The following is a 56,397-nucleotide window of genomic DNA, read 5'->3' as shown; positions in this document are numbered from 1 at the left end:
TTTAGACAAAGCTACTCAACAAGAGAGCTTCTCATTGAGAGAGCCCATTAATGGCTCATATTCTTAATTGAGATCTCATCTTAGTCTATCTTGAAATTTATGAATTTTGTTTAGTTTGTAGAAGCTTTATTTAAATTTGGTTTCTATTAGCATACTAACATTGCTCATATACATTTTGGCACGCTCGGTGGGACCCCGCATGGGTCATCTTCATTAGCTTTTTTAGTCATATTTTGTATGTCATTTGCTAATTTTGGCTAATTTTGTTTGTTTTTGTGATTGGTAGGATTGTATAAATTGGTTTTGTAGGTCCACATGAGCATGAAAAAGACAAAGGAACTCATAATCTATCTCATAGTGTTTGCAGATTTTTCAAGCTTATAGGTGGACAAAGCACTTGGAATTCTTCTTCCTCTTCTTGTCTATATTCTTCTTATTCCATCTACTTCTTCTTCTTCTTCTTGTGGGAGATCTTGGCCATTTTTTTTAAGAAAGAAAAATCATACACACTTCTTTTTAGTGCTTAAAATGAACCCCCAAATCATACTTAAATCCATTAAAAAATTAAAAATTTGCAAAAAAGAAAAAATCTTTTAACAAGTGAAACTAAACCAATCCAATCATTTGCATCCTTGCAACATCAAGGTTTTAGATGCATTCATGCAAAGTTAGGAACACTTCATTTTTGGGAATTTAAAAAGAACTTCAAGTTTCCATTTCAAAAGGTTCAAAATCAACACTAAGTGCACACTAAAATCTAAATCAAACTCAAAGCATCAATCAAGGATAAAATGAACCTCATTTGCAAATATTTTAAAGTTCTTTTAAAAATCTCATGAAAACTAAGAGTCCTAAATGGTTGCCAAAAATTGTCCTAAAATCTTTGTTATTTGTTCCAAACAAATGTCTTGTTGCAAAATCTTGAATGTTTCTTAGGTTTTTCATGCATCAAAACAATCTAGGAATATCATTTTTGGGCTTAAAATATGAAAACTAGAACACAAAATCTTGAATGAAAACCAAAGTCCAAAGAGTCATTTTCACTTTTGAGTCCAAAACAATCTTGAATGATCTAAGATTAAAACAAAGCACTTCAAAGTTCTTAAAACAACACACAAAATCTCAATCTTGACCTTCAAAGGAAAAAACTTGAATGTTTAATCACTTGTCTTTGAATGCATGTTGCTAAACACACTCTTGAATGCCATGGATTAAAATCAAATTTTCCTTGAATGCATGATTAAAATAACAAATCCAATCTTGAATGCCAAGGATCAATTAACCATTGCAATTTGGAGCTTTTAAAATTGAACAAAACAAATCTCTTTTCCACTTGCAATTTAGGCAAAGTTTGATTTTTGGACATTTAAGAAACTTCGTTAAGTTAAATACAAATTTGCAAAAATCAATTTGAGTAGTTCCTTGGACTCACCTGTTTTCTAATCACCCATCAATTCAACCATTGGTTGCAATCTCAACGCCATCTATGGGGATGGGTCTACTTGAAAAAGGTGTTAAATGTTCCACAATCTAACTCACTCACTTGGTCTTTGAATGTTTGCTTTAACTTTATCAAAATTCTTAAATGACTAGAACTCTAGACTAAATCGATCACACTTCAAGTTTGGGCACTAAAATTGAACAACTATTGACGTGGAGGGCCTCCGGGCGCACCCTTGAAATCAAATCTCACACATCTTTGTTTTGGGCTTAAAAATAAAATCACACCAACTCTTGAATGTCTTAATGAAAATTAATCGATACTTGACGTGGAGGGCCTCCAGGCGTGCAGGTTTACTTTTTTGTTGATCCTAACTCTTCTTCTTGTATTCATTCTTCACTCAATTTTTCTTTGTTGGCACATTTCAAAGTTGGAATTAAACATTGTCTCCTAAACATGAGTGCTTGCAAAGTCTAGATCAGCACACATAAGAGTTAGTTGGTAAAAAGAACAAGCGTGTTTTTTAGCCCAAGGTCATCTAAGTCTTCTCTCCCCTTGTTGTCTTTCGAGGCCATCTTGGGTGCATAAGATTAGGATCCAAAACCTTGTTTCTTTTTAGGAGGCCTGCTTGGGGATTTCATCACCCCTTGGACGACCTCAACTCCAGCATTCCGACGGAGTATAAGAACCAGGAGGTTAATTGAAAGACACCTCTCTTGGGATCAAGATTTTGTCACTCAGGCTAAGCCTCAAGGAACTTTATACCCTTGAGAAGTGAAAAAAGAGAAGTGGGTTACCGCTCCTCTCGGTTGTGTGACATCTTTTTGGTTTCATCTACGGATTTGGGCCTCACGTACCTTGCATATATCGAGGACTCCCTAGCTAAGCCAACTGTCAGCCTTGTAGACAACCATCTAAGATGTTAATGTGTTTGAAGTGACTGATCGAAACATTTGTAAAACATACACACTCCTTGGCACAAGTATCACATTCTGGGAATCAAAACTTCTATCTGGTTGTTTCTATCTATTGCTTGGTCTTTTACTTATTGAATGCATGTTTGCCAAACTTGGTCAATCCTAGCTTAGGGCACACTTAGCGTGGTCACTGCCTATTCCAGAAGTTGAACAAGTTGAAGAAAAACAACCAAGATCTCTCAAAGCTAAGCAGATTCAGGAATTGATGTCAAAGCAACCCAAACCCAAACAGAAGTTTCACAAAGTCAAACTCAAGCTATCTCAGGCATACCAAGAACTTTCAGCCAAGAGAAAGGAACTAACACCAAGCCCTCGAATTGCCAAACTCCACAAAGCAGAGGAAAAAGCTGCTGACAAAGCCCTTCAAAACACCTGGTTAGATCACATCATCCAATTTAACCAACATTCAGGAGTTAACAATGCTTATGCCTTACCAACTAGGCATGATTTCTATGATTAGACCCCCTTGTTTCTCCACATCTTCTTGCATAAGCTTCACTTTTGCATTAGAGTCATCTTTGTAGGTAAGCTAGCCATCATTAGTCATCCCCTTAAAGCATTTTAGCTCATCCATCTCATTTAGAACCAAACCATTTAGCCAGCAATCCAAAAACTTCACATCCAAGCCTTCAAAATTGTTGTCACCTTGCCAAAAGTTTACCATTCCTAAAACCTTTCAAAACCACCAATCTCACCAAGGTTATCACTTTGACAAAGCTTTGTCTAGGGTAATCTAGCTTTGCCACTTGTTATCCCTCATCACCTTGAGCTAAAGGTTGGGATCCACAAGTGGTCAATCTCATGTTCTTCCTAAAGGATCATCAATCTATCCTTAAGTTGACACAATCACCACCAAGCTTGCACATAGGAAAGCAGACCTTTTGTGCTTTGGCAACATATCTTTGAAGTTAGAATCCCCAACCCAATCCTCCTTAGGTTTTGTCATATAGCTTTGCCTCAACCTAGGAAATCATTTGCATAGAAAATCTTTCCTCCCTTTTGCATCCACCAACATTTGTTGCATCTCATCCCTAGGAGCATTTTTCATTCCACCCGTCACTCGCTTAGCCAAGAAGAAAGAAACAATGAAGCCCTATCATTTGGATCGAATAGCCTCACCCCCCTTGAGCACTCAGCCATCCTTCAGCCCACAGAAAGCTATGCCATCATCTACTGACATTGAAGCTTTCATGAACCAACCAGGAAATGCAGTATTGGTAAATGCCATTATAGACAAGAACAAAGAGACAATCATGGGTAATTTTCGAAGGGACAATGTAGGAACCTTTGACTTTGGAAGACCCCTTCCATTATTAGATCCATCTCACCCATTGTTTGGGTAGCTACCACCACCCATAGGCTCTTATGATCCAAATTATCCTCAATATATGCCAAAAGAAGAGCCTCCAGCCAATCCATATGATCCAACAGACCCAAAAATACCTTCATCCACCCAAGTTGAAATCTCCATGCCGCAAGCCAACCCAGCCACCACCACTCCATCCTTGGTTCATACGTCTCCGCTCCAAACCCCCTTTATCCAAAACACCTCACCGTTCACGCCCTTCACTATTGTTGCTGCTACTCCCCAACCCAGCCTTCCAAATCCACCCATCTCCCAAATCAGTGCTAGCATCTTTGGCCAACCTCAGCAATATACAACAGGGATGTCGCCCATGGGGCCAACTAATCAACCTTTCATCACCCCCAGCTTGTTCACCACAGCCCAAAGCATAATCCCATCATTTCCATTAGGTCTTGGGAGCTCAGTGCCATCAACCACAAATCCACAAGCTACTACCCTCACTCCACAAAGCTATCAAACCCCACAAGCTACTACCAATGTCTTGCCCAGCTCTCAAGTGACCCAAGCTCCCGCCACCACTCTACCAAGCTTCCAAATCTAGCCACCAAGCTATCAAACCCCATCAATTCCATTTCCTAGCTTTCAATTCCCACCACCTCCACCACCAACTAATCCATTACCTCCTATTACCAACTACTTTTCAATGCCACTTCTAGGAGGTAACCCACCAATTCAGCCAACAACCAATTATTTGCAGGTACCATCCCAAATGGGGGCGCAACCCACATACTTGGGTCAAACTCCACAAGCCCCCCGATCCTTTCCCCAAGCTTCACAACCATCTTATACCTTACCTCCACAAAGCAATTCATTTATCCCATAGCCAGCTTATGTTCCTCAATCCCAACCTCAAATCCCATATCAATAGCAAGCCTCGCAGCACATGCAGCACTATGCACCACCTCCCCCTCAGCAAACCATCATCCACCATGCAGTTGCCCAAACAATGTACAATCCCTATCAGCAAATCCCTCACATCCATCCATATTCAGTGGCCCCATCTAGTGCATACCTACCTCAAGGCACTCCTACATTGGGGGCACCCCAACCATCACCCATTAATTCAGAATGGAAAGCCATGAAAACAACTTTGAAGAACATCCAAGAGGGAAATGATCCAAAAACTTTCAAGTTTGAGAATGTGTACCCTTACCCATTTGACAGAGCCATTACCATGACACCATTCCCCAAGCATTTTGAGATACCCAAATTTGACAAATTTAGAGGAAAAGGAGACCCTGTCACACATATCAAAGAATTTTACATGCACTGCCAAGAAGGGCATACGATGACGTCTTCCTCTTGCATCTCTTTCCCAAAAGCTTGGCTGGACCAGCTCTTGAATGGTTTTGTAGAATCCCCTATGGCACAATTAAAAATTTTGCTAAATTATTTGAAGCATTTGTAGCCCAATATGCCCATCTTGTTGAAACAGAGCTATCAGTAGTTGATCTTGTCCACACCAAGAAAAAAGGTGGAGAAAGCCTTCTCGAATATCTGCAAAGATGGTAAACCCTTACCACCCGCATATCTTGCACCTTACCAGAGCGCCATTTGGTGAAAATGTTTATTGATAATGCCCATCCTAGCTTGGCTCACCACATGACCATGAACTGTTTGCAAACCTACAAAGATATCAAAGAGAAAGGAATGATCCTTGAGCAAGGACTCATTAAAGATGGTGTGGTCAAGATTTACAAGGAAGCCAACCAAAATCAATCACATCCCAATGACAAGTCTAGGTATTGGAACAAAAACAAGCATGTTGCAACAGATGGTGTCACTGACACCATACATGTGAATATTGTTGGTCCTTCTCACAACCAATCCAACCCACCCTATCAACCAAACAATCAGCAAGCTATCAACTACCAATAGAAGAATAACCACAACTATCAAAACCACAATCCAAGACCAAACTTTTAAGGGTCTAGCAATCAAGCTAATGTCATCAATGTAGTTGCAGGACAAAAGCCCAGATTCCAACCTACAGCTAGAAACTATACACCCCTTGGTGAGCCATTGGATGTCATTTTTGAGAAATTAGTCAAGGAAAACCTCATCAAATTTCCTCCTACCCAGCAAATTGACTCAAGCCAATCCAAAGCTGCATGGTACAAAGACAATGAGTACTGTAAATTTCATAGGGTAAAAGGTGACACTACCCTTAGATGCATGAAACTAAAAGACTATGTGCAGGACCTCATTGATCGGAAGGAAATCACTATTGGTGCCCAAACCTCTCCCAATGTAGGCTTACAGATCTATCAAAATACTTTTCCTCCTCACAACAATCAAAATTCTGGAAAAGCACCTATCCAAACCAACAACAACAACACCAACAACCGTCAGCCAAACCAACAGCATGGGAAGAACAATGACCACACTTCATCCTATATAGACTATGGTATCCTTATAGGTTGTATATCCGAGAAAGAGCCTTCTGTCAATGTTATCAATATCCAAGGACCAAACAATGAGTGTGCAGTCACCACTCGAAGAGCCCGATTTAACATCGCAGGCCCACCCGTTTCACCAGCACCATCAGCTCCATCAAAAAGCCAGTACAATATCTTGGAACACCTTGGGAACATGCAAACATAAATCTCCATTTTAGACCTTCTTCGCACTAGTCTTGTGTACAAGAACGTCCTTGACATTGCTCTCATAGAATCCCATGTCCCTTCTGATATCAATGCTACTAATTTTCGTAATCTTGTTGGACACCTTTCATCCTCATGTGCCCTATCGTTCAAACCTACCGACATACCCATGGTCGAGCCAGATCACACCCTTCCACTTCACATAGCCATCATGGTATCCAATTTTGTCGTGAAAAGAGTAATGATAGATAATGGATCAGCATTGAATATTTGCACCCTAAAATTCATAAAACAAGCTGGGTATACTGAGGCAGATATCATCAGTGAGGTTATCACCATCAAAGCTTATGACAACTTGGAAAGAACCACAGAAGGAACTATTTTGCTGCCAATCAAGGTTGGGCCAGTCATCCAAGAAACACTCTGCCATGTTATTGATCTAAACCTACCATTCAACATCCTCTTCAGTCACCCATGGGTTCATGCCATGAAAGCTGTTCCATCCACTTACCATCAGTGCGTCAAATTTCTGCATCAAGGCACTGAGGTAACCATCCATGCCGATCCAGAACCCTTTTCTTACTGCAATGTGGTTGAAGCTTCATATACAAACCATTGCCCTAGAATTGATATTGACACATCCATCGCCAGCTCATCCCACACTTGTAATGACCCAAAAACCATCCTCGCCTCTACCCTGTCTACCGTGAAGATCAATAACAAGGGCTATGGAGAGTATAGTCTGTCAGATGCATTTGCTGTCGGGGCACTCCCACTTGATCCACATTCCCATGGACAACTGACATATCACAAAGCTAAGGAGATTCCACCTCCTCGATACAAATAGTTTGGTCCAACAACCTTTGTATCCTTGAAAATCCCTCTTCATGAGGAGCTCACTCCAGATGTCAACAATTGGTTACATAAGGATGCACCTCAAAGGAATCAGGCACACCTTGATCATTTTAGCCAGAAGTATCCCCAGGAACATAAGATCATCACTGAAAAATGGAACTATCAAGGTGGTGGTCTAGGACTAGAAGAAAGAGGCATGCAGTGCCCCATCAATGCACACAAGTGGGAATCAAAGTCAGGTCTTGGATTTGGCATACCCACAACTGAGGGCACCAATACGGATGGTCACACTTTTTTGAACATTCATCGTGACCTTGTCGAAATTGAAGACATTCCTGAGGAAGTTGAAAAGAGAGCCTACAATGATATCCTAGACCAAATCTCCCTCGGAGACTCTGTTCTCCAAGAACTATCCATCCACCTCATTGACCTACCACTTGCCCATCCACAACTCATAGATTGGGACCAATCAAGCGTCATACACATTGATGAGTTCACATCAGAGGAAGCACTTTTGAGATTCATGGGAGCTGAAACACCTCACAAGAAAACAAAGCTAGATTCTGCCTATATCTACAAGCTAGATCCCAAGGGGTATTTTGGAGAAAATCCCCAACCTAGTTCCGATACACCCAAAATTGGAACTAAGGTGAATCTGAGACTAGCTACGGTAGCGAAGAGAACCCCTCAACAAGAAAATCCAGAGCCACAAGCAGAACATGAAGATTTAGCATTGCCTCCTCAAGATAATCGACCAGAGGTGCCTTCTATTCTAATTGAGGATACTCGAGAAGTCAACATTGGTTCTTCAGAGATCCCTAGACTTGTTCACATTGTTGCATCCCTATCACAAGACCAAGATGATCTTCTCTTTGAGGTCTTAAGAGAGAACATTGGCAGATTTGCATGGTCATATCAGGACATGCTAGGACTTGATCCAAAGCTTGTAGTTCATCATCTTGCAGTCGATCCAAAGATCAAGCCTGTCAGACAAAAGCTTAGAAAAATGCACCCCAAGGTGGCATTACTAGTCAAAGCCGAATTAGAAAGAATGTTAGCTACTAAGGTTATTCGACCTATCGACTACTCAGAGTGGATCTCCAAGATGGTCCCTGTCACTAAACCTTCCGGTGACATCAGAATCTGCACTGATTTTAGAGATCTTAACAAAGCTTGTCCAAAAGATGATTTTCCCTTGCCCAACATAGATATGATTGTAGATCTTATAGTTGGACATGAAATTTTGTCCCTCATGGATGGATTTTCTGGGTATAATCAAATCAAGATTGCAGAAGAGGATCAGTATAAGACAACATTCACTACCCCTTGGGGAACCTATTTCTGCAACATGATGCCTTTTGGGCTAAAGAATGTTGGGGCTACCTATCAAAGAGCTATGACAGCCATTTTTCATGATCTCATCCATAGCATTTTGGAGGATTATGTGGATGATATCTTGGTCAAGTCTCATACCTTCATGGATCATCTTGCTAACCTGGAGAAATTCTTTGATAGGTTAGCCAAATATCATCTCATGTTGAATCCCAAGAAATGTGTCTTTGGGGTCACATCTGGCAAGCTTCTAGGCTTTATAGTTTCTAAACGAGGTATAGAGATCGACCCCAAGAAGGTCAAGGCTATCTTAGACATGCCTCCTCCCTAGACACTGTGACAGCTTCATTCTCTTAAGGGAAAGCTTCAATCTATTCGGAGCTTCATCTCCTAGCTTGCAGATAAGTGTACACCATTTTCACATTTATTCAAGAAGGATGAGAACTTCAAGTGGGATCCTTTTATGTCAGCGCAGCTTCGACCATCTCAAGTAGTATCTCATCAATCCCCCTATCTTGGTTCCACCAGTTCCTGGTCATCCCCTAATTTTGTACATGTCAACAATACCTACTGCTCTAGGGGCACTTCTAGCACAGCTCGATGACTACAGCAGAGAAAGAGCCATCTACTACATCAGTAGAACACTAGTTGGTTATGAACTCAATTACACTCCTATGGAAAAAGCTTGTTTGGCAGTTGTTTTCTCAACTCAAAAGCTTCGCCATTACATGCTAAGTCATACCATCCAACTAGTCTCCAAGATTGACCCTCTCAAGTATATGCTCTCCAGAACAACACTTACAGGCCGTTTGGCCAAATGGGTTATGCTCCTTAGCGAATTTGACATCCAGTATGTGGACAGAAAGGCAATTAAAGGGCAAGCTATAGCAGATCACCTAGCTAATGCACCACTAATAGATGCTTATCCGTTGATCACATAATTTCCAGATGAGCATATCTGTCTAATTGAAGAACAACCCCCATGGAAACTTTATTTTGGTGGCTCATACATATCTCATGGATCAGGGGCAGGAATATTGTTGGTCACACCTCAAGGAGATTACATTCCAAAAGCCTTCAAGCTACAATTCCCTAACACCAACAATATAGCTAAATATGAGGCCCTCATAGCAGGATTAAAGATAGTTGCAGAATGGAACATTGCTGAGCTACAAATCTTTGGTGATTCTCAACTCATCATCAAGCAAGCTCTAAATGAATATCAAACCAAAGATGAAAAGCTATTACCCTACAAAGAGCTAGTTGATCAGCTAACCCAACATTTTACAAGGCTTTAGTTTACACAAGTGCCTCGAATACAGAACAAAGTAGCAGATGCTATGGCTACTATAGGCTTGCTCTTGGAAATTCCCCAAGCAACTACATAGTATGAGTTTTTAGTGGAGCAACTCCTCACACCCACCTATGCGAATGAGGATTCAAACCATGTTTGTATCTTGGTTGGTCCCCAATCCCCTTGGTACCATGAGATTCATGCTTACCTTAACGATGGTATCATATCCCCTCACCTCACACGTACCCAATGCCAGAACCTCATTTGAAAATCATCCCGCTATGTTATCATAGCCAATACCCTATATTGTCGGGGTTATCACGATACTCTCTCTTGATGTTTAGACCAAAACAAGGCCGTGATGGTGTTAAAGGAAGTACACTCTGGACTTTGCAGTGCCCACACGAGTGGTATTGTCCTAGCGTGAAAAATCCTTAGAGCAGGCTACTATTGGCCTACCATTGAAATAGACTCCTGTGACTTTGTCAGAAAGTGTCTCCCATGTCAGCAGCATACAAATCTTGTGCACGCTCCAACAAGGATCTACAGCCTATTGCACCACCTTGGCCTTTCGCTTGTTGGGGCCTTGATCTAGTTGGAATTATCACACCCCTCTCATCTGATGGACATAAATGGATAATAAAAACTACAAACTATTTCACTAAATGGGTGGAAGTAGTCCCCCTAGTCTCAGCTATAGGAGTTCAGGTCTTCAAGTTCATCTTGTACCACATTGTTTGCCGCTTCGGCATCCCATCCACCATCTTCACCGACCACAGAGGTAACTTTGAAAATCTCAACATGGAAGAATTATGCACTTCCCTCCACATCCATCACTGCTTTTCTAGCCCATATTTCCCACAAGGTAACGGCCAGGCAAAGGCAACTAACAAAACCCTCCTCAAAATCCTAAAGAAAGTTGTCAATGATTTCAGCCATGATTGGCACCTACAAATAAATCTAGCCCTATGGGCCTATCAAACTTCCTTTCATACATCCACAGGCACAACTCCATACTCCCTAGTCTATGGTGTCAAAGTGGTACTACCTATAGAGGTTGAACTTCCCTCCTTGTGCATATCTTTGCAAGGGCAAATAACAGATGAAGAATACAGAGTAGCTCGGCTCACCTAGCTAGATCTCACAGTCTATCAAACTTGTCTCAAAAGGAATTTCAACAAGAAGGTGCTTCCATGACACTTTCAGCGAAGTGACATGGTCCTCAAAGAAAACATGAAAGTCTAAGCAGATCGAGAAAAGAAAGGCAAGTTTGAACCTACATGGCTTGGTCCTTATGTTGTCATTGCTTCCTTTGGCTCTGGAGCCTATCAGCTATCTACACCAGAAGGAGAACTCTTGAATGATCCTACTAACATCATTCATCTCAAGAAGTTCTATGCTTGAAGATCCTTGGTATACCCAGCTTTTGAAAAATACCAAAAAAAAAATAGTAAAGAGAAATAAGAGTCCAATGGCGAAAACTTGGCAATTCAAGCGCCTTGGATAGGTACCTTGGTGAAAACTTGGTAATTCAGGGGCCTTGTGTACTAAGACTAATCCATTATCTATCACTATTCTATCCCTCATCCATTCACCCACCATCCCATAAAACACTTGCTTGTTCCCTTGGTGTTCCAACCAAATATCCAAAATCTAATGGAGCTTGTAAATACCTCCTGTACAGCTTGTAAAATCTTGTACCAAAGCTTGTATTATACCTTGTAAATCTTGTACCATACCTTGTATGTCTGAATCTTGTCCAAAGTTTGTACCATATTTCAGCCTGTAAATAATCTTGTATCCTAGCTTGTATACTATCACGTGCACACACAAAACCCCATTTTCACTTAAGCTTTTCGCAAACCATCTACCTATCCACCTATCACCTATTATAGACATCCCATCCTTCACAAACATTTCCATCTCACAAAAACCAAAACATGAACAAACTTGTATATTTGTAACATATCTTGGTCCATCAGCTTGTACATCCTCTTTAGCTTAGTACCATTGTATCTATCCAGCGTTCGTGTTAGTTCATCCTTGATCAACATCTTGCACCCATCGCACATCTTGGTTAGCTATTCCAATGCATCCTTTAGCTAGATTTCCTGTCACCAAAGTGTTATCTTTCTTAGTTCAGCTTGCCAGACGCATCCTTCATCCAAATCCACCAGCTTAGGTGCTCTCTGATAGGTCCTTGTAGGATATAGCTTTCCTCATGTCTGATCTTGGTCCGTTAGTACCTCATCCTGCCCATCTTGTTGGCAAACGGTTCTCTTTTGGATTTTTGCTTTCTTTTGATTTGGACTCTTCCCTGTTGGGTCTTGAAATATCTTTTCCAAGAAATCTCCTTTTTCCCTCCTCAAGGTTACCATGATCTTCTATATCATGGTATACTACGAATGGGGCAATCGGAGCGTAAGGTCTTGATCATGTCTTTTTCTTGTTTTCTTTTCTGCTTGTGGGTTACCCAATGTCGTTTCCACACTGCTTCCTCTGGGATTCATGCGTGATACTAGGGCAATCCTTTCATGTTTGTTTTGAGTCAGTTCGTCAGTCCTCTGGATAGTTGGTGAAAAGGCCTTGATGTTCTTGGTAACCTTGGCAATTAACCAACAGTCCTATAGCAAATCTAGTGCTCAACTACATGGTGGTACCTCTCTTTGAATTATCCCCCCACTCAAAAAGCTTCAATGGTTTTCCTTCATCTCCATTATCCCCCATCCATATCCAACATCCATCTCTCCTACCCCAGCTTATGCATCAGTATCTCTTTGAATCACTCCTCACCTTTAGCTTTAGGGATCCACAATCCTAGTCTTAGGGATCCACCAATCCAAATCAATCCACCAAGCCTCATCTTTCGAGATCCACAATCCTAGTCCTAGGGATCTTCGAGATCCATCTTTCGCCAATTTGACTCTTTGAAATCCTATTACATCAGCTTTATAATCCCCTCATCCATCTCCCTATCCTGGATTCCTTTTTATAGCGCTCCACTCCTTCATCCTCCACCTTCCCTAAAGTCTTAAGCTTGCTTCCTCTTGTGCATCTGATTCTCCTTTATCATTCTCCCATAGTGAGAGTTTGAGCTAATTCAGCCCCTTCTCTTTGCCAATCTAAGTCTTCTTTCTCATCTTGGATTCTTGTACTTTTCAAGAAGTCATCGAGCCTCGCTTTCTCTCCCCACCACCTTCTTGAGGGGGCATCTTGCAGTCCATTCTCTCCTCTTCTGCTCTAGCCTTGGGCATCTTATTTTCTTATCTTTGATGCCATGCCACTTGCGGCATCACATCAAAGAGGGGCAACATGTAGACACCTAAAAACCTTTAGAAAATAAAGTATTTTTATTTTCTGAAAAATTTCTGATGACATCATCATTTATTAATTAATTAATTATTTAATTAATTAATTTATTCTTGATGCCATTAAATCCATTTATCTTAATTAAAAATATTTAATTAAGGAATGCCTCCCAAAAATGTTTAAATCTATTTAAACATTATTTCCTTATTTAATTAATAAATTGACCAAAAAGCCCAAAATAAATAAAAAATTTATTTTTTGCCCAAAACTTGGCCAATTTCCTTAAAACCACTAACCTCTTCCAAAATCTTCTAATCCTTCTTTAATTTTGATTAAAGGCTAATCCCATCATTTCCTACCCCTAATCCCAACTCAAAATATTTAATTAAGATTAAATATTAATCCTCATGTTTATTAAAAAAGTTTTAATAAATATCTCCTCAACCCAAACCCTTGAAATAAATAAAACTTTATTTATTTCCTAAAAATCTAATTTATCCTCATCCTAAGAAGTTCTAGACTCTTCTAGAAAGTCTTCATCCTCATCCTAGGAAGTTCTAGACTATTCTAGAAAGTCTTTATCCTCATCCAAAGTCTAGACTCTTCTAGAAGATGTCTTTAAACCTAATCCTAATCCCCTCCTAACCTTGTCACATTCTCTAAACATGGGTTAAGACTTACTAACCCAAGCCAAAGTTAACAAATATCTCCTCCTTCACCAACCCTCATTAAATGCCATCCACTTGCCTATCCCTAAGCTAATCCTAAACCATCCTAATCCATCCTCTAATCATTTGCACAATCCTAAGCAAGCTTAAAACCTTCCTAATCAAGCCCAAGTCAAAATTCCTCTCATCTCCTTCAAAATATCCCAACCATACAACTTTCTGAAGCCCACTAGTCCATAAATGACTCTTCCAAGCCCTTTTATTGCTCTTACAAGCCATTATGAGGGTCTTTATGAAGATTTTATCCCTTGAGCCTCCTTTGTTGACTCATCCTTCCCCTTTCCTCCATCCTCTCATGCTGTGACATGTGTCACTCCCTGATTGTCTGTAAGGAAGCACAATCCATGTGCTCTCCTCTCATGCAATCTGAGCCCTCCATGAGCTTTTCCCCATCCTTGCATCTTAGCCCTCAAACCCTCAAGCCTCTTGCCTATAAATTGGATCCTTCCCCTTTGCAAAGCAACACAATCCATGAAGTAAAGTCATAATGCCATTTTAAGAAGCCATTTTACATCAAAACCATACACTCACACCCAAATTCCAACTCCATTTGAAGCCCTTTTTGAAGCATAAGCTTGAGCATACATCCTATCTATTTAGACAAAGCTACTCAACAAGAGAGCTTCTCATTGAGAGAGCCCATTAATGGCTCATATTCTCAATTGAGAGCTTATCTTAGTCTATCTTGAAGTTTATGAATTTTGTTTAGTTTGTAGAAGCTTTATTTAAATTTGGTTTCTATTAGCATACTAACATTGCTCATATACACTATTGGCTCCTAATTTAATAGTTTTGAAAATGACCAATAAACTAGACAAATCCATCTAAGGCTAAGAACTTCCTATGACAGATACATTTGATTGCAGTCTTGGGCCAACTATAAGGCATAACTCCTTCTTCACTTTAGGCTCTACAAGACCTAGGCAGGTTAACCTTGAGGTTCTGAGATATGGTACTAGTGCATTTAAAACATAAATCTAAACCTAATTACGCAGATAAAACCCTTATTTCTCCTAATAACCTATGCAATAACAAAGAAATACAATAGCAAATTACAACGCTATGGAATGCACAAGCTGAGTGAGGGAATCACATTTTAGTTCTTCAACATAAAAGGGAAAGAATGTTTGATTAATAATGTTGAATTCAACAAACCCTCAGATATGCAGCAGTAAGACTTTAATGATCTTGTAGCTGACTAGTGTCTAATCCATTGGGCAAATCCATGAATCAAATGCATACATATGGATATCTAATACTTATGTATATTCAGATATACGATCTATCTATTTACCTTGTAAATAAACATTTGTGCTCAATCCAAACCTCATTCTTACATGATATCCTTCTCAATAAACCTACAACCCTGTTGATTCACTGAATCATTTACATAACCCCTTGAGTTACAAGCAACAATAAGATAACATAGAGCCTTAAGAGACTACAACTACGATCTAGGCTCTTTGTTCAAAGATCATAAAACATTGAAGCTCATTGAGATAGGAGACAAGATTCAAGATGAAACTCAACCTATTGTTCTTTGTATTCATTTCTTTGAAACAATACAACCATATGCATGAAATTAATTCGTAAAGAACCTAATAGATCTGAACTATCTATATTTATCTTTCTACTATTATTCATACAAGAAGAATTATGCTGAAAGAATGGTGTCATAGTCTAGGAAACATGTCAAAAACTAGAACCAATGGTCTCACAGTGAAAAATTGGAACCCTTAATGGTATCACAACAATGAACTTTTTCTTCCCAGAAAATTGGAACCTGTACAATGAGAAAGAAAGGGAATGATATAGGGAGAAGTGAATTTACTTTTCAATTGATTTGTTATTTTTACCTTGGGTTCATTTTAACATCAAAAATCAGTTGCATCCTTTCATCATTTAGATTTCTGAGATATTTGATGCCTTTGAGAGGTAAAATGATGGGATTTGATTTGTAGTTAAAGAGAGAGCGTAGAAAGACGTTTTTTCATCCTTCTTTGAACTCATGCCATGTGGCACCTTGTGATTGGTTCAAAGCTCCACATCATTTCTTAGTCACATTGTACACCCCTGCTGATCACCACTTGTCACTACCTAATTTGCTGACTACCTTGAAAGTGGGACCCACGTGCTCACCAAACTTTCGTCAGAGTTTTGAGTTTTTTCGGCTACTCACTATGTCGCTAGCCAAAATCTTGGGATTTTTTGGCTACCAACATAGTGACTAGCCAAATTTTTTGACTTTTTTGGTGGCTTTGACGGGTTTGATTTGCATGTATAGTCGTTCAAAATTAATGCTTTATTCTATTCGACTGGGACCCTCTAGTGTGCAGCTTTACCTTTTAAAACGTATAACTCTTTAAGACACTTGCTTTGTGTGTCCAATACTATTTGAACATTAAAAACCCACTCCATACAACCAATGCGGGATTATGAATTAGGGCTTTGGCTTCATATTTATGTAATGACTACCATACTCTTTAGCTGCGTGAGTTGTCTTCGATAGTGGCTTGTTGCTTCTCAATGTGTCGTTCTTCTCTAACATGCTGTCTAATGTGGATTTTCTCTTTCCTTGCCTAGAAGATTATTTCAAACTTGACTCTTCAAATCAACGAATCCTGAACCACATATTGTAGATTGTTTAGAATTTTTTTGTTCTTTGTTAGTGTCACAAATTTTAGATCCATTATTTAGCAAAGTCTCCTTTCTCTTTGCTTCCTTTATCTATTCGAGAGTTTTTGGCCTGGCAAAATCTATATCATTCTTTCCTAGATCAATTTTACTTGCATGTTTTTTGAAGCCACGTGATTCTTGGGAACTAGCACCCACATGAATCCTACTTCTATCCTTTTCCTTATGTCCACCCCTAAAGTGCTCAATTGAACCTTGCTTAGCTACTGAGCTTCTTAATGGAAAATTTTTAGAACTTTGTTTAAAGTTAGGTTCTATGTTATTGAATGACTCTCTAGGAAAGCTGTCAATAGTTGACAAAGTCTTGAAGTGTGTTCGCACATTTTTACTTCTTGAACCTTGACGATGCACATCAAAACATGTTTGGTCAGTGCCTTGTTGCCTACACCCATGATGAAAATCTGCAACCCTGCTACCTGAATGTGATCTCCTTGGGAACTTGCCACCTATTTGTGTTCTATCAGCCCTCCTGCGCTTACTAAGATGGTGACAAAGATTTTCTTTTTCAGTCCTACGAGGATATTTTTCTATTGGTAAACCTCTCCTTTTAGATAAAACTGTCACATACATATCTTGTTCTTCAAAACACTTTTGCTTATGCTAGTTAACATGGCCATAGAAACATTCATGAGGCAATTCTTCACATTGACCATATGCCATGTGATCAAACTAGCTTCAACCTTCAAAATAACTTAGATCTTCATGCATGCCTTCATAATCAAATTGTGCCAAATCATCTATTGTTGGTATTAGTCTATCTCTACCAACAAAAGGTTCTATTCCTAGCTTCATGTCAAAGTTTGAGAGATAATCACCATCATCCTAGTAACCAAGTTTCTTAGGTCCATCATCTACCAATACATCAAATCCAGGTGATGAATCCTCCAACCACTCATCATTTTCCATATCATTTTCCAGCCAATCAATTGTAGGCTGGTCTTGTTCAACCTCAGACCTTGTTCCAAAATCAATGTCATTAACTGGAGGATCTGGTAAACTTTCAAGAGGATATTGAAGGTTGAGTAAAGAAAGTTCTAGGGTGTGTCGATCTGTATTTTCATTATAAAGTGGAGGTCCAACCTTTGAAATAGATTTGCACTCAACTAGAAACTATCCTTCTATAGTTGTGCTTCTTACAGATGCAAATTTGGTAGTGGTAGTATCAGATCCATTGGCATCTTTCTTTTCCACTGACTGAGGTTATGTGCCTGTACCATTCACCTTTGTGGTCTTTTGTGAAGTTGAAGCACCTAAATTGCCTCCAAAAGATGTGCCATGCATAAAGGTACATTTATCACCCTTCACATAATATCCTTGGAAAAAAAAATAGCAAGGAACTCTAGTCTTTCTTGTGTTCCTAGATGCTATTGATGACTCATTCATTGATCCTGGTGAATGTACTTCAAGTGGCTCTTTCTGCAACTGTGAACTTTGTGCTAGGAGGTCCGTTGAATAGCCTTAAAAACTGATCAAAACCTCTGATTGGGCTCTAAAAACTGGCACACTAGATCTTTGTTTCGCACTCTTGGACCATGTCAAATCTCATCTTATGAAAAATTTAGGGTCAAAAGATATTCTCTATCAAAGTTGACCTCGTAGAATTACCTGCATAAAAACATGTCAGAAAATAATAAACTGGGTTCAGAATCAGCTTTGAAAATTGGGCAAACTGACATTTGGGGAGACAAAAATTGGGGCATTAGTTTTTTGTCATGAGCACATTATGGATCTAGGATTTGGGCTCATGATGAATAACAGGGTGCAAATGGTTAGCGGTCAAAGTGAGCTACTCAAAATTGCAGACTGGAGACTACTAGAAAAGTGATTTTTGCAAATGGAATTGACCTGGAAAAGTGCGCATATGGATTCGTCAAGACTTGAAACTTGGCATACTTGAAGTATTTTTAGAGGAAAACATAGTGGTACAATCCATTTGAATTGAACTACCATAGATCAGGAGATATAACATCCCAAATAGGGGTACCAAACAATCTGCAAATACTGACACTAGTAAAAAAATAGAAATTCTATTTGGAATCATGTTTGAAAACCAATCAAATGGATTCGTCATAAGGTGAAACTTGAAACATAACAAGTCTCTGATATATAAAATGCAACGCAAAAGGAAATTATAGCATGCCAAACAGGGTTTCCTATAATTTTGGACAAATTGTATCAACATGAAAATAGTAAACTGTCAACTTTGAGGGATTATAAACCTAGTCAAATGGACTCAAAATGACTCAAAATCTAAAACATAGGCTCTCAGGTATGAACACTAGACACTCCCAAAGTGGAAATTCATGAAACATTTTTGGGCATAATATATTCAATGACAAACATAGCTTCCAGTCGCTATTTGACACTTAGGGTAAAATGTAGATTTGACAAATGCTTAAAACGAGACCTCACGAAATGGCTCAGAATCTCAATTTAACTTCATGGAATGAGTGGATGCACTAAAGGAAGGTGTTAGAAACATTAAACACCTCTTGGGGCTCAAAGGTACAACTAGGTACATAGGCATTTAAAAGCATTTATAGGGCTCAATTTTCTCAACAGTGCTCAAAATTGGGGCTACAATTTTGAGCGCCAACAAGTTCTTAGCAAAAGAAAAGGTAAACATGTGAAAAGTGATAATAATAGTTCTGATGATGAGATTGATGAACTTGAAGCCCTTATTGCAAAAATATTTGGAAGAGGAAAAGGTAAATTACCTATTATTTATTTTTCATGCAACAAAGTTGGTCATATTACTGCTAGATGTCATGACAAAGAGGATAAGGATGAAAGGAAGGAAATCAAGTAAAAAGGAAGAAGAGATGACAAAGACTACAAGAGAAGCAAGGATGAAAAACGTAAGAAATCATGTTATATTTCTAAAGAAGAATCTGACAATGAATTTGAGAGTAATGATGATGAAGTTGTCTATGTTGCTATGAAAGAAGGTTCCGATGAAGATGAGAAAACTGCACTAATCTCACACATAAGTTTACAAGAGTGACATATGGATAATTGATAGTGGATATTTCAATTATATGACTGGTGATAAAGATAGATTTCAAGATATTGGTCCATATAATGGTGGATGTGTTAAATTTGCTAATGATATCCCATGTTTTGTAAAAGGTAAAGGAACTATTCAATTCACTCATAAGATAACATGTGGCAATGTTTACTAAGTTGAAGGACTTAACTATAATATATTGAGTGTTTCACAGCTAAACAAATCTAGTTACAGAGTTGAATTTCACAATAGGAAGGCCAAGATACATGATGTTGAAGGTAAGATTATTGAAATTGGTGAGTAGATAAGAGGTAACTTATTCTATCTAGTTTTATCGAATAAGACATGTTTTCTTGCACAACAACAAGATGTTTGGTTATGGCACAACATATTATGTCATGTGAACTTTGACAATTTGGTGAATATCAGTAAGATGAAGAAAGTAAGAGGGTTGCCTAAAAAGAAGAAGCTTGACAATGCTATGTGTAGACAATGTCAATTGGGAAAAATGACCCAGTTTTAAGAGAAAAGCCTACACTGCTAGTGATATTTTGGAATTGGTTCATATTGACCTATGTGGACCCAATGATGTTCAAAGTTATTATCGAGATAAGTATTTCATAAAATTGTTGATGACTACTCTAGAATGATGACTGTGATGTTTCTTAAAGTTAAATCTAATGCTTTTTAGCCATTTATGTGGTATTAGTCAGAGTTGAAAAAGAAATAGGGAAGAGTCTTAAGTGCTTGAGATTTGACATAGGTGGTGAATTCATTTCAAATGAGTTCAATAAATTTTTCAATGATAGAGGAACTAAAAGAGAGATGTTAGCACCAAGGACCCCCCTCTTAGTTATTCTAAACATTTCTAAGTGTAGTATCTCAATATTAAAGAGGGGAGATAGCTGTCCAGTCCAAATCCTAACATTGATCCAATTGTCCTAGAATATAGGACAAGTATCCAAGTTATGTACCTTTCCAAATTCATCAAGTGATATGAATTAAAGATTTTGACCCTTGAGTTTGAATTTCTACTTGGTCTTTTAGATGGGTTTTCTTTTTAAAGTTTGTGGTTATGTTGTGATATTCAATCATAATTAAATCAAATAAATATATTATTAAATGATTTAATTAAAAAAAATTAAAGAAAAATCAATTTTTAATTATATTTAATTAATTGAGAAATTAATTAAATAGAGGAAATAAATTTAAATATTTAATTAAAAGTCCAAATTTAGCATAATTATATTTATTTAATTTAATAATAACTAATTTAGAAGTTTCATTTTTAAAATGTACTCTAAATATTATTATTAATTATAATATACTTTCTAAAAATGTCTTATTACTTAATAAAAGTAGGTGAGAATAATTTAAATAAAATTTATTATAATTAAAATGTAAAAAGTATGCAAAAAGATTAAATTAATTAAAATATTAAAAAGAAAGGCTTTTGCATGTTCGTAAAATAGAAAACCCTAAGAGGAGAAAATCATTTATTATTAGATTGGAGCTCATTTCTCCATAGACAAGTTTGGAGGAGCAATTTTTGGAAAGGGTTTCGGGAGATGGGAATTTTGTATTCTTTGAGTGTTTGTCAGATTTAGCATTAGATTGAGGTAGGAATTCTATCAAGTTTCTTACTATAAATCTCATATTGTTTCTCCATCTTCTTCGTGCTTGTATACGGATTTTGTTATGGAAATTGTAATTTTAGAATTGAAAATCTTGTTGGATTTTGATTGCTCTTCAATGGTGAACCTTCTATGAAAACAAATTGAAAACATTTATCAAAAGCTTGTAAATTTAGAAAATACTTCATGGGTAGGGTTTGGAGATTGAGAAAAATATTATGATTCTATATTTGGCTGATTGCAAATGTCTTCACTATAAGATTTAAAAAAAGAAAAAAAAAAAGCAAAAAAAAGGTAAAAATATGTAAATATTAAATTACTATAGTAATAAATATATTACTGTGATAATTCAATATGCACAATAATTAAAAAAAAATTCTTAAGTTATTATTTGGGCAGAGGTGTGTGTGTGTGTGTATGTATATTTTATATATATATATATATATATATATATATATATATATATATATACATATATACATATACATATATACATATATACATATATACATATACATATATACATATATACATATATACATAGATGTATATACATATACATATATATATGTATATGTATATATATATGTATATATATGTATGCATATATACATATACATATATGTATATATACATATATGTATATGTATATATACATACATATATATATGTATATGTATATATGTATATATATATATGTGTATGTATATATCTATATATATGTGTATATATATACACACATATATATGTGTGTGTTTATATATACACACACATAGATGTGTGTGTGTATATATACACATATATATGTGTATGTGTATATATATACACATATATATGTGTGTGTATATATACATATATATACACACACACACACACACATATATATATGTGTTATATACACACATATATATGTGTATATATATACACACACACACATATATATGTGTTATACACACACATATATATGTGTATATATATACACACACACATATATATGTGTGTATATAACACACATATATGTGTGTGTGTGTGTGTGTGTGCGTGGGGCCACCATCCCCACCCTCCATTTCTTCTCTCCATCGACACTCAAGCTGAGGCTACCAAGGGTAGCAACAATTGCCTTGGCAAGCCATCGACTACCAACCCTTTCAAAGGGTTAAGTTTTTGTTTTTATTTTTATTCTTTAAATTTTTTATTAAATATTGTATAATTTTTTTAATAAATGAGTTAAATTTAGAATGTATTAAATTTTAGTATTAGTTAATTTAAAAATTATTTATTGTTTAATTAGTTGATTAAAATTAAATTTAGTTACCTTTTATTATTATTTTGACATTAACATATGTTTTAAATATTTCTCTTTTGAGTTTTATTATAATTGAAATTATAATATCATTTAATAGAAATTGTTTTGGTATTGAATAAATGAAGTAATTATTTATATGAATTCTATTATTATGCTCTAATAAATACCTACTTATAAGGAAATATGTATGTTTAAGTAGGAGATAGAAACTATCTTTTTAATCAATCTTATTTTCAAACCTCTATCCTTTGGAAAAAAAAATTTAAAAAAAGAAGAAAATTTGAAACTTTATTACAACTCGACTTTTATGAAATTTCATCAAAAATTGAAATGGGTAATTAATTTACACTTATTAAGGTTTTGTGTTGGGTTTTGGGATAAACCTACTTTTTACTAGTTAGGTATGTTTACCAAAGGCTTGGGAAGTGATTGACTTATGATGTTGTCATGTAATGTTATTTGGTCACAGCATTTTTTATTCTCAACCATTGTGATGTGTTTAGTTTTTGATCACATTTCTATTTGTGCTTTCAAGTTGCTTGTATAGGATAGAGGTAAATATTGTGATTTTGTTGGTGTAACCTATGAGGTTTTAATCAATTATCTTTTGTTGCAAACCTATTTCTTGTAAAGGATTGAGGTGAATATTGTGACTTTATGAGATATAATTTTTATGAGCTTAGGGTAGGTTATTTATGTGTATGCTAGGAAGTGGCTTGTAATGGAGGCCAGAGCCCTAAAGAGGCTGCCTAGGTAACTCATTGTAAGTTCTATTAATAAGTGATAATATCTCATTAAATGTGTTCAAATGAATTAATAAGAGTCAGTGTTTTACCTCATCAATGTCTTGAGTGATAGTATAGGTTAGGATGGGAGTAGAGAGGATGCTTGGTTGTGACCTTTCCTCGTTAGTATGCCTTATCTATAAGAGAGGATATTGATGTTGCATAGAGTCACTAGGGGATTGAAGTCTAGAGAGGTTGCTAGGGTAACCTTAGAGTTGGATCATGTGATGACACTTGCCCACATGCATATTAGGTTTTCTACATGTCTTTGTTTCCTTTGGGATAGAAATTACTTGTGTACTTGGTACCTTTGAGATAGATTGCTATCAAGATTCTATGACCTAGATTCCAACTTTGACTTGTGGATTGTCATCCATTTGGGACTTGAGATTATCTCCTTAGCATGGTGGGAGTGGGCCATTTAGTTTCTATGAGGTTAGGTGGTAGTGTTTCTTATAACATTGGGATTCTAACAATTGGATGTCATTATTTGATGTACTTGTGCAATTGTTCCATTCTTCTAATATTGTGATTTTGTTCTATGGTCATGCTGATTTATTGTACTTTGATTATTGGAGATCTCATGAGATGTTGTTCCTTATTTTGATGTATATTCCTTTATCATTTTGTACCATGTGACTTGTACCTAGATGATGATTATGCATTTTGGTTATGCCATTTGACATCTTATGTACTTGTATATATTATTTCATTTGATTATGTACTCATGGTTATTCTATGATTTAGAATTTGTTATGTATATATATTTAATCTTAATAAAACTTATGTATGTGATTTAATGCCATGGAACCCTTAAGAGAATTAATTATTGATCTATTGCTTCCTCTATGTTATCTATTTTTGTTATAATCTTTCCAAAAAAAATGTTTAGCAAAATTAGTGACATGATAGGCTAATTTATTTTGGGTTCCCTAGTGGGGGGGTTATATCTGGTATCAGAGCCCAAGCTTCTACATTGGAATGTTGCTAGATGACACCTAGTTAACTTAAACAAAACTTAAACAACTATATGTATGTATTATAGCTTGAACAACTTGAACTTCAGACTTGAATACCTAAACATAGAAAAAAGGAAAACTTGAATTTAGAAAAAAAGCAAAACTTGAATAACTCTTGATTTGGATTTCAAAACAAGTTCTCTTATGATTATGCTTTAAGGTAGTATGTCTTTATTGACTTTGTGAGCATTTTTGTTGTTCTTGCTTGGATGTTGTACGAGGATGGTGTCTAAGACTAGATGAGCTATTAGGGGTTGTACTATAGGCTGAGGTAGAGTTCCTAGGTGAACATGATAACCCTCCTCTGACTCATAGAGAGAGTCCTACTCAGGAAGATAATAGGGAAGAGAACCATGGAGAAGAGTATGTTGATTAAGAGGATAATATGAGGCAGATGATGAGGATTATTCTAGAGTAGCTACCTCCTCCTAAGGAAGATCCTCATGGAAATAGGGAGAGGTAGGTCAAGACTACATAGATGAGAGACCTACATTGATCCAATATCAAAATCTTCATTTGGTAGGGTACTGGGTACGATGTAGAGCAATGGTTGATTGTCTTGGATAGATGTCTTGTGATACAAGAATTTGACACCAATGTCAAAGCAAGATATGCCCTTACACATTTGGAAATTTTTGCAGCCACATTGTGGAATATTGAGGAAAAGAAGTTGGGTATGGACATTAATACTGTTACCTAAGAGTTGTTCCTTGGAAACTTTCATGATCACTTCTTACTTGAACAGTGGAACCAGAAAAGGGTGGATGAGTTTCATAATCTAAGGCAATTTACCATGACCATAGTGGAGTACGAGTGAAAGTTTTATGAGCTCATGCCATACGCAAGAATCAATGATAGTTCACCACTAATGGTATAACACTTCATTCAGGGTCTAAACAACTATTTCATTGGGAGTGTGAAGGTTTTCCAGCCTAAGACCCTTAAGGGTATGGTTCATTAGGCTATTCTAGTAGAGAAAAATATCATTTTAGGACATGGTGGTTTTTTGGGTGCAGCTATTAATGGAAATGCACCATCTGGATCTATGGGCACACAAAACCAAGGAATAGGTAGTAATAGGAATCCTCCTTATTCTGGAGGCAATCAATAGTAGCAAAAAAAAAAGGGAGGATCTTATCCTCTAGTATAGAGTGGTTGTGGTGGTTTACACTCTAGGGATTCTCATTACTCTTAGTACAATAGGCACAATTAGAATGACCAACCAACATAGAGTTCTCATTATTTTGCTAGTGAGGGTAGCTTTTAGTAGTACAACACACCTAGACTACAAGGGAGTTTTGTTGGAGAATGTTTTTTATGCAGACAAAATGGGCATAAGTCATCCCATTATCCCCAACAAAAACTAGAGTTCTCAAATCAGAGAACTATAGTTTCAGAACCCATGGTTGGAGATATGGGTAGATCTCAAAGGGTATTTTCAATATATTCTTATCTTCCTAAGGGGGTAAATGGTCCAATGGGACCCGCACATTAAGTATTTGAGTTTGATCTTTCTTGTAGACTTCTAGGAGTAAGCATAAGTCTAGGGGGGTTGATGTAGTGCCTACCCCCAGATTAATTTTCAAGTTATATTTTGAAATTCTTAGGCCATCTTTTATAGTTATGTATTATGATTTAGAAGTACTTGGTTACATGATCTAACTAATTTTATTTCATATTTAGTTCATATATTTGGTGAGCTACTTTATACTAAATTATTTCATATGCTCATCTTTATTCTTTCGATGATGATTCTTTGTTTGTTCATATAGTCATTTTAGTTGTTTCATGATGATATCTAGATGGATGATTTATATATGATTTTTATTGGTTACTTAACCCACACACTACAACATTTGGGGTAAAATTGCAATGATGATTTGCAATGATAGTGTAATTTATGGATGATTTTCAATTTTTTTTTGCAATTCTCCCTGACACCATCACAATATCAACATTGGCATTGTAATTGTGACATTAGTGTGATATAAACAAATAAAAAGAAAATACAACATTAATCAATCTCTATTTGTTTTGATCTATTGTGGAGAGTTGCATGCTAAAGAGGGTGGAGAACTTTGAACGAGTGTGGAGAGCTCTGAACGTTTGAAAACATCAGTGGAGATTTCATTGTCGTGTCCTTATAATAAATGCATTTCATTGTTGTGCCCTTGTGATCTTTGTTCCCTTTCTCTATGGTTTTGTTGTTATGTTGTGCCCTTGTCCTATGATTTTCTTCAAGGAGAGAAGAGGTACCTATGTAAATGTTCTTTTCTTTTTCTCCTAAATATGTATCTCTTCATATTTTCTTCTAAATATGTATCTCTTTATGCTTATTATGTAGTGCCTACCCCTAGTTCGCATTTTTTTATCATTGCTGAACTCTTTTGGAGCTAGTCTTATGTTGATGGATAGCAACATTGTTATGAGATTAACAGATATTGTGCTATGGATTCAGCTTATTGTGTGATGAGATTTCTTAGACTTTGCATTTCATGTATGTATGATGATTATTTTTAGTGTTCACAATTGTTGATGGTGATTATCACATTGCTTTCAGTTATTAATGATGATTAGTAAGATGATTTATTATCATATGTGTTTTATTATGGATACTTACCCCATACTTGCATGTGTATGGTGTGCGTGTTTTCTTTGCGTGTTTGCTTTTGTATGGCATGTCTGATGTGGTTAAGGAAGGGAGTCGCAGTCACCTGCTAGTCGGGATCTACACGATGCACCACTTCCTACCATTGCCTGTTTAGTTTAGTATATATTGTGCTTGTACATGCATGGTTTTTATGCAAGTTGCAGGTACCGAGTATTGACTTCCCTGAATTGCCAGGATGAGCGTACCCTATCACACTATCTCAATGATAAGAGAGGGGAGATAAATTCTCAAGTCCAAATCCCTACCCTTTAAGCCATTTGTTCTAATTGGAAAATTAGGACAAGTATCTGAGTTGAGTACCCTCCGAATATGTCGGATGACATAATTCGTGATATAAACCCTTGGTTTGATTTTGTATGTATTTTCTATTAATTAAGCCTAATTAAAAGATTTAATTAATGGTTTAATTTAAATGGAAAAATAATATGGTATTTTAATATTTATTTTATTTAATTAATTGAGAAATTAATAAATAAAATAATTAAATGTGAAAATAAAAGTTATAAGTTGGAATGTGACAATATTTATTTTAATAATAATATATTTGGAGTTCATTTTTTAAATAAATGACTAAATAATATTATTATTAAAGCTAATAAATATTTTAGCAATTAAGTTTTGGAAAATGAAATTTAAAAGTGGAAAATATATTTGAATTATTAAAAGATTCTAGATCTCATGTGATTAAAATATAAATATATTAAGATTGAAAAGTGGAATTATTAAAGTTTGTGCATGAGATTTAATAAATAAATAAATTAAATTGAAAAGAGTAAATTAAATATTATATTAATTAATATGCATTATTTTAATATTTTCTCACATAGGAGTTGGCAAATTCTAGAAAATTATCTTATAGACAACACTGGAGTTTGCACTCTAAGAATGCACAAGTTGTCTACACTTAGGAGTTAGCATTTTTATTTGAGCACATGATGTCTACAACCTTAAGACTCATCTAGAAGGTTGGAGAAGACCCATGCTTGTTGTCATGCTTACCTTCTAGTTGTCTCTAGAGACACTCTAGATGCATCTTAGAGGCCTTTAAATAGAGGTTCTCCTAGTGTGTTTGGACAAGCTTTATGGAAGCTTTATGGAAGCTTTATGGAAGCCTTATGGAAGCTACAAGCTACAAGCTCATATTCTTCTTCATGCTCATATATTTTCTATATGCTTCTATGTTCCTTCTAGCTCTTCTAGTCACTTGGAGATTCTTGGTTGGCTTGGATCTTGGAAGGTTTGCGAATGATGGAGAAGGAAAAGATTTTCTATGGAATTTTGAGGCATGGAAAAATTAGCATCAGTGTCCAGGTGCACTCGTGATAATCACATACTCTCTTTGCACTCTTTCTTTTCTTGTCTTCACCATGTTGTTACATGTGTCTGATTATATTTCATGAATGAATTTGCAATTTGAATCGGAATCTAGATATGTACTTATTTGGTAGAAAAGGAAACATTAGGAAAACCTAGATCCAATTAGAGAGAAATTTAGATTTGAATCGGGTTTGGGTTCGAATTTATATTGTGAAATTAGATAGACAAGATTTGAAATTAAATGGAAATTCTAAGCTGAAATTTAAATGATTAGATGTAATCTTTCTATCAGATGATATCTACAAATGATATTAATAATATAAATTTATATATATACATATATATTTACATATATGTATATTTATAAATTTAATATGTGGTTGATTAATTTCGAAATAAAATTTTGAAAAGAATGTTTATATTGAAAAATTGTCATATTGGAAAAATGTTTTGGAAATGTTTGTTAGTATTAAAAAAAAAAAAAAAAAAACTTATATATAACACATAAATTTGAGATGGGTTTGTATCACCACACCTCGACCATCTCTGGATGCCGTGCGGCCCCTGCATCAAGTAGTAGGCACGACCCAAGCATGTTTTCAACAACTTATATTCCATATACATGTATCATTTTAAAGACTTTTTTTAGTTACATGCTGATTTGTATTAATAGTAAATTGATAACTATTAATTTGATTGAATACATTTTATAATTTCGATGGACTGTATCCTCACTATTAGTTGCCTTCTATTTAGTCACAAATTATGTGAAAGGCATGTTTGATTTAGGTTCTATCCTTAGATGATTTTTGTTTGACTGTTTATCCCTTGTTGCTTTCTCACTAACATCCTCATAAAAGGAGAGATGCTGACATATATCATTTCCATAAAAATGGTGTTGGTTCATCTTCATTGTATATATGTCTCAAGTGGTCCATAAGATCCGACGTGGTTTTAAAGCCAAAATTGGAGTCTTGAACACCGCGGAGTAGGTCACTTGAATTAATAAAATTAGAGGTTAAGCACTCCACTATACATGGAAGCCTTATAGATTGATGCACCCACTTTCACCTCCAGCGTACCTGCTTGGGTCTACGGGGTGCCCACATGATCACAAGGCACTTGGGATCATCGGGCTGTAGACTACTTATGCTATTAGCAATGATTAAAATTGCTTTAAACTTTTCCTTGAAATTTCATTTGTATAAATGTAGGTTTGTAGTAAGTTTGTTAAATGATATTGATCTATTGCATGATGCAAGGTACCTGCACGTCTTAGAGTACCCGATGGGGGCAAACAACCAAGGGACTGCTGCACGCCCATGTTCTCAGACCGCATGGCCTCATAATGGGCCGCAGATAGAGTATCTACGCTTTGCAATTTTTAAATCCCTAAAACGTTTAAAACCATCTCCTTCTCTCATTGTGAAAGGTGATAATATGGTTTCATGCGTGATTCACTTTTTAGTGAATTTTAATATAAGAGATAATTCATTAATTAACATTATTATTGTTATGAATTATTAATAGTTGTTATCTATTGTTTAAAAAAAAAAATTAATACTCAAGAATCATGGAGTTATTAACCTAGCTATGTAATTATTAGTTAATTTGATTAATCATAAAGATTAAATAATAACAATTTCAGGGAAAATTGTGAGTTTATTGTGGTTTGATGGGAAAAACATATTGTGAGTTATTAAGATTTAATAAGTAGCTTGCCTCTAGTTTATTTTAGGAAATCAATTTAGGTCAAAATGGGATTATCAATTTAAATGACCCAACCTATATCTATATAATTAGGTTTTCATTATGATATTATTATTTTATTCGCAATGTTGAATATGGAATTATTAACTTAATAATAATTGATAAATTGTTAATATGATTAATTTGAAGGAAAATATTAGTGCTCACTAAAATAATGAGATGGGTTGTATAGAATCACCCCTAAAATAATTTGTTATTTGTGATTAACCAGTTACTATTAAATTGTTAATAGATTGGTTTATTATTAAATGTAACTTACGAGATCAATTTTAATTGATGAAAATTATTGTTAAGTACTTATGTCAAAGTTGATAAGTCTTATGACTTGAATTATGACCTTAGATATTGTATGGTTGTCAACGATGATAACGATTAAATTAAAAGACTCAAACTTTAGTAACACTCAATTAAGTTTCTAATTGAAGACTATTAGAATGTTGATAGGTCATGGATGGTATATCTATGTTAATTGATTGGTTAGATTGACCATTTTAATTAAGTTATAATTCTTCTTATTCGAAGATTGATAATTGGCTCTCTTATAATTTAACAATTAATGATCCTTGATTTATGTGAAAAGTTGAAGTAGCGATAAGAAGAGTTAATCAATTAGAATATGGATCATGGTTAAAATAGAGAAAAATTTAATTAAGAATCAATGATGATCAAATTAATGAGTAAATAATTATCCTTAAGTTATTATTAGGATAATGCTAACGGGGAATCAAATGGGTTGACTGGTAGGTCAAATGATGAAACCTAGACATTTGAAGTATACTTGAAAATGGAAACTGAAACCCCTACACTTGAAAATGGAAACTAAAGCTCCACACTCAATTTAACTATGAGATTATAGCAAAACCAAAACATGTGTTTGCATCGTGTATTCTATATGCTTCTTGTTTTGGGTTTTTGGGTTAACTAGTGTTGACCAGTCCTAGGTTGTTACTAGAGGCTCGGGGGTTATGAGATGTGTTGGCATGTTGATTTTATTTGGTCTTGATATTTATTAAGCCCAACCATGGTTATGTGATCATATGCTTTATGAAATGTTTGCATTTGTTCATCAGTCTTCATGTGTGAAGCTGAGATGTATGTGTATGAGATACCTGAGCTAATCATTTTTGAGTCATCGATCAGTTATCCTTGGTTTATTTTCTAGTCACCATGATGGGACTAAAATGTGGATTTATTCTTGATGATGTGATGTTGTGACATGTTTGACTCAACCATTTTGGAGTCTTCGATCAGTATGATTATGAGATATTTGATCAGTATGATTATGAGATATTCTTGGTTGCTTGTTGAAGAACCAATGGATATGGTGATTATTTTGAGAAATATTTTGGTTATTGAGAACCAATGGATACTTGTGATTATCAGTGATGCCTTTAGTTGCCAATAGAGAACTATTGTGGTCATGATTTTCTATGGATATTGCTCATGGAGATTCGATTCTTTTATGATGATTTTATCATGGAGATTTTGATGATTCTTATTGGATATTTGATGCTTATTTTGCAGATATTTGATGATTCTTTTGGATTTTCTTTACAGTCGCTTGTACAAGACTGTGGTTATTTATGATTCCATGAGCATTAGGGTAGGTAATCTACTTGTAGTGTCAGGAAGTGGCTTGCAATGGGGGCCGGGGCCTTAAGTGGCTGCCAGGATAACTCATTGTAAGTTTGGTTAATAAGTGATAACATTTACACACTAAATGGGGATTAAATGAACCTAAAAATATAATTGTTTTGGATGTTCTCGCCCATGCCTTGAGCGCTTGTATAGGCTAGGATGGGAGTAGTGAGATGCATGGTTATGACCTTGCATTCCATAGTATGCCTCATCAGTATGAGCGGATACTAGTGGCCGCATGAGATCTGTATGGACCCGTGGAGTTTAGCTAACTGCCAGGGTAGCTTGTACGAGATAAATGCGATGACAGTTTCCCGCTTACAGAGTAGGTTTCCTAGATATCATTGTGTGCCTCTGGGAATTAGATATCAATTTTGTGTGTGTTGGAACCCTTGAGTTAGTATACTTTTAGGATTCCTGGACTTAAAGATATTTATGCTTTGATATCCTGTTTGGGACTTGAGATTATCTCCTCAACACGATGGGAGTGGACCACTTAGGTACCACACGGTCGGGTGGTAGTGTTTTATCACTCTTATCATTTGAGATCCATTGAGACACCGTGGCTAGAGTATTCTTGGTTGGTATTTATCTTCATTCTGTTCTTGGATCATTATGGTAGATGATATACCTTATGATGGATGTATTTACTGGTATGTTCCTTACATTGATGATTTGCATATGTTAGAGGATGATATCTTATGCTTTACTTTTCATGTTAGTAGGATATTTTAGGAGTGATATTCCTACTATGTTTATAGCCGATGATCTCTTCGGTGCTTTGGAATGTTACGCACGGAGGGATGGCTAGGATCCACGATGGTCTAATGATTCTTTAATGGTTGAGAGGAACCGTGCATTTAGATAGTTATGTTTGTGATATATGGTTATCTTTTTATGATGGATGTCTATATCTTCATGATGATGATGTATCATGTATTGTTATGGTTTCATTATGTCATGGATTAATATTGGATGATGATGTACTTTATTTACATGGATGTTTATTCTTTTATGCTTTTCATACCTTGTGTTATGTATGGTGAATGATTGAGCAATCTAAAATGTAGTTACTAAAAAGACACTTGTATATTGTTTAAGTACATTGGATGTATCCTTTTTAATTCATTGTTAAGGATGTAATGTTAGATGAATAAGTTATGATTAGAAGTAATTCAACGTTAAGGGATCTTTAAAGAATGTAACTTGTTATGTATGTTATGTTATTTTCACTTGCATTGTTACTATTGCTTCCGCGAATGTTATGAATGGTTTTACTTTCATGTTTAAAAAAAAAAATTGTTTGGTAAACTTAGTGAAATTCTTTGGATCCCTTGGCGGGGCATTACATTTGGTATCAGAGCCCAAGTTTCAACATTGGGAGCTCTGGGTATATTTGAATACCACTAGTTGTTAACTAGTTGAATAAAATGAAAACTTTGAACTATCATGTGTATCTTTTCAAACTGAAAACTTGAAACTAGGTGAACTTAAAAAACTTAAACTGTTACTTTCATATTTTTCATACTTCAAGATTTAGCTTTCAAAACTGAAAGTTCTACTTAGACCTAAACAAGGGCAAAATTGAAAATTGAAACTTGTTCTAGTTGGAAAACATGTATCTTTTCATCTATGTTGTAAGGTAGTATGCCCTTGATTATCTTTGCAAGCATTAAGTTGCTCTTGCTTAGAATGTATTAGGGGATATATTTCAGTAGTTGTTAAAGGAATGATGGTGGATCAATATGGTTTTTGGTTTACCACTAAACCAGAATCATATTGCTCTAAGGGTGTTGTAATATCCTCAATAGTATCATGTTTCCCTATAGGAGTAAAAGGGTTCAATGGGACCTACAAAGTGAGTATCTTAGTTTTTCATTCTTGTAGGCTTCCAGGAGTAAGCCTTATCCCAGGGGGGGTGGATGTAGTGCCTGCCCCTAGTTCGCATTTTGTTATCATTGCTGAACTCGTTTGGAGCTAGTCTTATGTTGATGGATAGCAGCATTGTTATGAGATTAACAGATATTGTGCTATGGATTTAGCTTATTGTGTGATGAGATTACTTAGATTTTGCATTTCATGCATGTATGATGATTATTTTTAGTGTTCGCAATTTTTGATGGTGATTATTACATTGCTTTCAGTTATTAATGATGATTAGTAAGATGATTTATTATCATATGTGTTTTATTATGGATACTTACCCCATACTTGCATGTGTATGGTGTGCGTATTTTCTTTGCGTATTTGCTTTTGTATGGCGTGTCTGATGTGGCTAAGGAAGGGAGTCGTAGTCACCTGCTAGTTGGGATCTACACGATGCACCACTTCTTGCCATTGCCTATTTAGTTTAGTATATATTGTGCTTGTACATGCGTGGTTTTTATGCAGGTTGCAGGTACCAGGTATTGACTTCCCTGAATTGCCAGGATGAGCATACCCTATCACACTATCTCAATGATAAGAGAGGGGAGATAAATTCTCAAGTCCAAATCCCTACTCTTTAAGCCATTTGTTCTAATTGGAAAATTAGGACAAGTATCTGAGTTGAGTACCCTCTGAATATGTCGGATGACATAATTCGTGATATAAACCCTTGGTTTGATTTTGTATGTATTTTCTATTAATTAAGCCTAATTAAAAGATTTAATTAATGGTTTAATTTAAATGGAAAATTAATATGGTATTTTAATATTTATTTTATTTAATTAATTGAGAAATTAATAAATAAAATAATTAAATGTGAAAATAGAAGTTATAAGTTGGAATGTGACAATATTTATTTTAATAATAATATATTTGGAGTTCATTTTTTAAATAAATGACTAAATTATATTATTATTAAAGCTAATAAATATTTTAGCAATTAAGTTTTGGAAAATGAAATTTAAAAGTGGAAGATATATTTAAATTATTAAAAGATTCTAGATCTCATGTGATTAAAATATAAATATATTAAGATTGAAAAGTGGAATTATTAAAGTTTGTGCATGAGATTTAATAAATAAATAAATTAAATTGAAAAGATTAAATTAAATATTATATTAATTAATGTGCATTATTTTAATATTTGCTCACATAGGAGTTGGCAAATTCTCAGAAATTGTCTTATAGACAACACTGGAGTTTGCACTCTAAGAATGCACAAGTTGTCTACACTTAGGAGTTAGCATTTTTATTTGAGCACATGGTGTCTACAACCTTAAGACTCATATAGAAGGTTGGAGAAGACCCATGCTTGGTTGTCATGCTTATCTTCTAGTTGTCTGTAGAGACACTCTAGATGCATCTTAGAGGCCTTTAAATAGAGGTTCTCCTAGTGTGTTTGGAAAAGCTTTATGGAAGCTTTATGGAAGCTTTATGGAAGCCTTATGGAAGCTACAAGCTACAAGCTCATATTCTTCTTCATGCTCATATATTTTCTATATGCTTCTATGTTCCTTCTAGCTCTTCTAGTCACTTGGAGATTCTTGGTTGGCTTGGATCTTGGAAGGTTTGCGAATGATGGAGAAGGAAAGGATTTTCTATGGACTTCTGAGGCATGGAAAAATTAGCATCAGTGTCTAGGTGCACTCGTGATAATCACATACTCTCTTTGCACTCTTTCTTTTCCTGTCTTCACCATGTTGGTACATGTGTCTGATTATATTTCATGAATGAATTTGCAATTTGAATCAGAATCTAGATATGTACTTATTTGGTAGAAAAGGAAACATTAGGAAAACCTAGATCCAATTAGAGAGAAATTTAGATTTGAATCGGGTTTGGGTTAGAATTTATATTGTGAAATTAGATAGACAAGATTTGAAATTAAATGGAAATTCTAAGCTGAAATTTAAATGATTAGATGTAATCTTTCTATCAGATGATATCTACAAATGATATTAATAATATAAATTTATATATATACATATATATTTACATATATGTATATTTATAAATTTAATATGTGGTTGATTAATTTCGAAATAAAATTTTGAAAAGAATGTTTATATTGAAAAATTGTCATATTGGAAAAATGTTTTGGAAATGTTTGTTAGTATTTAAAAAAAAAAAAAAAAAAAAAAAAAACTTATATATAACACATAAATTTGAGATGGGTTTGTATCACCACACCTCGACCATCTCTAGATGCCGTGCGACCCCTGCATCAAGTAGTAGGCACGACCCAAGCATGTTTTCAACAGCTTATATTCCATATACATGTATCATTTTAAAGACTTTGTTTAGTTACATGTTGATTTGTATTAATAGTAAATTGATAACTATTAATTTGATTTAATACATTTTATGATTTCGATGGACTGTATCCTCACTATTAGTTGCCTTCTATTTAGTCACAAATTATGTGAAAGGCATGTTCGATTTAGGTTCTATCCTTAGATGATTTTTGTTTGACTGTTTATCCCTTGTTGCTTTCTCACTAACATCCTCATAAAAGGAGAGATGCTGACATTGAAATGTCCCCTTTTTTGATTTTGTATGATATTTCCAACCTTTAATCAGATCTTTAAGATCAAACAACTAATATCACAAAGATCCTCCAAATTTCTCAAGAAACCCCAAATCGGGTATGCCAGAAATGGTGCCAAAAGCTTCACAGCTTCACCTATTATTAATAAATCTGAAAGTGGAAATTTTTACAGAAAGCTCAGCAGCATAACAGCCTACAAAATGATGTTTCCAGATCTATATAGCCTTTACACAACAGCTCACAAATGTAGGACAAAAACTATGCTCATCGGGCTCCCGAAATTAACACAAAATGCCCGGAAACACCACAAAAACACTAATAAACTATCTCAGAAGTTTAATCACATCCCAATACATATATTCAGCTCTATTTTAACAGCTTAAAGTCTGAAATACAGCAGCAACCAAAACTGATATGAAATGCTCAACTGAAAACACCAAACTCATGCAAAAAACACACCCAACAACCCACAAATCTACACTGTTCAGCACAAAGGCAAACTCTGTATGAGCATGCACATGGAATGGCTTCAAACTCCCATCCTTAGCCTTCCTAGAAACCTAGAAGCTCCCATTCTTGGGTCTCCCTAGAAACCTACACACTCCCGTTCTTGGGTCTCCTTCTCCACAGGTTTGGTAGGCTCTGAAGAATAACAAAGAATGAGCGAAAATCAAGTCTGGAATCCCCCCAAAATGCCTCCAAACCTCTTTAAAAAGGGAATAATTGTAACTCACATCCAAGAGAGGTTAATGAAACATATTTTAATAATAATTATCATTTATTAGTCCAACGGTTTCCTAAGATTAACTCCCTTTTTCCGAAACTTCACTTTCTTGGGCCTGCCTGTCTTAGCAAAGATTATTATTTTTTAATTATTTGAAAAGGGGACATGACAAGTCCTCCCCTCCCAAACATTGCTTATCCTCAAGCAATGGCTGAACAATAAACCAATCAATCCTCCTGGATCCCAAATGTAGTCATGAACTATACTACTACCAATTAACACAGACTCCTGCAAGATCCTCTGCAATATGACCAAGAGGAATCCATAATCAAACTGGCAATTATAGCTCAACCAAACTCCAAAATCACCATTACCACAGTCAAAAACCCATGAGACACAAACTCTTAGAATATCAGAACCTAAGTAAAGTGGACAAATCAAACTACCAACATAGTAAATACCATCAACGCATCCCACTGGCCTATACAGAATGTACAATCCAACTTTGCAACAATGGTGAACGCTCTCGAATGAAACTATACCAAGTATGGAGAATCCACACACTATACAACTCCTACAGTCAACATAACTCTGCAAATCACTGGCCACTATCTCATAACCATAACTCCCATGCACTACTGATGGTGAAAAGCCATTACAAGATAGAGAGTAAGAAATGGAATCCAAACCAAATTTTCTTGCCATCAACTCCTCAAAACAAGGATCAAATGCTAACTGATGTACATACCCTACAATATAATGTTGATTAAATAAACCAACCTCAGTCAAAAGCTCACCATGAACAAGTGATACAACCCACTGTGACTGATCACTAGCTAAGTTAGGAGATGTCATAGCCAAAGGAGTAGAATCAATAACAACACCCACTGAAGCATCACTCCCAAACTCCTGCTCTAATTCACATATTATCAAGCTGTCAACTGCAGAACCTATCACCATGTCATGCCCATCACAAATCTCATCTTGAGGCATCAAACTATCCCATAACTGATGATAAGCACTAGGAACCAAAGTACATCTTTGTATCATCATCTCATCAACATGGTCATCAAAGGTAAATTGATGAGCGTATCTCACAATGTAATGTTGATAGAATTTGCCAATCTCAGTCAGTGGCTCAGACTGTAATCTAGATGAAACTAACTGCAATTGATCATTAACCATGTTGGAACTGACTACTACCTCCAAAGATATCACCAAGGGAGTAGTATTACTAGCAGGAACCATGCCAACTGCCAACTCACCAACATCACACATGATCTTTGATACATCTCTAGTCTTTGTGCCATCAGTACTAGAGGCCACCACCATGTTAGACATACAACAATCTGCTACAACACCCAACTCAATTGAACCTGACTCTAGTGGAAATGAACCTGATATGCCAATGTTAGTATCAAGGATGGATGCATCCCCATCTCCACTGTCTCTGACAATCTTGGCCATGGACATCTTCGGATCACCAAACACCACATCTTGTGATTGTATAGAATTAGGTAAAGACTGTAGTCACTCTAACCCCATGGTCATCTTAGCCAAATGAAACTGTGACTCCTTGAAAGCCAACTGTGTACTCTCAAGAATCTCAGAAGTCACCTCAAGCTGCTCAGTAAGCTCACTCACCTCATTTTCCTTGGCCAACAATGCATCATATGCTGTACTGCCCCACTCTATTAGATAATATCTGTCGGCTACCAACTGCATATAATTCTGTCTCAAAATCTGAATAGCCTCCCATAAAGAGTGGAACTCTGTCAAGGAAAGATAACTGCCTCCCTGCTCATCACTAGTAGGAGAACCCCATCCATAAACTGCTAACAACTGACGAGCAGCATCGAAATGTTGGCAAGTGATAGCAATGTCTCAGTCACTAACTCTCAACTGATTAGACACATGATGGCATTGGCTTGACTACCTCCTATAAACCTCCTCTGATGCACTGTTAGAAGGAGTATCCTCAAAGTTACTAGTCTCTAGAGTATTACCATCCATATCCTGTGAATCAAATCTAAAGCTCATATCAACATACGGAGTATCAAAAACATTAGCATTGCTGTCCAACTCCTCTATACCCAAGGAAACTAAGTCTTCAAAATTGCCCACTGCATCCTCCTGGATGTCATCAATGCCAATATGATCGTGGGACTCATCTATACACACTGCCAAATATGAAATATTATCAACACATTCCAGCAAGTATGGTTGACTGCATATATGAACAAAGCCCAACATTGGTGTATAAAAAATAATACCAACATCAGACAAGATACTGGCACAAGAAAAGACAACACCATTTAATCTACTAATCAAATCCATGATAGCACCCAAACAAACACTGCTACCAAAAAGTGTTAAAGATCTCCAGTCAACTGAATCCCAAACACCAATATAACAATCTCGAGTCCATATTCGTAAACTAGAATCAACTGGTAACTCAAGCAAACTCCTCACCTGAGTAATATGACCAATACCAACTAACTCTACATACCTGTCATGATGAGGTAATGAAGTCACAATACTATCTTTGTTCACCTTCAGCTAGCTGGACAAATCATGTGAAGTACTACTAGCCTCAACCTCATGTGATGAAGCATCTAACTGTGCCTGGTACTCTTTCTCAGCAAAGTCATGAATTCTCAATGTTTGCTCATCTCTACCAGGTATCTCACCATCCTGCACAACAACATCCTCATAATCATCATTTGAACCCACTACACTGTAGTCACTGCCTGTTGTAACTATACCATCCTGAATACCTCTGGCATCACCCTTTGACGACCTATAAACAATTGTCTCAATTTGAGTATCAAGTTGACCGTTACTATCAATCTGTGTAATATCCTTTCCCACCACCTCCTGTGGTAGAGTAGAATCTGAGACCTCTACCTGGCTATCAGCTAGTTTCTCAAACTCCTCATGCAAGTTCTTGGGAATTGTGTCATCTGTCCTGTGAGAAAATCTGCCAAATAGAAATCCAGTCAACTTATCCACCTTAGCTGGGTTGGACAACATGTCATTCATTATACGGTGGTGCTCAACCAACTGTTTAGACATGTCATGGCTTATTTTCATAAGTTTATCTCGAATGTCTAAATAACCATCCTTCCTACTGTTTTGACTCTGGATATCAATTGTCCAAGATCGTGTCCTCTGAGACTCTGTACTATACTTGTCCATTTTGGATAAAGTAGAGTGTAACCCCAATAGGATATAACTTCTTCAAACACCAAGAACTAACATCCAAATGATTAGAAGTAGCATGCAACCATAGATTTTGACATGCAACTGATTAGAAGCAACATGCAACCACCAAATTATGATATGCAAGATCTGGGTAGTTGTCAAAACTAACATGCAAGATCTGGGTAGTTGTCAAAACTGACATACAAACTTCTACAACGACCAAATTCAACAAGAACTAAAATGAAACCATAGATTTGGACATGCAACTGATTAGAAGCAACATGCAACCACCAAATTATGGCATGCAAGATCTGGGTAGTTGTCAAAACTGACATGCAAGATCTGGGTAGTTGTGAAAACTGACATGCAAACTTCTACAACCACCAAATTCACCAAGAACTAACATGAAAATGATTAGAAGTAGCATGCACCCATTAATTTTGACATGCAGCTAATTAGAAGAAACATGCAACCATAAATTATGACATGCAAGATTTGGGTAGTTCTCAAAACTAAAATGCAAGATCTGGGTAGTTGTCAAACTGACCTGCAAACTTTTACAAACCCTCAGGCTGGCAAGATCATGGCTCTGATACCACTAAAATGTCCCCTTTTCTGATTTTTTATGATATTTCCAACCTTTAATCAGATCTTTAAGATCAAACAACTAATATCACAAAGATCCTCCAAATTTCTCAAGAAACCCCAAATCGGGTATGCCAGAAATGGTGCCAAAAGCTTCATAGCTTCACCTATTATTAATAAATTTGAAAGTGGAAATTTTTACAAAAAGTTCAGCAGCATAACAGCCTACAAAATGATTTTTCCAGATCTATATAGCCTTTACACAACAGCTCACAAATGTAGGACAAAAACTATGCTCATCGGGCTCCCGAAATTAACACAAAATGCCCGGAAACACCACAAAAACACTAATAAACTATCTCAAAAGTTTAATCACATACCAATACATATATTCAGCTCTATTTTAACAGCTTAAAGTCTGAAATACAGCAGCAACCAAAACTGATATGAAATGCTCAACTGAAAACACCAAACTCATGCAAAAAACACACCCAACAACCCACAAATCTACACTGTTCAGCACAAAGGCAAACTCTGTATGAGCATGCACATGGAATGGCTTCAAAATCCCATCCTTATCCTTCCTAGAAACCTACAAACTCCCATTCTTGGGTCTCCTTGGAAACTTGCAAACTCCCGTTCTTGGGTCTCCTTCTCCACAGGTTTGGCAGCCTTTGAAGAATAACAAAGAATGAGCAAAAATCAAGTCTGGAATCCCCCCAAAATGCCTCCAAACCTCTTTAAAAAGGGAATAAATGTAACTCATGTCCAAGAGAGGTTAATGAAACATATTTTAATAATAATTATCATTTATTAGTCCAACGGTTTCCAAAGATTAACTCCCTTTTTTCGAAACTTCACTTTCTTGGGGCTGCCTGTCTTAGCAAAGATTATTATTTTTTAATTATTTGAAAAGGGGACATGACAGACATATATCATTTCCATAAAACTGGTGTTGGTTCATCTTCATTGTATTTATGTCTCAAGTGGTCCATAAAATCCGACGTGGTTTTAAAGCCAAAATTGGAGTCTTGAACACCGCGGAGTAGGTCACTTGAATTAATAAAATTAGAGGTTAAGCACTCCACTATACATGGAAGCCTTATAGATTGATGCACCCACTTTCACCTCCAATGTACTTGCTTGGGTCTACGGGGTGCCCATGTGATCACAAGGCACCTGGGATCATCGGGCTGTAGACTACTTATGCTATTAGCAATGATTAAAATTGCTTTAAACTTTTCCTTGAAATTTCGTTTGTATAAATGTAGGTTTGTAGTAAGTTTGTTAAATGATATTGATCTATTGCATGACGCGAGGTACCTGCACGTCTTAGAGTACCCGATGGGGGCAGATAACCAAGGGACTGCTGCATGCCCATGTTCTTAGACCGCATGGCCTCATAATGGGCCGCAGACAGAGTATCTACGCTTTGCGATTTTTAAATCGCCTAAAACGTTTAAAACCATCTCCTTCTCTCATTGCGAAAGGTGATAATATGGTTTCATGCATGATTCACTTTTTAGTGAATTTTAATATAAGAGATAATTCATTAATTAACATTATTATTGTTATGAATTATTAATAGTTGTTATCTATTGTTTAAAAAAAAATATTAATACTCAAGAATCATGGAGTTATTAACCTAGCTATGTAATTATTAGTTAATTTGATTAATCATAAAGATTAAATTATAAGAATTTCAGGGAAAATTGTGAGTTTATTGTAGTTTGATGGGAAAAACATATTGTGAGTTATTAAGATTTAATAAGTAGCTTGCCTCTAGTTTATTTTAGGAAATCAATTTAGGTCAAAACGGGATTATCAATTTAAATGACCCAACCTATATCTATATAATTAGGTTTTCATTATGATATTATTATTTTATTCGCAATGTTGAATATGGAATTATTAACTTAATAATAATTGATAAATTTTTAATATGATTAATTTGAAGGAAAATATTAGTGCTCACTAAAATAATGAGATGGGTTGTATAGAATCACCCCTAAAATAATTTGTTATTTGTGATTAACCAGTTACTATTAAATTGTTAATAGATTGGTTTATTATTAAATGTAACTTACGAGATCAATTTTAATTGATGAAAATTATTGTTAAGTACTTATGTCGAAGTTGATAAGTCTTATGACTTGAATTATGACCTTAGATATTGTATGGTTGTCAATGATGATAACGATTAAATTAAAAGACTCAAACTTTAGTAACACTCAATTAAGTTTCTAATTGAAGACTATTAGAATGTTGATAGGTCATGGATGGTATATCTATGTTAATTGATTGGTTAGATTGACCATTTTAATTAAGTTATAATTCTTCTTATTCGAAAATTGATAATTGGCTCTCTTATAATTTAACGATTAATGATCCTTGATTTATGTGAAAAGTTGAAGTAGCGATAAGAAGAGTTAATCAATTAGAATATGGATCATGGTTAAAATAGAGAACAATTTAATTAAGAATCAATGATGATCAAATTAATGAGTAAATAATTATCCTTAAGTTATTATTAGGATAATGCTAATGGGGAATCAAATGGGTTGACTTGTAGGTCAAATGATGAAACCTAGACATTTGAAGTATACTTGAAAATGGAAACTGAAACCCCTACACTTGAAAATGGAAACTAAAGCTCCACACTCAATTTAACTATGAGATTATAGCAAAACCAAAAAATGTGTTTGCATCGTGTATTCTATATGCTTCTTGTTTTGGGTTTTTGGGTTAACTAGTGTTGACCAGTCCTAGGTTGTTATCAGAGGCTCAGGGGTTATGAGATGTGTTGGCATGTTGATTTTATTTGGTCTCGATCTTTATTAAGCCCAACCATGGTTATGTGATCGTATGCTCTATGAAATGTTTGCATTTGTTTATTAGTCTTCATGTGTGAAGCTGAGATGTATGTGTATGAGATACCTGAGCTAATCATTTTTGAGTCATCAATCAGTTATCCTTGGTTTATTTTCTAGTCACCATGATGGGACTAAAATGTGGATTTATTCTTGATGATGTGATGTTGTGACATGTTTGACTCAACCATTTTGGAGTCTTCGATCAATATGATTATGAGATATTTGATCAGTATGATTTTGAGATATTCTTGGTTGCTTGTTGAAGAACCAATAGATATGGTGATTATTTTGAGATATATTTTGGGTATTAAGAACCAATGGATACTTATGATTATCAGTGACGCCTTCAGTTGCCAATAGAGAACTGTTGTGGTCATGATTTTCTATTGATATTGCTCATGGAGATTTGATGATTTTATGATGATTTTATCATGGAGATTTTGATGATTCTTATCTTGGTGATTTGATGATTCTTATTATGGATATTTGATGCTTATTTTGTGGATATTTGATGATTCTTTTGGATTTTCTTTACAGTTGCTTGTACAAGACTGTGGTTATTTATGATTCCATGAGCATTAGGGTAGGTAATCTACTTGTAGTGTCAGGAAGTGGCTTGCAATGGGGGCCGGGGCTCTAAGTGGCTACCAGGATAACTCATTGTAAGTTTGGTTATTAAGTGATAACATTTACACACTAAATGGGGATTAAATGAACCTAAAAAGATAATTGTTTTGGATGTTCTCGCCCATGCCTTGAGCGCTTGTACAGGCTAGGATGAGAGTAGTGAGACGCATGGTTGCGACCTTGCATTCCATAGTATGCCTCATCAGTATGAGATGATACTAGTGGCTGCATGAGATCTGTATGGACCCGTGGAGTTTAGCTAACAGCCAGGGTAACTTGTACGAGATAAATGCGATGACACTTTCCCGCTTATAGAGTAGGTTTCCTACATATCATTGTGTGCCTCTAGGAATTAGATGTCAAGTTTGTGTGTGTTGGAACCCTTGAGTTTGTATACTTTTAGGATTCCTGGACTTAAAGAGATTTATGCTTTGATATCCTATTTGGGACTTGAGATTATCTCCTCAGCACGGTGGGAGTGGACCACTTAGGTACCACGCGGTCGGGTGGTAGTGTTTTATCACTCTTATCATTTGAGATCCATTGAGACACCATGGCTGGAGTATTCTTGGTTGGTATTTATCTTCATTCTGTTCTTGGATCATTATGGTAGATGATATACCTTATGATGGATGTATTTACTAGTATGTTCCTTACATTGATGATTTGCATATGTTAGAGGATGATATCTTATGCTTTACTTTTCATGTTAGTAGGATGTTTTAGGAGTGACATTCCTACCATGTTTATAGCCGATGATCTCTTCGGTGCTTTGGAATGTTATGCACAGAGGGATGGCTAGGATCCACGATGGTCTAATGATGCTATTAACAGTTGGGAGGAATCGTGCATTTAGATAGTTATGTTTGTGATATAAGGTTATCTTTTTATGATGGATGTCTATATCTTCATGATGATGATGTATCATGTATTGTTATGGTTTCATTATGTCATGGATTAATATTGGATGGTAATGTACTTTATTTACATGGATGTTTATTCTTTTATGCTTTTCATACCTTGTGTTATGTATGGTGAATGATTGAGCAATCTAAAATGTAGTTACTAAAAAGACACTTGTATATTGTTTAAGTACATTGGATGTATCCTTGTTATTTCATTGTTAAGGATGTAATGTTAGATGAATAAGTTATGATTAGAAGTAATTCAACGTTAAGGGATCTTTAAAGAATGTAACTTGTTATGTATGTTATGTTATTTTCACTTGCATTGTTACTATTGCTTTCGCGAATGTTATGAATGGTTCTACTTTCATGTTTTAAAAAAAAAATTATTTGGTAAACTTAGTGAAAATCTTTGGATCCCTTGGCGGAGCATTACATATTACATCTTAGCACAATAGAAAAATTTATTGAGCTACATACATATTCCAGAATCCAAATAATAAAACAATAAAATTCACTCAACCCATGCTAAGTGACTTGCCTCGAGATCCTACACAAAAATTATGCAGACTAGGAAAAATGGGCAGACTTGGTAAGGAAATTTACAAAAACATATCATAGTAGATATTTTTAGAAAGAAACAAGCCATAACCAAGTTAAATTGGCTTAGTTTCTAATTAGATAGGTTGATTACATATTCTTGTAGAACTATCATTAGATTAGGTACAATAAAATTAATGCAGTGTGCTCCCCTTAATACTATAAACTCATAACAAAAACAAAGAAACAACAACAAATATGAGAACAAGATATGGACTTCTTATTTATGCTTCAAATGTGGAATTAAGGAATTCATAAGTAAAATATGCTAACCCACATGGGCACTTTTAGTATAATAGTTTTTAGATTGTGGTGATTGATCAGGAAACTACTGTACATACTCCATAATTTTTTGGGGTTCAAGGCATCAACCCGAAAAAATATTTTTGGGCCCTATTTTATTAGAATTTTGGGCCAACATGTAATTATTAATTATAACCCTAAAATGACATAAAATAATTCTATAAAATGGTTTAGGGTTAGGTATTTTATTATTATGTTGTGATACGAAATTGCTTCTTGTGGCAATATTGAGCTGTAAGGGATTACATATTGTAATAAGGTTGTAATCACTGGATTGTATTAATATTGGACTTGCAGTTTGGTGGATGTAGCCCAGAGATTAGGTGAACCATGTTAAATCTTTGTGCCTTGTGTTCATTTCTATGTGATCTATTATTTTTTATTATTGGTTATGTTAGCATGTAGTTTTTATTTCTATCTATGGTTTTATCATAACAAGTGGTATGAGAGCCTAGTTGTCTTTTAGTTATCCTCTACAAGAAAGTCTCAAGGTTAAGTGGGAGTCTCATGGTTGAGTGGGAACAATGGTAGATGAGGGCAAGCTGAGGGTTGATAGGTTTAATGGGCAGAAATTCTAGTTATGGAAGATGCAAATGGAAGACTATCTATATCAGAAGGATTTATGGAAGCTGTTGGAAGGCAAAGCCAAGAATTAGGGATCTATGTCAAATGATGAATGAGATCTTTTGGACAGAAAGGCACTTGGAAGCATTCAGTTATGCCTAGCACCATCAGTTGCATTTAATATTACAAAAGTGAAGACGATAGAAGAGTTGATGAGAACCCTAGCGACACTGTATGAAAAGCCCTTCGCTTCAAACAAAGTATTTCTCGTGAAGCATTTATTTAATATGAAAATGGGTGAAGGTAGATCTGTTGTAGATCATTTAAATGAGTTTAATACTATTACTAATCAGTTATCTTATGTGGGTATCAATTTTGATGAAGAAATTAGGGCTCTCTTGATTTTGTGTTCTTTGCCTGAAATCTGGAATGGCTTGGTAATGGTGGTGAGTAATTCTATTCATGGATCTAGTACCCTAAAATATGATGATGTGATTGATGTTATTTTAAGTGAGGAAACTTGTAGGAAATCTTCAAGTGATCTACATCAGGAAGTGCTTTGAATGCACAAATCAGGGGTGGAACAACTAAGAGAGGAAGTAACTTTGGAAATCATGGGAAATCAAGAGGAAAGTCAAAGGGGAAGAGGTCTCAATCGAGAGGACTGATAGTACTATGGAAAACTAGGGCACAAAAAGAAAGATTGCTGGAATCAAAAGAAAAATGAAGGAGATAAATTAGATGGAGACAAGGAGGCAAATGTGGCAAGTAAAAAATCTAAAGAGGATGCTTTATTTTTGTCTTTAGAAAGTGTTCATGATTCATGGGTTTTAGATTCTGGTGCTTCATTTCATGCTACACCTCGTAGAGGTTATTTCATTGATTATGTCCAAGGGGATTTTGGGCTTGTTTATTTGGGGGATAATGAACCCTGTCAGATTGTTGGAAAGGGATAAATTAAGATTAAGTTGCAGAATGGGAATCATTGGTTACTACATGAGGTAAGACATGTTTCAAGGCTGAGTAGGAATTTAATTTCAGCAAGGCAACTTGGTGATGAGGGTTGTGTAGTTACTTTTAACGATAAAAATTGGAAGGTTTCTAAAGTTTCCCTTGTAGTAGCAAACGATGTGAAAGTAGGCACCTTATATCTTTGTATCGGTCATATTGTTCCTTCTACTTTGATTGTTTAAGAGAAAAATGAATCTTCATGAACAATTGCTACATTTGAGCAGGGAGAACAAATAGCTGCTGTAGATTCTGATACAACACTGTGGCACAACAGACTTGGGCACATGAGTGAGAAAGGTATGAAAGTACTTCATTCAAAAAAAAGTTTTACCAAGTTTGAAATGTGTTAATATGGATTTCTATGAAAGTTGTGTGTATGGAAAACAAAAGAGAGTGATTTTTGCAAAGACTAAGAAGGAAAACAAAAAGGAGAAATTAGAGCTTGTGCATACATATGTATGGGGACCGACTCAGGTATATTCCCTTGGTGGCTCTCATTATTATGTTACATTTATTGATGATGCAACTAGAAAAGTATGGGTTTATTTCCTTAGATAGAAATCTGACGTATTTCAAACTTTTAAGAAATGGAAATGCTTGGTTGAAAATGAGAATGGTAAGAAATTAAAATGTCTCAGACCTGATAATGGTGGTGAGTATTGCAGTCATGAATTTGAAGATTATTGCTCCACTAATGGTATTCATAGATAGAAAATTGTTCCAAGGACTCCACATGAAAATGGAGTGGTTGAACGCATGAAAGGGACTATAATGGAGCATGCAAGGAGCATGAGGTTGCATGCTAGGTTGCCCTTATACATGTGGGTAGAGGCTATTAGTACAGCTATATATTTGATTAATAGAGGTCCCTCTACTTCTTTGCGCTATGGTATTCCAGAGGAGGCATAGACTAGTAAGAAGTTGAGTTATTCTTTTCTCAAAACCTTCGGTTGTGAAGCATTTGCTCACATAGATTCTAAAAATAGAACCAAGCTAGAAGCTAAGTCAAAGAAATGTATATTTTTTGGATATGGCATTAATGAATTTGGTTATAGGCTTTGGGATTTTGACAATCAGAAAATTGAAAGAAGTAGGGATGTCATATTCAATGAGAAAGTGTTGTACAAAGATTTATTGTAGCAACATGAGAAGAAAGAAGATGATTATGTAGTGCTGGATGATACTCCAAAAGCTGATGTTCCAGCCATTCCTCATGATGTGCAATAATCACAACAAAAAATACCACACACACTAGTGAATGTTAGACAGTCAACGAGGAAAATTAGACCTCCACAAAGATTTTCTCCCTCCTTGTATTCTATTTTACTTACTGATGCTGGTGAACTTGAAAGTTATAATGAAGCTGTACAGGTGGATACTAATATTTAGTGGGAGTCTGCAATGAAAGATGAAATGGACTCTTTGCTGAAGAATAAGACATGAGATTTGTGCAAGTTGCCTACAGGTAAAAATGCTTTACAGAATAAGTGGGTTTACAGGATGAAAGAAGAGGAAGGAGGTAAAAAAATATTTAAAGCCAAGTTAGTTGTAAAAGGATTTGCACAAAAAAAGGGAATTGATTTTGATAAGATATTTTCTCTTGTTGTTAAAATGACTTCTATCCATATTGTTTTAAGTCTTGTGGCTACTGAAGATTTTCATTTAGAGCAGCTTGATGTTAAAACAACCTTTCTTCATGGTAATTTGGATGAAGAAATATATACGGCTCAACCACAGGGTTTTGAGGTCAAAGGTAAGGAGAACTTAGTGCACAAATTGAAGAAAAGTTTATATGGCTTGAAGCAAGCACCTTGGCAATGGTATCTAAAATTTGACAAGTTTATGCATGAGCATGGCTATAACAGGTGTCATTCAAATTATTGTGTTTATTTTAAGAGGTTGGATGATGATAGCTACATTATTTTATGTTTATATGTTGATGATATGCTTGTAGCAGGTCTAACATGGATCATATTAAGGGGTTGAAAAGCTAGTTAGCACATGCATTTTCTATGAAGGATTTGGGGGCAGAAAAACAAATCCTTCGTATGAAGATTTCCAAAGATAGAAAAATTAGAACATTGATGCTATCTCAAGTTGATTATGTTGAGAAGGTGTTGCAGCATTTCTCTATGGAGAATGCTAAAGTTGTCAACACACCTTTACCTGATCATTTGAAATTGACCAAGGAGATGTGTCCTAATACATAGGAAGAGGAGGATAAGATGTCCAAGGTACCCTATGCTTCAGCTATAGGAAGCTTGATGTATGCTATGGTATGCACTAGGCTAGATATTGCATATGTAGTGGGAGTTGTTACCAGGTATATGAGTTATCCTGAATTTGAGCATTGGAATGCTGTCAAGTGGATTCTTAGATATTTGAGAACAACATCCAATAAGTGTTTACACTTTGGGGGCTCTACTATGGATTTACAAGGCTATGTTGACTCAGATTTGGCAGGGGATATTGATACCAGGTGAAGTATTACAAGTTATGTCTTTACTGTTGGTGGGGCAGTTGTGACCTAGGTTTCTAGGTTACAAAAGATTAATGCTCTATCCACTACAGAGGAAAAGTATGTGGCTACTACAAAGGCAACCGAGGAGATGATATGACTTCATTTCTTCTTGGAAGAATTGGGACATCCTCAGAAGGCTAATTATTTGTTCACAAATAGTCCGAGTGCCATTCATCTTGCAAAGAATTCAGCTCTGCATTCTAAGACCAAACACATACAGTTGTGGTGCCATTTCATTCGGTTAGTTTTGGAGGATGGATAGTTAAAGCTAGAGAAGATACATACAAATGATAATCCATCAGATATGTTGAGAAAGGTTGTAACAAGGGAGAAGCTAAACTCCTCTTTAGTTTTGGTTGGTCTTCTAGACTAAACATGAATAAAAGAACAGTAGAGTCCAAGGTGGTTTGATCTAGTGGGAGCCCCATGTGGTAGTGCTACTGCTCTAGGATCAATCTCCAAGTGGGAGATTATTGTTTAGTGTGGAGCCTGATTAGTCCCCAAGTGGGAGATTGTTAGATTGTGGTGACTGATCAGGAAAGTACTGTACATACTCCATAATTTTTTGGGGTCAAAATTTTTTTTGGGCCCTATTTTATCAAGATTTTGGGCTGACATGTAATTATTAATTATAACCTTAAAATGACATAAAATACTTGTATAAAAGGGTTTAGGGTTAGGTATTTTATTATTATGTTGTGATGCAAAATTGCTTCTTGCGACGATATTGAGCTGTAAGGGATTATAGATTGTAATCAGGTTGTAATCTCTAGATTGTAATAATATTGGACTTGCAGTTTGGTGGACGTAACCCAAGGATTGGGTGAACCACGTTAAATCTTGGTGCCTTGTGTTCTTTTTTATGTGATCTATTATTTTCTATTATTGGTTATATTTTCATGTAGTTTTTATTTCTGTTTGTGGTTTTATCCTAACAATAATTTGCAAGACAAGTTGTGAACTATCACCCAGAGTTGTCCTAGACAATGTTCAGGCCTTTCTTAAATAGGTAGTTTTATGCTACTTGGGAAGGTTCTAGATGCTCAAACTTAATACCTAGGGCCAACAAACCCTAACAAAACATATAGAGTCAGCCAAATACATCTTTGACAATTATTATAGAAATTTTAGGTAGCCCAACTTTAGAAGGCCATAACTCATGAATTGTTGCTCTGATTGGCTATAATAACCACCTTTTAGAAATGCCAATTCTTGATCTACAGGCTCAAAATTGTGTCAGTGCCCTTCCGTTGAGTTTTTGGACCTCATCCAAGAATTCTAAAGCCTCCAATGGTGAGCATGAAGATTTTTTTGCACATGTTTCCACCAAAAATCTGCAATAACTTCTCTAATACTTAAGTTGGAGCAATGAAATTTTTATGGTAGGCTTATATCTCTAAAATGAACCTTCCTGTAGAAAATGAAAATGTTTTGAGGTCATATGAAAAACTTACTAAAAATAGAAAGTTCCTATAAATAGTAACCACCTTGTCTACTAGTCCTTACTAAAATAGAAAATATTGAAAATAAAATATTTTTGGGTGATGCAAGATTGCCGTTACACCTAGGATGCTCCTGCATAAAAATGAACAACTAGTTGTTCCTAGCTAGTAGGATCAAATATAGTTTTCCAAGGTGATAAAATTGCATATGTACATGCATCACTTGCATGCTAGGCATGAAGCACAATTCCCAACTTATAATGAATGGTTGGATATAAAGGCTCCATTCATTGGCCCAAAAATGGAAGCCAAGGATGTAACCATGCATGTATTGGCATAGTCTTCCTACAAGGATCCCAAGTATCTAGTGTTATTGTTAATGTGGGCATCACTATATGATCTAGAATGTTATGAAGTACTGAAACCTGTAGTAACTTCTCCCATGTCTCTAGAAAAGGTAGCATAAGTATAGGATCCCTTGGCTCTAAGGAATTTGTAGTAGTTATTCTTAGTGTTGGATGAATAAATTTAGTGAAGAGTTGAGTATAAGGAGTTGAAGAAGCAAGTTCTACTTCTATTTAAATGCCTTAATCATGAAGCTCATTCCCTTGTAGAATCCTTTGTCATAATTAAATTACCTCTAAACCATTCAAAGGATGGTGAAGTGGTTCCCAACCTTGAAACACTCTTATAAGCAATGGGAAAGCAAATGCAGATGCAATACATGACAAAATTGCACAACTTGTACTCCTCCTAATATTTGGACTATAAATTCTCAAAGACATGTGCAAGTGATTCCATTGTCATATTACCTATTACAACACTTTCTTGGATTCTATCTAGTGCTCCCTTAATATCCTTTATGTTTTCTAGCTATTGTTTCTGTCATGCAGTCTCTTTCTAAAGCCACTCCTTCTCCTTCTGGTATATTTCCAAATATTTTCTCTTGCGCCTTCAATTTTGATCAAACTTCTGAATATCTGCCTATACCATATCTAAAATCAACTTTAAATTGTGTTGTAACTCTGGCATGGGTGTTTGATCCTCGATATCTTTCATTTTAGCATTCAAGTTTTCAAGATTGGTCAACACCCTCACTTGTAGATCTCTCATGTCAAGCACTTTCTGTATTATTTCAACACCATGTTCTTGCTTCTGAGCTAATAGTTTTTTAGGTGCATTTTCTTGTAAAATATTAATTTTATAGAGAAATTATAAAAATCTTAGAAAATGCATTTTTTTTCCTAAGCTCCAGCCATATCTTCTCATTATGTCCCTAAGCTAGACAATAATTTCTAATGGTTCTCATCAATAACTAAGATAATTAGTTATCTTCCACTATCAAAACTTATCAATGGGAGAAAGATAGTCCAAATAAGTAATCGATAAGAAATGGGAGTTGTGTTGATGTGTTAAATGGAGATATAAATGGAGCATATTTATAGGCATGAGATGGGTCAATCCTTGGGTGAGAAATGTGATCAATAGGGATGAAATGAAAAGATGAAATGTTTAAAAGGAATAATGGTGAATTTGAGCGAGGTGACCAAATTTTTCTTTCAAGATCATATGTGTAGATATAAACATGAAGTACAACATGTCCACTATTTTTGCAAATATACACATTAATTAGACCAAATATTTCTTTCAAAGCCATACGCACAAATATAAACATTAAGTACAACATGTCCAATATTTTTGTAGATATACATATTAGTTTTACGAAAAATTCTTTCAAAACCATAAGTATAGATATAAACATTAAGTACAACATGTCTAATATTTTTGCAAATATACACATTAATTACACCAAATTTTTCTTTCAAAACCATATGTTCACATATAAAAATTAAGTACAACAAACTCAATAAGGGTACAAGAATAATTTATTCAGGGAATTTGATCAAAATAGGGAGACAATTGCTAGATTGTTCTCTAACTTTCAAAGAGAAGGTGATGAAAAATGTTATTGTCCTTACAAGAGTTGTAATAGCTTAAAGACAAGAAGAATCAAAATTAAAACATCTAAGAGACATTTTAGGGAGAATCATCACATCGAAGGGGGGTTTGATTATCATCCATTAGACCACCACATCTCAGAGGAACATAGAGGTTTTCATATTCGCCCAATTTTGTAACCACATTTCCTTTTATTGAAGGTTTCCTTTCAATTTCACATTTTTTCCATGCCACCTAGCCCCTTTTGGAAAGAGAACTTTGAGACATAGCTCTATGTGAGATAGAGCTTGAAGCTTCTTTGATAGTAGAAGTAGCGTAGGCATTACAAGCAATATTTCTTTTTTAATAATTTGACTAGTCATCTCAAGTGCGACTGCTTATTCTAAAGGCTAACTATCACTTGTACAATACAACTATCACAATAGCATCATGACTATGATGGCTAGTCTTGACGGATGGACATTGCTTCCACAACACATTTGTTGCATCATTGTCATAACTACGATGGAGTACTTTTGCAATTGAGACATCATCAAGATGAACTCTTGTCTCTTCCTTCTTCCAAGTTACACAATTTTCATGCATCGTAATTTGTGATAGCAAGATTTTGACACCTATTTAATGGGAGCCAATTTTTGGTTTTGTCATTGGACGATAGGTAGATGTTGCAATTCATGTTCAAATGTAGTAGTTATACTTGCATGTGTATGGTGTACATGTATGTTTTACCTTATGTTTGACGATTTTGATGTGGTTGAGGTAGGGAGTCATAGTCACCTGCTAATTAGGATCTACACAATGTACCACTCCTCATCATTTCCTATTTAGTTTAGATATATATGCATACATTTACATGTTCAACTTTTATGCAGATTGCATGTACTAGCATCAACTTCCCTCAATCACTAAGATGAGTGTGCCCTATCGCAGTATCTTAATGGTAAAGAGGGGAGATAGTTCTCGAGTCCAAATCCTAACCCTGAGCCAATTATCCTAGAATATAGGACAAGTATCTGAGTTATGTACCCTTCCAAATTTGTCAAGTGAGAAATTTTTTGACCCTTAAGTTTGAATTCATATTTTATCTTTTAGATAGGTTTTCTCTTTTTAAGTTTGTGGGTTTGTTATGATTTTTAACTATAATTAAATCAAATAATGATATTATTAAATGATTTAATTTAACAAAAATTTTATAAGGAAAAATCCAATTTTAATCATATTTAATTGATTGGGAAATTAATTAAATAGACAAAATAAATTTAAAGATTTAATTAAAAGTCCAAATTTGGTGTAGTTATATTTATTTAATTTAACAATAATTAGTTTAAAAGCTTCATATTTAAAATAAACTCTAAATATTATTATTAGTTAAATTAATAAATATAGTTTCTAAATACATCTTATTATTTAATAAAAGCAAGTGAGAATAATTTAAATAAACTTTGTTATAATTAAAATGCAAGAAGTATGCACAAAGAATTAAATAAAATAAAATAATAAAAATAAAGGATTTTTCATGTTCAAAAAAGCAAAAACCTTAAGAACAGAAAATCCATTATTCAAAGAATGGAGGTCAATTTCTGCACAAAGGTTTGGAGGAACAATTTTTAGAAAGGCATTTGGGAGATGGGAATTTCACATTCTTTGATTGTTTGTTAGATTTAGCATTAGATCAAGGTAGAAATTTTGTTGATTTTATCATAGTAAATCTCATATTATTTCTCTATCTTCTTTGTGCTTGCATATAGTAAAGATCAATACATATTACCAACATGAACCTATAGTATAACGCTAGAGCAAATGAAAAGAGAACTACTACACATGGACACATTTTGCAACAATAGGTGTATGTAATTGCAACATCTACTTGTCACCCTAGTGACAAAACAACAAATTGGCTCCCATCGAATGACAATCAACTTTTTTTGTTGTAAATTGTGATAGTGACAAAAACTATTGTAATGGTTACGAATCACACAATCATAACTTGGAACAAGGAAGGGAAAAGAGTTCATGTTCATGATGTCGCAATTGCGATAGAAAGCCATCGTAATTATGATGGTTTAAACTTCTAGTTAGTCATCACAATTATGATGTATATGCAACAATGACACTGTATAAGTAGTGATTATCTTTTAGATCTTGTTGTTATAGTTACAATTTTTTTGTGATAGCTATGATGTGCAAGGAATGGCTAGCCATTAGAATAGACCATCATAATTGTGATGACTTGAGTTATTTTTAAAAGCATATTTCTTTTAGATCATAGTTGTTGCATGGGAAATAAGTTATTTCCTTTAATGTTATTTATGGTTTACTTCCATTGTTGGGCCAGTGTATGGATCATTCATATCTATCCATTCATTATAAGTTGGGGAATGTGCTTTATGCCTAGCATGCAAGTAATGCAATTTTATCACCTTGGAAAACTGTATTTGATCCTGCTAGCTGGGAATAATTGATTGTTCATTTTATCATACCTAATTTAATGATAGTTCTAGAGGAATTTTTAATCAACCTAGCTAATCAACAACTAGACCAAATTAACTAGGTTATGGCTTGGGCATATGTTATTCCCATTTATCATATGGTTTCAATGTTGGAAGCAACATTTTTTCTAAAGTGGTAGTAGGTTTTGTATCATTGGCTTTGTTCAAGTCCTAATTTTAATGAAGTAACACAATGGTTTTTAGGGTGAAAAGGACTATTTCTCCTAGAGCTTCTTGCTAATGAGAGGATACAAAGTTAGCTAAATGTATCCCATGAAATGATGAATCAAGTTGTAGAGGGTATGACTATGTAACAACCTGGGGCTAGAGATAATGTAAGCTATCTTAGGTTTATAGAGTAATGTGAATT

The 56,397-nt window shown here is 35.3% G+C and overlaps 1 pseudogene; it reads right to left on the bottom strand.

Annotated features, from left to right (window-relative positions):
- Positions 1-16,458: 16,458 nt before the first annotated feature.
- On the bottom strand, positions 16,459-42,129 carry LOC149560042 (uncharacterized; annotated as a pseudogene).
- Positions 42,130-56,397: the final 14,268 nt, after the last annotated feature.

The sequence above is a fragment of the Cupressus sempervirens genome, chromosome 4 (assembly GCF_028749045.1).
Source record: "Cupressus sempervirens isolate cs-2001-9-10 chromosome 4, ASM2874904v1, whole genome shotgun sequence".
In the NCBI taxonomy this organism is placed as follows: domain Eukaryota; kingdom Viridiplantae; phylum Streptophyta; class Pinopsida; order Cupressales; family Cupressaceae; genus Cupressus; species Cupressus sempervirens.
Note: the sequence above shows the minus strand (reverse complement) of the source record. Positions and strands in the feature narration are given on the sequence as shown.